The 70,225-nt window shown below is 46.0% G+C and overlaps 2 protein-coding genes and 1 long non-coding RNA gene across 4 annotated transcripts in view; all 3 read left to right on the top strand.

Annotated features, from left to right (window-relative positions):
- The window catches only part of ARL6IP1 (ADP ribosylation factor like GTPase 6 interacting protein 1), a 6,367-nt gene extending 4,874 nt beyond the window's left edge, over nucleotides 1-1,493 (top strand). For both annotated transcript variants that reach the window (XM_058815854.1, XM_058815853.1), the window contains exons 5-6: nucleotides 139-223; nucleotides 442-1,493. In XM_058815854.1, coding sequence (XP_058671837.1) covers nucleotides 139-223; nucleotides 442-560 — 204 coding nt within the window. In that variant the 3' untranslated portion in view covers nucleotides 561-1,493. The remainder of the gene's footprint in view (nucleotides 1-138; nucleotides 224-441) is intronic.
- A 561-nt stretch (nucleotides 1,494-2,054) lies between these two features.
- RPS15A (ribosomal protein S15a) lies at nucleotides 2,055-6,314 on the top strand. Its single transcript, XM_058816169.1, has 5 exons — nucleotides 2,055-2,104; nucleotides 3,122-3,259; nucleotides 3,415-3,494; nucleotides 4,960-5,045; nucleotides 6,178-6,314. The coding sequence occupies exons 2-5, from the start codon at nucleotides 3,127-3,129 to the stop codon at nucleotides 6,269-6,271; spliced, it is 393 nt and encodes a 130-aa protein (XP_058672152.1). The 5' UTR covers nucleotides 2,055-2,104; nucleotides 3,122-3,126; the 3' UTR covers nucleotides 6,272-6,314.
- Nucleotides 6,315-27,975: 21,661 nt separating this feature from the next.
- LOC131565466 (uncharacterized) lies at nucleotides 27,976-38,814 on the top strand. The gene is made up of 3 exons (XR_009275454.1): nucleotides 27,976-28,033; nucleotides 37,285-37,470; nucleotides 38,703-38,814. It is a non-coding gene; the product is annotated as an uncharacterized LOC131565466 (long non-coding RNA).
- The last annotated feature ends 31,411 nt before the right edge of the window (nucleotides 38,815-70,225 follow it).

Here is a 70,225-nt window from a genome sequence, read left to right as displayed (position 1 = left end):
CATGGCTGTGCATAGGTATCATGGGTGGAAGAGCCAGAGAGCTTCATGTTAGTTTGAAATGTTGAAGTTCTGCCAAATACTGAAGGGAAGGCAGAATCCCCAGCAGCTCTGTGGTAACTCTTCCCTTTTCACTTCTAGTACTTCATGACCATGGTCTTCACTCTTGCTGTGGTTGCCTGGATTGGACAGCAGGTTCACAATCTTTTTCTGACCTATCTTATTGGTAAGTGTGGGCATGCAAAACACAAGGAACTCTCTTGTTAGCTGCCTGAAATGGATTGAGACTGGTAGAAGTAATTTTTGATTAAGTGTGGTGGGGTGTTTTTGTTTTTCTCTTTTCAAGCAATTAATGGGGCTTAAGGGAAGCAAAGAATTGCAGAGTGACAGAAGCTTGTTAAGAGAGTATTAATTGTTTATTTTTTTCCTCCTTCTCCTCTTTAGTAAGCTTCTTGTTGCTGTTTCCTGGACTAAACCAGCATGGGATCATCACAAAGTACATTGGAATGGCAAAAAGGGAGATCAACAAACTTCTCAAGCACAAGGAAAAGAAAAATGAATGAAGGCTTAAGTGCTGTTCACTCTAGTAGAAGATTTTCTTGGGAACAGTTTTGAGAATTAATGTATAATTAAGACAATAGAAGTTGTATTGCTCACTGACTTTTTTTTTTAAATTGGCTCCCTGATGAAGTGAAAAAGTCATTCCAGCAGCTGCTGTGGGTTTGTCTCTTCCTGTGCTGTGTAGGGCTCTGCAGCCTGGAGCTGATCCTGTCTGAGACATCCTCTTTGATGTATGGAGCTTGTTAAGTGTCTTCATCAAACACCCTGGGCATAAGCACCCCAACAGCAGAGCTGTAATGCCTTGATAGTGTTTCTGTGACTGTGTTAGATTTGCTGATCATTAATTGTGGCTGCAGCAAGTGTGAGAGGCAGTTCTGAAGGCTGATGCTTCTTGGAGACTTGTTACTACTGATCCTTGTGGCAGGAGGACAATTAGCAGAGTGAGAATGGTCATGGCTGAGGGTGCACATCCAAAATGGGGCAGAAGGTTCCATTGTCTCACTGAACCTGTTTGGCTGCGTGTACCTGAGAATGTGTGGAGTAGGGGTCTGGAATATATAAATTTGTACTTCAGTTATTAGCTGTAGTGTAAACTCATTGCACTGAGACTGTAGAAAATGAGTGAGGGTGTGTGTAACTTTAAAAGCTGATTGTTCTGGGAACTGCTGTTGTCATGGAGCCTTTGTAGCACGTTTGGTTTTATGAATGTTTGTCTGTATACAAAATCACTCTGAATATGCTGAGTTTGACTCTGTAAATAAGCCTGAATTGTTTGTGCTTTTCTATGATCTCTCCCTCCTTTTTTAAAACTGAACTGTTTTTCTTTAAAAAGCTAAAACCTGTGTTAATGTTTTAAAAGTTTACTGTTTTAAATGAACTCTCTTCAGTGTCTATTGTAACTGTTGAATAGGTAAATACAGACTAAAGAGAAACTACTTGAAGACTTGCTCCTTGTCCCTGTCCAGAGAAGGGTGTCAGTGCACTTTTCAGTGTATCAGGAGGTCTGGGAAGGGTTGAGGGAGTGCTGAAGGGCACAGCCAGTCGGTGGGGAGACCCTGGCTGTGTGCAGCCGGGCGGTGACACGGCGCGGTGTCCCCAGCTGTGCGAGAGTGGAGAATGCGCTGACACTGGCTTGGCTGCTGCCCGGCTGCTGGCACAGTGCAAGTGCCCTGTGCTCCTTCGGAGTGCGAGCGCACTACAGACACAGCCCATGCATCGGCGGGGGCTGTGCTCACCGCAGCCCCGTGTCCCCGTTGTCGCGGTGTCCCCGTGTCCCTGCTCCGCTGTCCCGGCCCGTGGGCTCACCTGCGCGCTCTGCCCGGCGGAGCGCAGCTTTTTGTCCTTCGCACCCCGCCGGACGCGAGCGAAGCGTCGCCGTTGCCATGGCAGCCGGGCGGCGGCGTCGCTCAGGAAGTGCGGCGCGCGGTCTCAGCCAATGGGGAGGGCCAGGCTTGAGGGGCGAAGTCTCGCGATATTTCCGCCCGCCGCTGGCCCTCCCATCAGCCCGCGCGGCCCGGGCTCTTCCTTTTCCGCCATCGCGCTCTCGGTGAGTGGGGCCGGAGCCGCGGGCGCGCAGCATCCGCCCCGTCCCGCCGCCATCCGCGCCCCGCGCCCGCCCCGCCCGCGCCGCCGCGGGCAGCGGGCACCGCGCCACCCTCCTGGCCCGGTTTGAGCCGCCGGCACCGGCCCTGGCGCCGTCCGGAGCCGCCGGAACGCGGGGTGGGGGGCGGCTCCTCCCGCCGGTGGCCCCGCGCTCTTCAGCGATGCGCGGCGGGAAGCGGGAGCGGCGGCCGGGCCCGGGCCGGAGCTGTGGGGAGCGGGGCCGGGCCGGGCGGAGCGCGGGCAGCGGGCGCGGTCGGGCCCCGGAGGAGGCGGCCCCGGCGCGCGGGGCTGGCGGCTCTCACCGCGGGCGGGAGTTGGCTGCGCGGGGCTGGTGTCCCGGTGGTGAAAGTCCCCGTGTGCCACAGGAGCTGCCCCGGTGTCCGGGCAGGGACAGCTCGGCCGGCGGCCCGGCTCTGTCGGAGCGGTGGCCGTGCCAAGTCATCCCCGCCGGGCTGGGGCTGCTCCGAGGCTCCTCCTGCGAGCCTCTGAGAGCTGCTGCCGGGCTTCCTTTGCGAAGCGCTGTGTTTGTGCATCCTGCAGGGTTTTTGCACATCAGTGAGCCGAGCAGCATCTGCTGATTTAATACCACGTAGGATGTAGTTATTGCACAGGATCGGTACTGTGCAGTTGGGTGTTAATTGGGTTTTAAGGGCAAACTGATTTACCTGCGGAGCTGTCACACTGCTGACAGCTGTCTGGATGGTGCTTTTGAAATCCTGTGTGTGCTTTGATAGAGCCAAATTTAACCGTGTCAGGTTTCCTGACGTGTTATGGTAGTGGTGACTCTTATTGATCACAGTTGAGCGTGTGATCGCTTCTTTAGCTTGAGACTGCTTTTCGAGGTTTAATACAACTTTCTGTCAGTGTTGGATGTTTTCGGTGTAAAACCAGCCCTGACAGGGGCGCTGCTCGGCGTTTCCGTGCCGAGGAGCCGGTGCAGTAGCTGCTGCCGTCCCTGCAGGCACCATGGTGCGGATGAACGTGCTGGCCGATGCTCTCAAAAGCATCAACAACGCAGAGAAGCGCGGCAAGCGCCAGGTGCTCATCCGGCCGTGCTCCAAGGTGATCGTCCGCTTCCTCACCGTCATGATGAAGCACGGTGAGTGCCGGCCCTGCTTCCCCGGGTGTCCGTGGGTGCTGCTGGGGTAAAAGATGGAAATCGAGGTGCTTGAAGTAGCTTCGTGTAACACAGTTAAATAGATGTGTTATTGTAGCTAAGTGTTGTGTGTGTCTCTGTCTGCTGGTCTCCTGCAGGTTACATTGGTGAATTCGAGATAATTGATGATCACAGAGCTGGGAAGATTGTTGTCAACCTCACAGGCAGACTCAACAAGGTAGGATTTGTCTTCCTGAATTCAGTTCTCTAAAGAAGTGTTTAAATAAGACTTTTTTAAAATTTTATGTTTGTCTGCTCTATTTCTAAAAGAACTTGTTGTAAAGGAGGTGGTATTAGTTGAATCCATGTAAAGAAGAGCAGCATGGATGTAATCAGTTAAAAGGGTGGTTAATTTGGGATGTTATCAGTTAAAAGGGTGGTTAATTTGTCTGGATTCAAAGTGGTGTGGGTCACTAATTACATTTCTTTTAAACTCTGACTGTGTAAGATACGCTCTCAGGGAAGTCTGCTTGCAAGTGCTGTGTACTTCTCTCTGTTCAAAGGCTTTCTGGCCATGTGGTGCTTTCTCAGTTTATTTGATATTTAAGCTGTCTGGAAGACTTGTCTTAGAGATAGGGGCTGAGTTGGTTTCCAGTTGATGTTTGATAGCTGCAGTTGTGAAGACAAACCTTTCTCCTGCTGCCAGCTGGGCTTTGCTTGCAGTGAGGAGAAGTTGAATGTTACATTAATTGGTGCCTGTGAGGTTCCTGGGGCATATGAGGCATTTGTGTGTGTTTTGGAAGTTCTTAAATGCTTATGTCTCAAACTACTGAGCTGTGTGGTTCTGTGTGACTTGCTGTGCATCCTTGTTTACAGCTGAGCTCTTCCAGTCAGAGTTGGCTTTTCAGTAAAGAAATAAAAAATATTTCTTGGTCAGAATATGTTGGGGCTGTCCTCATGATGAAGATGCCATGTGAAAATTGCAGAGTGTATAAGGCAGATAATGCTGACACCCCCAAATTACTGCAGTAGTTACAGTAATTACAGTAGACACAGTGTTATGTGTCTGTAATAAAAGTGATGTGGGTCAGGTTTGAGGGTAGTGTTCCTTGAACTCTTCCAGGATGATACGGATCTTCCAGGCTCATGGATATAATGTTTCTCCCAATCATAGCAGTAAGGGAACAATTGTTTAGTTCAGAGAAGTGCATAGTGCAGGAAGGTGTGCTTCTGGTTTGGGGTTGGATAGTTGTTAAAATGATTGGAGCCAGTGAGGTAACTGGTCGTGGTGCTGGTGGTCTTGGTCAGTGATACAATTACCTTGAAAATTCCAGTAGCATGGTAATTCCTTCCTGGTTAAAATCCACGTTTTTTTTTTTTGCTAACTTTGTATAATGGTTAGGGGTGGAATATCCCTGAGCAATCCCAGGAATGTTGCTGATGTTACAGCCTGCTTTAGTGCTTGCCCCAGGTGTGGGCATTATGTGAGTGGTGTGGCTTCAGCAGCAGTTTAGGCTGTGCAGGTGAGGAGGAGGAGTGAGGCTGAGGCAGGAGCGGGTCTGGAATTGCTGGGTGTGAGGTCCTGGTGTAACAGAGTGTGTGTGACAGCACTTGGTGAGGCCCTGCAGGCAGGGAGCTGGGATCACACATCTGTAAATCCATGAAGTTCTTCAGTTTATAATGGAATCCTCTTTTACTTACAGTGTGGTGTAATCAGTCCCAGATTTGATGTGCAGCTGAAGGATTTGGAAAAGTGGCAGAACAACCTGCTGCCTTCCCGTCAGTTTGGGTGAGTATGAGGAAGGGTCAGATGTGTGTTGTTTGTAAAAATGTTACACTGACAAACTGCCTGGGTTACACTCACCTGGCAGCTTTTCCTCTGATAGCCTGGAGTTAAATTCCAGTGTCAAAATCCATCCTCCATATAAATGCCCTTTTAAACCAGTTTTACAGGGGCACTGCTAAGCAAGGATATGTTTGTTTGGCTTTGGTAAATCCTTGTTTGACCATTTCACAGTTTAATGGAAAGCAGGACTTGTCTCATGTTTATTTTGGTTTTGTGAATGGCTGTTTTTAAGTGGGGAAGGAGTTATGTAAGTTACCAGGTCAGTGAAAGTAAATTGTACTACTTGAATTCACACATCCTGTGTGAAAGTTAATCAGATATGAAGTGATGAGGAACTTGGAGTCTCTGTTAAACCTCCACAACACAGGAAATCTTACTATTACACAATGTACCTTTCCTTCACAAAGTGTGAGGAATTGAGAGCTGTAATTCCCAGTGCACCAGGATGGCAGAGCTGGAGGAGTCTCCAGGGCCTCAGCCAGTCTGTCCCATCAAAGAAAGGATTGATTAAAACAGTTCTGTGCTGTTTCTGTTCTTAAGGCTCCAGCAGTAACTCCTGCTTCAGCTGGCCCTGTGTAGCTACTCTGTCATTGGGAGCTTTAAGAGCATTTACAGTGAAGGGACAGGAGGTTCTGGGGCTGTGGGTGAGTGTGTTGGTACTGCAGATGTTGGCTTTAGCAGTGGCAGCTGCTGCAGGTGCAGATCCTGCCCTGCACCAGGCAGAGATCCCAGCTGAGGAGCTCTGGCACTGTGGCACCTGTGCCTGCAGCAGCATCTGTGGGGATAGAAGTGAAGCTGGGCTAGAAACCTGTCCAGCAGCTGGACAGGGAGTGCCCAGTGGGAATGTGCAGGGAAAGAGGCAATAGTTGGAGAGCAGAAGTCTGTTACTGCCCTGTGTGTGCTGCAGGGCTGTGCTCCTGAGAGGAGCTGCTGTGCACTGTTGGTAGTCAGGCTCACTGTGCTGGGCCTGTTACAGGGACAGGCCCTGCTGCTTGTGACAGATGGAGGTGGTGCTCTCAGCTCTGCAGCAGCCTGGAGCAGGGAGATAACCTGAACATTTGCTCTCTCTTGGCAGGTATATTGTCCTGACAACCTCAGCTGGCATCATGGACCATGAGGAGGCGAGACGAAAACACACAGGAGGCAAAATCCTGGGATTCTTTTTCTAAAACTTGTAAAAAAAAGAGGATACTAATAAATTGTTCAAATGGACTCTGGTGTTTCCAGTGGGTATTTCAATGACTTCAAACACTGCCTGTGACAGTGCTTGTAACAGCTCTTCAGTAGTGCTGGAGGTCCAGCTTCACTTCAAATGATGTTTGGGTACCACACCATCCCTGGTCACAATTCAGTTTCTGTCAATGATATAATGTACTTGTGAAAGTTACCACTGGAGTGGCATTTGGGGGTCACTGTACAGGAGAGCCTCAGCAGGGGAGCTCTGATGCTAAACTAATGCTCATCCCAGTTGTCCTGCTTGGGCTCACCTCCCAGGTGTTCAGTACATGTGTCTGCAGTTAGTTACCTGTGTGTGATTCTAGAGTTTCACCGTTTGCCTCAATAATAGAAGATTGATAATAATAGAAGATTGATAATAATAGAAATAGCCTTGCCAGAAGCTATTTCCTGTTTATGGTTAGAAAAGTTGTGGGATGTGGGATTCTGGAATAATTAAAATGGTTGGAGTTTTGATTTCAGATCACAAACTTGTTCCACATCATATGGTGAAAGGAGTAACTGAGGTTGGGAGGTGAATCATTCTTTTCCTTGAAATTTCTCCTTTGAAAGTGTTTTGAAACCCCAGAATTTTGGGTAGAGTAGTTGCTCTGCAGCTGCTTTGTATGTTGGCACACAGAAACAACTGTTTGGGATTTCTTTACATTTTCAGAGTGAGGAAATAAGGTGGTCTGAACCTATAGGTAGGGAATATTTAGTATTGAATGAGTTGGTGTTTTCTTCAGGCACATGACAGCACAGTGTCCTTGATGCAGAGAAATCAGATGTGTTGCAAGGCAGTGCCTGGAGCAGTACAACTTGGTAGAGGATGGGCAGCAAGCTGGGCTGGTGGCATTGTCCAACAGCAGCTGGACCTGCCCTGCCCTGGTTTGGAGTCAGTCTTACCAGGAGGGAGCCTTTGGAGATGTAGCAAGTGTTCCATCACACTCTAAACCAGCTGCTGAAATTTGTGATTCTGATACAAACAGGTGGAACCCAAGTTTTCCTGATTGGTGATACATCTCCATGCCCTCCATGTACAGTTGCTTGCCTTGAAGGTGATACTTCATCACAGACCTTGCTATGGAAGGGGCTCTTCAGGCACTGGGTCTGAGCTCAATAACTCTGTAGCCTCTCTTGGTTCAGTCTGTTACTCTTTATGGAGAAAAGGACAAGGTGTTACTGTTAAGCAGGTTTCACTCTGGGCAGACACTGCAGTGTCGCTGATGTGGTTGGTGCTCCCCAAGGAACATGAGAGCCGGCAGAGCTCTGAGAGTGCTCACAGGGGGTGTGGTGGCAGCAGCACCCTGACCTGGGCCTGGCTGAGAAGAGCAGGGGCACAGGATGAAACTGGTCTAGCTGCTGGGTCACAGCTCTGATGGACTGGAGACAAAACATTCAAATGGCATCACTGGTTCTCAGTTTGGCTGGAAACAAATCTGCTCAGCTGCAGGTCTGTACACTGAATTAGAGTAGTTACAAAGTCGAGGCTGTTTCAAACTGTTTGTTGTCAAATGGAGCTATTTAGTGACAGGTGGGTTTTTCCTATCCTTACTGGGTTTCATTCTGCAGTACCAGGCACTGACAGCTCAGATTTTGTTCTTGCTCAGAGTAACCCTGAAGATTGTATCAAGATTCACTATTCTTTTTATAAAACCTTGATTTTCTCAAGTCTAGAATAGAACACGTTTCTCATACCTAGTAGAAGAAGGCCAATGACAGTTTCAAAGCTTCCTTTGGATGAATTAACTATGGCAAGTTTCCTGCTAGTTTGACATTTGTTTTAAATCAGTTTTACACAGGACATACATGGCAGTTTTCCTGACCTAGCTTAGCTGTGTGTCCTTTACTCCCACAGAGACTCCTGAGGTAACAATTTCTGGTGTTCTCCGTTGACAGATCAATTGGGAATGAACTGTAAATTTATTCCAGCAGCCTGCCCAGTGACTTTTATAGACTTATTGAATGGAAATTAGAGCTGTGATGTAACAGGAATGACTTGGAGGAAAGGAAGCAGCAGCAGAAGCACCTTTTCCACAGCATATCTACAGAAGTGACTGCATCCAGGCTTACCACATGTGGAAGCTGATGTGGCTGATTGGGGTTCATGAGATGATCTGTGACCTTGACCCTCACTGGTGAGAGCTTTGCTGCTGGCTGAGAGCCATGAACTCTGGAAGGTGGCCTTGGGAGCTGACAGGAGAGATCATGACAACACAACAGCTTTGAATGGGTTTGCGGGAATTCTTACTCCCAGATATGTTTAAAATCTGAAAGTGGTGTAATTTTTTAAACCTCAGTGATGTTTAGTGGGCTAAGGGCATTTATATGCCTTGGGCAAGCAGTCTGGAGGTAAAAGCATTTTGGGTAAAAAAAGGATTGCTAGAGATGGGAGGGAAAATGGCACAAAGCTGAAGGTGCAGTGTGGATTGCAACAGGTGATCAGGGGCAGGTGAGAGTTCAGAGAAGGGTTTTGGTACCTGTGGGCAGAGGGAACATCAGGATGGAGGAGCTGAGGGACAGAGCAGCTGACAGGGCAGGGTGGGAATCCCTGAGGAATTCCTGAGTTACCAGCTTTGCCCTGGGGCTGTCCTGGGTCCCCTGTGGTCTAACACTGAAGGTGATGGTGTCACCTCTGTGCCCTGCACACCCATCTGAGCCGTCTATCCATGCCTGGAGCAGCCCAGAGCTCACCCTGAGCCCGTGCTGGAGCTGCCCTGCCTGCAGCCCCATCCTGCTGTCCCCTGCTCACAGCCACGTGTCAGCATCACAGTCCAGCCCCAGGGGCACAATGGATCAGAACTGAATTTGGATGTGAAAATGAGTAAATTGGATGCAGCTGGGGGAGGGTTGGTGATGCCCCTGTGAGGTACAGCCCATTCTCCCCTTGCAGTCAGATCAGTATTTTGGGGTGCCCCTGCTCCTCATGCCGTGCCTAAAGAAGAGGATGAAGGATGCTCAAACTGGCTGGGTGCTGCGGATCCAAACAGCGATTTACTGGTGCCTGAGGAGGTGTCAGCAGAGGGCAGCAGCCGGCCTCAGTCACTGGAGATGGAAAGGAGGATCCTGCTTCCTGTGCCCTGGTCCACAGTGAGAGTTTTCTCTGTCCTTGATGCTTTGAGCCTACTATAAGGTAATATTGGAGGTGAGAATAAGTGTGGATCTGCAAAATACTGCAGCAGGCTCAGGAGCCTGGTGTGTGACTGGAAATGCACCTTTTCCTCCTCACCCTTTTGTCTAATGTTATTTAGCTAATTTAGATTTACGACAAAGCTATGTCTTAACTGCCTATTAATGTAAGTGTCCTGCTCTCAGTAAATATCTGGGTGGATTTAACCACAGTTTGGTCTGGGGAACTGTTCTAGTGAAGTTGGAGGGTGCAGAGGCTGGTGGCCTCCATTCTTGTTCGTGCCTCTGATGTTTTCTCTGCTCAGGTGCTGCTCTTGTGTCATTAATGCAGTAATGGGCTGTGATTATCCTCATCCTCAGGACAGCCCATCTGATCAGGCATGTGATGGAGTTGGGACACTGATTCTGTTGGTACATTTGTGCTGGGGCAGGATTCAAGTTCCTAGTCTGGTTTTATTTATATTTTATCGAGGCTTTTATCTGCTGGTGGTGCACTGAATCATTGTGTGTGCATTCCTGTGGCATTGTCTGCTTTTGGACAAGATGCTCTAGCAGGCTATGTGACTCCCTCCCTCCCCTTTCAGACTGCTTTTTTAACAGATTGGGGATAACTCAGTGTGAGGGCCATGGAAATAGAGAGCATTCCTACCACTCTGTAATCCATTGCTATTTCCTCTTGGACTTTTATAATTTATGACTAGGTGTTGATTTTTTTCATATTTAATTCACTTGATTTATTGTTCTCACTCTGTGAACAAACCATGCTACACATTCTCCAGAAACTCTTTCTCCAGGAACTTGCAATCCCCTGCCTGCCATCTCTAGATGTCTCTCTTGCCTTAATGTAAGAAAATATGAAAAAGACAGAAGTACCAAAATACTTGGTATGTGATCCTGGATAGAAATGTGTATGTGCAGCACTCCTCCATCTTCAGCTCCCCATTAGATCAGAGTGGGATTGGCCCCTTCATTTGTGGGGAAGAAATGTGGCACAGCCATTCTTGTCTTCCCCTGATGCAAGTTGACTCTGCTTTCAGCTGGACCAGGCTGTAGGCAGGAAGAGGCAAGGATTATACCTGGGAGTAGGGGAAGAGTAGGTGATGGATGAGGTTAGAGAGAAGCTGCAGCTGCAGCCACCTCTGGGCACTGTCTGAGGTTCATTAGATCCATGGATGGAGCTCAGTTTGTGTATGGTCCACTGCTGTTTGTGCCAGTTTAAAAAGCAAAGTCCAGGAACATCAATGACAACTTTAGGTTTTTGGTATCTTTACAAATCAGGCCTTTAACCATAAGAATGAAAATAAGGGGAGAAATTAAAGGTTATTTTTTCCTTTTCTCCCTACCCCTCTGCAATGCACATGGGTGCTTGTCTCCTCACTTGCAGTAACATGCCCAGGTGTATTCTTGCACAACAGGATCCTCAGCACATGATCCCTGTGTCTGTGTGAGCAGGAAATCAGCTCTGGCCCTCCTTCAGTCCCTGGGGTTCCTTCCTTAGGGCAGCAGCATTAGCCCCTCAGTTATCACCTGCCCTCCTCATGTTTGAAACCATTTCCACCTCACTGGGGAGGCTGTGGGTGTCAGAGCTGACTGCACACCTGTGGTGTTTGTGCTGGGACCCGTGCTCTGTCCAGGATGGGCTCATGGGTCTGTCCCTCTTGGGCAGAAGCCAAAGCCTTGCTTGATTTCCATGACTGGTGGTGATTTCTGGTTCTATTTCCAGTTTATAGTCCAGCTCAGGCAGCAGGAGTTGGGGTTTTATGTGAAGCCTTGTGCAGTGTGTGTTACATCAGGGGAAAGAGGAGATGTGTGCATAGGACCACTGAATTCATCTGCAGGCAGGTGTTTTCTCTGGGAAGGAAGCAAAAATCAGGAGACTATTTTTAGCTCTGAAATACTTTTATTGAATGACATTCAGTCCTTGCCAGCCTTTGATGAGCAGAGAAATAATCCCTGAAGGGAAGAGCCAGAGGTGCCTGGATCTGTGCTGGGCTGCTGGCAGCTCCCAGTGTGGCTAGGACAGCTCCTGGGACAGCTGCAGGGACAGCAGCCACCTGCAGCCACCACCTACCCAGGCATGGGCTGAGAGAGAAGTGCTGGAGTGCAGGAAGGCATCTGAGCATGAACAGAAATGATTCTGAGCCCATTTCCCTGAGAGAGAGCCTGTCCTATGGAGCAGGATGTGGGGCTGAGAGCCACAAGCCCGTGGCACATCAGGAGCCAGCCCCAGCCCCAGGCCAGAGAGCCCATCTTGCAAATTGCTGAATTACAAAGCCAGTGCTGGTAGGTGGTGGCTCCAGAAATAGATACAGAGATAGCACATAACACTCCCTGATAGCTGAAATAAAAAGAATTAAACTGTACAAAAGTGTGCTTTAATTGCTAACTCTCTCCTGTCTGCTTAAATCACTAGAAATAAAGGTCTCCTCCTTAGTGATGAGCAGTTCCAGGCAGAACAGACGTGATGGGGGAAACATGTTTGGAATAAATACTGATGTGAATGACACTTATTAGCTACAGTGTGGCATATTTATTTCTCTGTAGTTAGCATAATAGCACAGCTTGAAACGAGAAGGGTTCTTTACTTGTGTCTGTGTGTGCGTGCATAAAAATAACAATGCCTTGTTTTGGGCAGAATGCAGATGATTCTGCTGTCTCTGCAATTAGCTCTGGTGTTTGGGTGGTGCCAGCTGCTGTGGCACTGAGAGAGGGGTCCAGGCATGGCTGAGCTTTGGGCAAACCTTCCTTTCCTGAGCTTTGGGGAAACCCTCCCTCTCTTTGCTTTGGGCAAACCTTCCTTTTCAGAGCTTTGGGCAAACCTTCCCTGTGACCGTGTTCACAGGGGTCTGAGGATGAGGGAAGAGACGAGGATCTGACTCCATGTTTCAGAAGGCTTGATTTATTATTTTATGATTTATATTATATTTAAACGAAACTAAAAGAATAGAAGAAAGGATTTCATCAGAAGGCTAGCTGAGAATAGAAAAAGAAAGAATCATAACAATGGCTTCTGTCTCGGAGAGAGAGTCTGAGCCAGCTGACTGTGATTGGCCATTAATCAGAAACAACCACATGAGACCAATCAGAGATGCACCTGTTGCATTCCACAGCAGCAGATAATCAATGTTTACATTTTGTTCCTGAGGCCTCTCAGCTTCTCAAGAGAAAAAATCCTAAGGAAAGGATTTTTCATAAAAGATGTCTGTGACACTTCCCAGCCTGTGCTTTGGGCAAACCTTTCCTTGCTGTGGCAGGCAGGACTACTGTGGATATTTTTGCCCTAATGAGGGGGAGAGAATTATGCATTGACTCCATCTTCTCAAGAAGGCTAATTAATTACTTTATTATACTATATTATTCTATACTATATTACATTGCATCTAAACTGAATCTGCCAAACATTCAACTCTGCACACCCTGCCCAGAATCTCGTGACTGTCAGCGACAGTCCCGACACACTCACACACACACACACACACCTGGCCCTGACAGGCCAAGAAGACAAAACACCATCACTGTGGGTAAACAATCTCCACACTGCATTCTACTTTGGCACAAACACAGGCACAGTAAATGATAAGAATTGTTTTTCCTTTCTCTGAGGTTCAGAGAACGTGAAACCCAGAAATATTCTTGGGAAGAACTGTGCCTTGCTTTTCTCTGTGAAGGGAAATGTGGTGACACAGGACAGAAAGCAGAGCAGTACAGCTGGCTCCTGTACCCCCTCAGTGCCTGCCCCTGGGGGCTCTGCTCTTCTTTGGGTGCTGCAGGGCTCCTGTAAGGGCAAAGCAGCCCCTGCCAGCTCCCCAGGGCTCCTGGCAGGGAGACCACAGCCAGCAGGCTCAGCTGGAACTGTGCCTGGATTGGGAAACATTCTGATTATCTCACAGGAATCAGCCCCAGGTGTGAGGGTGACTTGCTGAAGGCTTTCTTGTCTCCTGAGGAGCCAGGTGGGGACAAGTTTGGCTGCTGGGATGTGCAGGTTACCTTCCCTCCTGCTCCTGGGAACCTCAGTCTTGTCCTAGTGCCCTGTTCCTGGTGCTGGTGCTGGGGGTGCTGCCTGTGCCAGGGTCTGGCTGCCCTGCCCCTTCTCCTTCCACAGGTTTGGCATTTCTCACCCCCATGGATTTCTCACCCTGCAGGGATTTAAAAAACATTGAGCAGTTCAGTGAGGGCATCAGACACTGTTGCTGCCATATCCTCTCTCCCCAAGGTCCTGGAGCAAGGAGGGAGGGAAAGCTTTGCTGGGAGTCTGTGCTGGGCAGACACTGCCAGCCAGCACAGGGAAGAGCTTGCAAGAGCTCTTGGAGCTCCTTGCAAGAGCTTCCAGACAAATCTGGCATGTGAGTGGTTCAGTGAGCATCACCTTTGTGTTGTTGCTTTGAGACAGCAATTTCTGCTCTCTTCTGCATTTTAATGTCAGAATGTGTGGATATGGACAGTACTGGACCTCTGCTGTCCTGCTCCAGCTTGGAGTGAAGGGGTCTGGTGGATTGCACAGCTCTTGGTGAAGGGGAGACAGCAGGGTGGACAAAGGGACTGCTAGAGCCCTGTTTCCTTAGAGGCATTTCAAATAAGAAGCCAAGGTGCTCTCAGGTGGGCTGTGAGCGCTGAGCACTGTCTCAGGATCCATCTCACAAGTCTTTTTGTTGAGGGGAATAATTATACTGTGGTAAAAGTATTTACTTCCTAGGTATTTCCCTGCCTTATTGTACTGTACTCTTCCATTGCTGAAATGTGAGATGAAAAATCTGGGAGTAACAAACTTTCTGTTTTAAGCCCACTTGATTGAGTGCTTGGTTCAGAAATACCATAAAAGTGCCAGACCAGAGCTTGAAATATCACATTACCAGGTGTCAGGCTGCTTATAACTTCCACTCTGGGATTGTTGAGGAATTTTTTTCCTGTTGGTCTTTTAATGAAAATGCCAAAGGGGGAAAAACTATTACACAAAAATAAAAAATGCTGCTTTGATTGAAAATAAAAATGCTGAGGCAGCAGCAACTTTCAGTAGCACTTCCTCTGTTGCACTGCCCTGACAAAGATTATTTCCCAAGCCTGGGGGGTGCTGTGAGGGTCTGCTCTGGGCACAGCCCTGCTGGCTTTGGTTTTGCAGGGAGGGAAAGGTTACAGTGCTGGCTTGGCTGGAGTCACAGAGTGTCCCCTGCAGAGCAAGGGCAGTGTGACAGCTGAGGGAGCCTGGCTGGATCTTTGGTGGCTGCTGGTGACCTGTGACAAGGTGGGGACACTGCTTTCCTGCTTGTGCTTCCCTTACAGGGCTGCTCTCCCAGCTGTGCCAGTGCAGGGATGTGAGAGAGCTCCTGGCACTGCCAGCCTCTGTGCCAGGGCTGGGACAGAGCAGGGAGGGACTTCCACTGCTGGAGGCTCTTGGAGGCTCTGAAATGTGGCTGGGGAGCAGCTTTCAGCTCTGAAAGGTGGCTGGGGAGCAGCTCTCACCTGTGAAAGGTGGCTGTGGAGCAGCTCTCACCTGTGAAAGGTGGCTGGGGAAGGAGATTTCACCTGTGAAGGGTGGCTGGGGAGCACCTGAGTGCTCTGGAGCACAAGCACCCAACATTGGTGCTGGGAAAGAAGGGTGGGCAAGGCTAACACAGAGCGCTGCTGGAGAGGTGGGGAGGCCGTCTCTGACTGAAAGGAGGAGGAAGATGCTTAGTCAGAGTTGGAGATCCATGTGGCAGCTCAATAACCCCCCTGGGGTGGAGAAAATGATGCTCTAGGGAGATGGCCTTGGCCAGGTCCAGCTCATGGTGACTTTGTGTGGCATCAGTGCCTTCAGTCCTGACCTTCAGCAGTGTGTCCCTGCTGCCTGGGCATTTTCCCAGTAGGGTGGAGTGTTGGGGAAGATGAAACAGGAAAGCCTTATAAATATGATTGCTTGGCAAAAGATTTTGAGAATATAGAAACTATAAGTGAGATTGAAATGAAAGCAAGCTTTGAGATACTTTAGCTACTGAACAACTGGAAAACAATGGTGTGGCCAGCTGAAAGTCATCTCTTTTTGATGAAACAATACCCTCTGCTTGCAGACAGGTCCAAAGATCAGAGCAGACTTTGTTAGCTTAGCAGAAGGGGTCTAAAGAGTAGTTTTTAGGGTGTAAAATGTAACACAGTAGGGTAATGTAATGATTCTTCTAACCTGTATGTAAATGCTGTAAGATTTGTATCTTGTATTGGATTGGTTATTTTGTGCTGTCAAGGATGGAGGTGTCCCTGCCTGTACCCCAGCACTGGGACAGGCTCCTGCTGGGAGCTGTGGTCCCCTGGCTGTCCTGTGCCAGGACCTGTGCATGGCACAGGAAGGTCCCTCCTGCCTGGGACACACACAGAGGTGCTTGGGGACACCAGGAAACCACCTGGGGAGGGCATGGTGCCCCAGAGCAGCCTGGATTTGTGGGGGTTCTGTGCTCCTCTCCAGCTAAGCAGCCTGCATTTGTTCCTGTGGCCCTCTCCAAGTGAGCAGATTGCTCCTCTGGGGCTCCAGAGGCTGCAATCCCTCCTGCAGGAATGCTGGCACCTTGCACAGCAGGAGAGGGAAACTCCCAGACGTGGCAAACAATCTGCAGCAGCTAAAGCTATACCAAAAGCATCTTGCATGGAAAATCAGACAGAGCAGGAAAAACAGCGCTTACCATCAATATAACACAGCTGAAATCTCTTTCTTGGAGATAATAATCTCTGACTCCAGCAGTAAAAATAAAGGACAGAAACTGGAAGAAGCCAGAAAACGTGGTCGTGGGAGTGAATCTCAGTGAAGTGAAAATTAAAAACACAATGAAAAGCATGGAACTGCCTTGAGTGAAACCAGCTGGCTGCCCAGAACTGCACCCAGATCCTGTGGGAGGCACAGGGGGTGTGGGGAGCAGCAGGGCTGGGCTGTGCCAGTGCTCAGCTGGGAGGGCACAGAGGGGGCACAGAGAAAGATCAGGGTCTCAGGGTTCCCTTGCAGCCTGGGGGACATCCAGGTGCTTGTCTTTGGCACCCAGTGTGAAAGGATAAAGGGATTTCTTCTGTCTGAGGGACAAGGCTGATCCTGGCTCCTGCCTGAGATCTGCCTTGAGCTGAGCTGTCCTTCCTCAGCAATCTCCCACATTTAGGGCTGTGCAGGCCAGGCCCCTTGCAGGGCTCCAGCAGTGGAAGGAAAGATTTCTGCTGGCCCAGAGAGGCAGCACTGCCAGCTGGGCTGACCTCAGAGCAGCCATAGCCTCCTTATTGTCCCTGCAAGGTGGGACCTATGCAAATCAGAGCCACAAACCTGGGCTCCTCATGCTGTTTCCTCCTTAATTTTTAAGTGCTACAGGAGATGTGCAGCCTTTTATCAAAGGATGTCAGTGTCTGGTGTGAATATGTATGTCTTTTGACTATTCCAGGCTGACCTTGATGTGTTTGTTATGCTAAATGTCATAAAAATCAAACTGCTAAATTAACTGGCTGCTATTTCCACAACACCAAGGAAGCACCTGGGGCCCTTTTGCTCCCTGCAGACAATGGCTGAGGGAGGATTATGCAACTCCTGCTCTGCTGGTGGCTGCTCTCTTCCAGAGCTGCCATGGTATTTTTAGATGCAAAGGAGAAGTGTCTCCTAACTATATGCTAATCACATTTTCAAAGTGCTGATATTAAAATGATTCAGCCGTGTCCTGAATTCACTCACTTTTGTTTGTTGCCTTTTGTATGCTCTGTGTAGCTTTTCATACAACTCTGCCTATTTTCTACCAAAATCATGGCTTGGGAGCTGCTGTATGACAAAGGATGTTTTTATCCTTTTTTGAAGATCTTTGGAGTTTTCCTTAGCCCCAGCTATTAGAAATACAGACTCATGCATATATATTCTCTCTGCAGGCAAAGAACAGAGGCAGGAGCAGACTTTACAGCTGTGATTCTCAAATTTTATTAAAGGGCTGCCTGACCTTCAGGGGAAAGGAAAGTATTTGAGAGCCATCATATCTGATGCTGCCACCCTGATGTTCATTTATGGCCAAATAACTTTTTGATGGGATTTTTTCATTAGTTTTTCTTGCCCTTTTGTGTACTCTCTTGCCTGGTGGAGAATGTGCTCAATAAATGCCTTTGTGTGTGTCTCCCACAGCACCCTCAGGCCTGTGCTGAACTCGGGCCTGCAGCCCTTGTGGCCTCTGCCCCCTCAGCCTGATGTGCTGTGTGCCAAGCTGAGGAAAAAAGTCACTTTACTGAACATAGTTTGCTGAAATTAGTCCTTTTCTTAGCAAAAAGGTGCCACATAGTCCAGGCCATTGTCTGGTGCTCAGGAAGTGTCCCCAAATCCAGTGCAGCACACCATGCAGTGCTGATACAAGCTGGGAACACAGCAAGGGAGGGTTACAGCTTCTCCTGGTGAGAATGGCAGCTCAGAGCAGGGCCCATGCTGGGGGTGAGGGGGAGTGATGGAAGACTCAGCTGGGCTTTACTGGTGTTCACTGGTGTCCCTGAGCCCAGCTGGGCCTTACTGGTGTCCCTGAGCCCAGCCTGGCTTTGCTGGTGCTTCCAGGCCCAGCTGTGGGGCAGAGGAGAACCATGAGCAGCTCTTCACAGAGGTAGGTGATGCTCTGGGGATCCCTACATGGGATGGTGCTTCCAAAACCATGAAAATGGCCTTTCTTTCTGTGGCCATGAAGCACCTGGGTTTGCTGTTCCCTCCCGGGCCACCTCTGCCTGTGGCTGAGGGGACACTGGGCCCCTCTCCCAGGGATTTTGGGGTCTTTGCCCTTTCCAGGCTGCTCTCCTGGTGCTGAGCCCAGCCTGGGGGCTCAGATGGGCCAGGCACCTCTGGAGGCCCTCAGTGCCCCTGAGGAGGATGAGCTGATGGCCCAGCACAGCTCCTGGCCCACACAAGGTTTAAGGGGCTGCAGGCAGGACCCCTCAGCCCTGCCTAGCTGGAGCTCCCTCATTGCTGCTCTCCCATCTCCCCCATTCCCCCTGTCCCATCTCCCCCATTCCCCCTGTCCCATCTCCCCCATTCCCCTGTCCCATCTCCCCCATTCCCCCTGTCCCATCTCCCCATTCCCTGTCCCATCTCCCCCATTCCCCCTGTCCCATCTCCCCCATTCCCCCTGTCCCATCTCCCCATTCCCTGTCCCACTCCTGCTGTCCCTGTAGCTGAGTGCTGCTGGAGGATCTGTGCTGTCCCCCCTCTCTTCCCTGCTCTTCTCTTTTTCCCCTCCTCCTCTTTTAATCCCTGTCTTGCTTGGATTCAACTTTTTTATCCTGATCTTCAAGGACCAAAGCAAAATGCTTCCAACAGCTCAGGAAGCTGGTCAGATTTGCATTTAGCACATTTAAATATTTAAATGTGTAACATATTTAAGGTTGAATTAAAGCAAAGGCAGACAAAATTGGGAGCAGACTGAAGAATGAGTGTGTGTGTGCATGTAGGGAGGAATAAAGGCAATGTGTGCAGATACACAGGGAAAATAAAACATGGGAAAGGAGACAGAGAGAGCCTGGTCCCTCTTTGTTGTTGCATCAAGCACACTGTGACTAATGGTGATAATTTCCCATACCCCCCAGTACCATAACAGAAGAAAAAACCTAATTGTCATCTGCCACCCACTGCTTGTAAAGCAGCTTCTCTTAAATAGTTCTTATGTATTGAGTTCAGCTGTCAAAAGGAGCAGCTTTTTTTCATGGTCTGCAGAATGCATTTCAGTTTGAACACAGCTCCATGCAAAGGTCACCCCATCAAAAACGTTTCCCTCAGCAGTGAGCATAATGGCAAAGCCCAGCATTTTGCAGTCTACTCTCACAATTTTACTTGATATTTTTAAAATGTTAGACAGCTGGAGATTAAATTCCCTTTGATGGGCAGGATTTGAGGGAGAATGTTTTGTAGAATACTTTGGGTTTCCCCCTCCTCTCTGCCATGCTGTGGTATGGGCTCCTTAGTAGCTACTTATGACAGGTAGTATGAGCCATAAAAAGAGCAGGAGACAGAGGAAAATTGCCCATTGTTCTTCAGATTGGCTGCAGTTCCTTAGGATATCAGTATGTGCTCCTGTGTGTGCCAGTGTTTTAATGGTACTTTGGATTCTGGATGCTTAAATTACTCTCCCTGTCAGTGTTTCCATTTACTTGACACGTTCCAAAACGAAAAGACTTTGGGAGTCAGCCTACAGTGAGAGGGACCACAGGAGTGAATGTCATTGCAGGCAGTGGGCAGGGGTCACACAGCAGCAAGAGGAGGTTTTCTGCTGCCATTTCCCCAGGAGCTGGGGCTGGGCATATGAAAGTGGTAATTACAGGGGTGCCTGCTCTGTGTGTATGCCCTCCTACATAACCTGTCAAGGGAAAACAAGACATGGTCAGGCTGGTTTCTGCTGGGCATTTGAGGGTGGCTGCTGCATCTTCAAGGGTATAACTTGCATGTTTCATCCACATTTTTACAAAAACTTTGCTATGTTGTTGGGCTGATGGAGGGGAAGGTTGGAAAAGGTTTTATTTGCCCCTAGAGGAAATGTTTTGTGCTGTTGTGCTGCCTGGGTTAACCTGTGGTGACTCTTGCCCAAAGGACTGTGTGTAGACCATGAAAACTGTGCTCTGCATCAGCTCCTACCACATATGTGCTGAGTGAACTTCTGAGACAGCAGGGCAGCTGGGACAATGCCAACAGCACCTTAACTGCAGGAGATGCCGCCCAATACACCCTGAACAAGTTCTCTAGTGGTACAGGTGTTGCATTTTCTCAGCATGCATCAGGACTGAAAACTTCGTGTCTCTCCAGGCCTTATTCTTCTTGTAAATGTTAAAGTTCCCTTTTTTAAAGGGCAACTGTACCACAGGTAAAAAAAATCTTAGTTACAAGTGTGCTTTTAAGGCAGCAGAACCTGCTTTGTTCTGTTGTACTGGTAAAAATGTCTGGACAGGCACCGGCATCAAAGTCCTGGCCTGAATAAACTGGCCTGGAATTAGGCAGGGGATGTTTTGCAAGGGTGCTCCAGCTGGGGAAAACTACACAGTCTGATCTCTTCTTGCTCCTATGCCACTGTGCAGCCCAGAGAGCTCCTTGGTTTTTGCAGTGTTGTTCATGGCTCAGTGACAGGAGGATCCTTTACTTGGGCCCCTCTGCAAGTGACAGTGCCACGAGGTGGCAGTGGCCACCAAATAATGTCTGGCCACAAGCAGGGTGTCCAGGAGTGCATTTGTTGAGCTCTTTGCTCAATGTTTTAAGAGTGGGAGCACAAGCCAGCCCCCAAATACCAGCTGAAGTGCTGCTCTACCTTATAGCTGTCCTTTGACTTTCAAGTAGACCCAAAAATTCCAATTTTGCCATTTTTTTGAGCACCTCATCAAAGTCAGGGTGAAAGGAGACCACACTCTTGCTGAGCTGTGCCTTGCTGTTCTGTGTGCACCCTCAGAGCCTTGCTGCCCCTGGAGAGCTTGATCTTGTTTAGGCTGCACATTCCCTGCAGGATTTTTTTGGTGTTGTGCTGCTATCCCTTTTCCAAGATATCTCGTTTTCCATTTCTGGGTGACATTTTGTTCTCCTGTGCCTGGGCTGCCTGGGATGGATGGTGGGAATTGCAGAGCAGATAAAATCTACATTGCTTGAGTGATGGTGGCTCCACTGCCTTCTCACAGCTCTCTGTGACTGAAGGGGCAGAGCTTTCCTGCGGTTTGCTGGGACAGAATTTTAGAGTAGTAGAATCTTTCAGATAATTGGACAGAATCTTTAAGATAATTGAGTCCAACCATTAACCCAGCACTGCTAAGTCCACCATTAAACCTTATCTCCCACACATCTTTTAAATAACTCCAGCATGATGACTCCACCATTTTCATGGCATCCTGTTCCAATGCTTGACAACTCTTTCAGTGAAGAGATTTTTCCTAATGTTGAACCTAAAACTCCCTTGGTGCAACTTGATAGAGACATCTTTACCATGCTTTGATATTTTTTGCCATCTTTGATGTGACCAGTGTAAAGCAAGAACCAGTCTAAGAGAGAAAGGATTTTGCATTCTGCAGTCCAGTTACTGAATAATCTGAAGGCAGGCCAGGAGGGTGGAAAGAAGGCAGGAATCACCTCTATTCTCTTTTTGTTGGTGATAAATCAAGAACAACAGCAAGACCTTAATAAAACAGTGTGACATTTTAGGTAGAATGTTGCACATGGCTTAAATGAGTTGCCCAGCTGTGATGGGAGGCCTCACTTTCCAACAGGGCTCTGCTGCTGTGACATCAGATTCTGTGTGTCATGGATTTCTGCAGGCACAGACCCCATTTCATGCTCCTCTCTGTAAAATGGATTTTGTTTCACCCAGCAGAGGTGATGTGAGGAAATGTTTGTTGATGTTTTTGGGGTCCTTGTCTATTTTTGGGAGAGTGCCATGAAGGGCTTGAATGGCAAATTCTTTCTGTCAGAGCACACCTGTAATTAAACAGGTCTGCTTATCCGTGAGACAGGCTTATTATTGCTTTTTCTAGCCTTGATCTAACAAGTTGTGCAATGTGCTCTGGCACACATCTGCTGCTCTGTGCCTGCTGGGGAGGGTGGACACCTGGTGCCGGTGCAGGAAGAGCAGTGGAGTGGAAGCAGTGGCCTCAGTGGGAATTTCCTTTGAAGGTAAAAGCCCTGCATGGCTGTTTGTGAAACCCTGCAGCAGGGGTAGGTTTGTTGTCAAGCAAGAGACACTGTGAAAGCAAATAACTGCAAATTGGCCAAGTGCTGGCTGAGGATCTGAGAGCTGTGACAGGTGAGCTCAGCTGGCAGCAGCCTGGCTGTGTCACACGCTGGTGGCTGCTTGGCACAGACACGTTTGTGCAGGGCACCTGCTGCACGTGCTGCTGCTGCTGCCCAGGGCCAGACTGGGCTCTTTGTCACACTGTGTGCTGGGCTGTGGCATTCACATTCTCTGGAAAAATCCCAGGATTTTTCTCCTGGGAAGCTGAGAAGCCTCAGAGAAAAAGAAAACAATTCTTATCTCATTTGCTTCTCCTCTGTTTTGCTCATGTGGAATGTGTTTGGAGATTGTTTACCCACAGGTGATTGTTTCATTGGGTTCTGCTGTGAGTTGTTTTCACTTTTTGGCCAATCAGTGGCAAGCTGTGTCAGGACTCTGGAAAGAGTCACGAGGTGTCATTATTATCTTTTTAGCATTTTAGTAAGTGTCCTTTCTGTATTCTTTATAATAGAATTAGAAATTCTTTATTCTATTATATTATATAAATATAATATAGTATAGTATACTATACTACATTGTATTTAGTATAATATAGTATAGTATTCTTTAATATAATATTATAAAGTAATAAATGAGCCTTCTGAAAACATGGAGTCAGATTCATCATTCCTGCCTTTGTCAGGGCATTTCCCAGCAAATACAATAGTGGGCCAGACAGGAAAATGACATACACCATCATGTGCCTGGTTCTGCTCTCCTGAAGCTGAAGGGAGAAAGGGGAATATCCCCTTGTTGGGAGAAAGGGGAAGCAACTGGTTGGAAGAAGGGTGGATGCCAGAGTGCTGCATCTGCCAGCGTGGACACTCCAGCCTTTGTAATACATAAATCATGGAAAATGTGTGTGCTTTTCTCATTGTATCAGTCAGAAAGCCCTGACCCAGCTGGAGGAAAATAACAATTTAAACAGAGATGTCATCAAGCAGGATGTTCCAGCTCGTTAGAAAACAACTTACAGTATGCTTGAAAGGCAATGCATAAAAAGCAACAGCTCACTCCTGCACTGGGAAATCTAAAGCAGAATAGGCAGATATGACCTCATCTCTTCATGATGGAAAACTCCTGCTTCTTAACCTGATGTTCTTGCCATTCTAAAGCAGTTAGTGGGAAATCTGTGATTTAGGAGCAAGTGTAAATGTGGCTCAGCTGCTTATCTAGTTGGAGCAGTCTCTTGGATCTAATGGAAAAACAGTTGAACAAGCAATATTGTCCCCCTCTTTTTGCTGGCTCTTTCAGGTGTCTAAGGAGCTTGGAAGGGAAGAATTTGAAGTGAACTGTGTTGCCGAACCCTTGCATTGAAGGCAACTCTGGTCTAGCTAGCCAGAGTACACACTTGTGCTGGGTGCCCTAGCAGTGCACTTGGGAAGCACATTCCAGTGCAGGCACTGCCTCAGTGTTTGGGAAAATGAGCCAGTTCCATGATGCAGGCACAGTGCACAGTTTGGGGATCATCTAAGTGGTCTAGCAGCAGATGGCACAGATGGCTGTGTCTGTCTGTCCTCCCCTGTGCCAGTGCAGAGTCCCAGCCTTTTGCTTTCACTGCAGAGCTGGGGCAGACTTGCAGGTGTGCTCAGCTCACAGGCTGTGTGCTGCTGGCAGGGGACATCACCTCTCTGTGCTGGGCTGTCATTCTGGGAGCTTTTGGCTGGAATATGACCTTTGGGAGAAGACCCTTTTATGAGGAAAGACAGCAAAGTCCAACATCTCTGGGACCACAGCCACTTCCAGAGAGTGCACCTACTGAGAGAGTCCTAAGGAAGGGGAGAGTGGTGGCATGGCTGAGGGACCTGCAATCTGTCATGTGATTCACTTATAAGTGCTTGGATATAACTTTTTATTCAGCATAGTTCATAGTTCTAAAAACCCCAAACAGGATGTGTCTGTGAGTGTAAAAGCTCAGGAGCTCCAAGCCTGGAGGTCCCCAGGTTCCCCCTGGCTCAGCCAGGGCAGTGGGGGCTAAGCCCTGCCTAGGGAAGGTGCCCCTGGGCTTCACATTGTTGGTTCACTGCAGGACCCAGGTAAGCCCTCAGCCCTGGGCCAGGCCATGTGGGATGGGACCAGTGAACAATGTCTGTTTGGCGTGCTTGGATGTGCAGGGATAGGTGAAACAGACCAAAGGATAGGAGGGAAACACTTCCCAGTATGCCACTTCCCAGAGAAGCTACAGTTTAATTACTCTCAGTGCTGGGAAACAAGCTTTTATTTTAAAGCTGGATTTCTTTTCTGCCCATCAGGCCCTGTTTGCTGAGGCTCACTCTTGGCTCTTCCCTGTGCAAGCACTGGTGAGTATCATTTGAGTTGTGCCTTTGTTTTACTCAGACACATTAAATTCCTTATGTCTGTCTGCAGGAATGGTTCTCCACGTTCTTCTTTCATGCTGCCTGGCTCTTCAGTCATGCAAAAATGACACAGCATTGCAGAGACCATTACTTTCTTCTCTGAATCCTCGTTTTCTGTCTTGTAAAGAAAACATTGAATTTTTGGATCCCAAATCTACAGCCTTGTGTTGTACTCTGCAGAGGAAATCCAGCAATGCCTGAGCCCACCTCTGCAGACAGCACAGCAGGGCTGGCTGGAGCTGGGGTGTGTGGCTCTCATGGGTCTGGCACAGCCTGCCAGGCTGCTGCTTTCCACCAGCTCTGTTGTCTGGCACTCCTGGAAATGGGCAAGTTCTCCCTGTGGCCTCCATTCCACAACAATTTGCTTTGCAACAGAATTGGTGTTTGTCAGTGTTAGAAAATTCCCAGCTAGAAAATGTCTTCAGGCTTGGAGAGGTTTCAGCAAAGGGGGAGCAGGAGCTGCTCTCTCTCCTTTGACTGGGCTTTGGGGGAAAGTGGGATGGGAAAGAGGAGGGGGAGCTGTATCTGAGACCTGCCATGGAGCACGAGGGCACTGCTGGGCTTTGGTTTGGGCGTGAGAGGTTTTACAGGCACCTCCAGGGAACAGCTACAGAGCGTGGCTCAAAGCAAATCTGCCATGGGCAGGCTGTGCTGGGGTCAGGGGAGCCACCTGTGCTTTTGGTGAATAATTTTCCTTTGCTAGAAACTCTCTTTTATTTGGCACCTTACAGCAAGAATTGGTGAGCCTCTTGGAAGCTCTCAGAAGATGAGTGGCACACCCAGGAGCTGATGTTTAAGGAAAAGTTAAATTGATGTGTCTGCTCCCTTTACAGTGAGCAAAATCCAGGGGGACTGGAGAAGGCCAGGTATGTCCTGCAAGACCCAGTTTGCAGATGAGAAGAGTAAATGTCTGAAGAAATCAAACAGGGAGGGGATGAAATGTAGGTCTTGTTCCTCCCACCTGTTCTACATCTCCACTGTCTGCAGGGTCTGAGGCTCACTAAAGCTGCTGGGATTTCAATGCAGCTCTTGGCCATATGCAGAGCTTCTGATTTCTCAGATTTAGGAGGGACTTGTGAGATTTAGTAGGGAATGTGAGATCTTTCAGCAGGAGGAAAAGGTACAGAGATCCAAACCAGAAGGCAGGTATCTTATATATAGCTTATATTTTCCTGTTTAAATGCAAATATTTGTCCTTGACACCCTGCTTGAGGACAAACAAAGTGATTGCTCCTTGTGACTGTGCTGTGGATTTTCTCATTTGAGTCTGCTGCTATAATGGCAGTCAGATTAAGAAAAAATAATAATAAAAAAAAAGGCAGAGGATTGGGCAGAGATGGGATGTTAAATGTTGTGGAGAGCATGGAAACCCTATGTCAGCCCAGAACTTGTAAAGGGAAAACCATTCTTGGCAGAGACAGCTTAATAGGCTTGTAAAGTGTGGCACCATCAAAACCACAATTTGGGTTTTATCAAAGCATGGCAGTGGAGCCTTGAGAAATTACAGCTGTATTATCTGTCTCCAGATCATTCTGAGAGCAACATCAGGAACAGGCTGGGAACAGTTCAGGAAATCATTTTGTACTGAGGGTTTGCTGGGGGCAGAAATGTATAGGGGAAATTGAAATGAAAGAATTAATAACAGTATCAATAACCTTCCTACCACAGCTATCAGACATGACATGAAAATTACTTGAAAGTTGTCATCTACTGTGTATTTTACTCCCATCAGGAAGATTTGAGGCATGAGAGGAGAATCCAAACAAGGCAATTAGAAGACTGGAGCATGTTGAGAAAGGAAGAAATGACTAGTGTGGAGAACCTTTGAATGCAAATTTCCCTGCCAGACACAGAGGCTGGGCCAGATTCTGATGTGTGGAGCCAGCATTGGAGCCTGCAGATTCACAGAGCGGCAGCAGGGCCTGCAGTGTCAGCTGTGTGCACAAGGGTGGTCTGTGCAGGATGCTGATTGTTGCAGCAGAAGATAAAATGCAGCTTATCCTGGAGGTGGATCCTAGGGGCTGGAGATCCCAGCTAGGGTTTCTCACTCACCACCAAAGTGATTTAAAATCACTGGAGTCATTGCCAATATTTCCAGTACTTTTTCTGGGCTGTGGACCAATCCTGCTTAGTGCAGTCCAGTTTGTGTGAGTGCAGGGGATGGTAAAATGTCCTACTTTTTTCTATCCCTGTTTGTTGACTCTGAGCCATTTGTACTCATTCTCTTGCTCCAAGATGATTGACTCCCAGCCAGGAGCTCAGTGTGCTTGTCCAGAGCTTTGGGACTCTGGACCCAGGCTAGAATTGTCCATAGCTACTGGGAAAGAGAGCCCAGCACGTAGGTTAAACCACTTATAAATGATGGCATCACAGAGGCAGCCAAGCTCTATTTCTGCAAGTGACATAGTCACCTAAGCACTGAAACCACACTGGGAACACTCCCCTTCCTGTGGAGCAGATGCTTTTCAGACATTACCTAAGCCCTGAAGCTGGGATGGGACAGACTGCTGGGATCCCATGTGCCAGTTCCAGGTCATTAATGTGCACAGGAGAAGGGATTCAATTTTCAGACTTTCCCAGAGACAGCAAGTTTCTACTGGAGTTTATCTTCAAGCTTAACCAGTAAATCACCCAGAATCAATGTTGTTTTTTGACCTCTATTTAGGTATATTTTTTGCCACATAGCTGGCCAAACTTGTGGTGCTACCAAGGGAAAAGGGAAGAGGTGAAGCTTGCAGTCTGCATTTTCTGAATTAGCAATTGTATGTCTGAAAGGAGCCAGTGAAGAAGAGAAACCACTTGCAGGAATGATGGTGAATGCCAGGGCACAGGCTCAGTTGCACAAGGCTGAAAATACAACAATCTTTATGTACAGAAGAGAAAAATTGTAGCTTGCTTGTCACTTTAGGAAGCTGGTCATTACTTTCTTTTTGGTTCCCAGAGCAGTCTCTCTACAATTAATTGGTTGAGACAAATAAGAGTTTTATGCTATCAGGTGGAGCACAGGCACTGAGCTGAAGAGCAGGTCCTGTCTGTGCTGCAGGAGATGGGCTGAGGGCTGCCCAGGAGGTCACTGGGGAAGTTTGACAGCTGGAGGGAGGTGGGACACCTGTCTGCAGCTCAGTCCTGGGCTGGTGACAGCACCCTGGGCTGCCCTGGTGGCTGTAGGCACACAGTTTGGGGTAATTGGGAATGTGGCTGTGGCTGAACCTCATCCACAATGGGCTACAGCTGTGAGAAGCAGGTGAGCAGCATTGACAGCAACGAGCCATGGAGTGCCCAGGTGTGTAATCACTGAGCAACCACCCTAGGGAGCAGAGGGCACACAGGTGCAGGGCATGAGCCATGAGGGGCACACAGGTGCAGGGCATGAGCCATGAGGGGCACACAGGTGCAATGCATTAACATGAGAAGCACACAGGTGCAATGCATCAACAGGAGGGTATAAAAGGCTGGGCTGAAGGACAAGTAGGGCAGATGCTTGCAGCCTTTCAAAGGGATGTTGCTCTGTGTGGGCAGATGCCTGAAACCTTCAGATGAGGTAAGGTGTTTCTGTGTTTGGGGGAATGCTAAAAGCCTTCTGAAACTGTGTGGTGATACTCTGTGTATTGTGACCATCTCAGCTGTGATATGTGCTGCCCTGGTGACATGGTTAGCCCTGGCCCAGGTGTAGCAGCCTCAGATGTGCTGGTGCCCAGAGCTCTGATGGGCACAGACATTCCTGGGGGATGTTTGTGCTACTTGGGAGCTGGAGTGGCTCACAGGGAGACTGGGATGTTCTAAAGCAGAATGGGCCTTTCTCCGTGTCTGTTCCTGAAAGCCTGGCAAAGAAGAGAAAATGCCATTGCAAGGGAAAGTACTCAGTGTATTCACTGGTTACAGCATTTGGTGGGCTCATTTGCTAAAGTAATCCGTGCATGCCCAGAGTAAGAAAAGACTGCTGTGGCACTGAGTCTGTGATTCTGGGTCCTTTCTCCCTTTGAACATTTGCTTTTCTTCTGCAATCTGTAGTTGGTTGGGACTTATTCAAAGGTAGCTTCAAAAGATCAAAGGCAGATGCAGTCTTTATAGCATTCATGGCTCTGCCATTCAGTTCATGCAGATATTAATGAGGTGTGTTTTATATGGCCTGACAGTCATGTCTTTCTGCTCACCCTAATGAGATTGTTCTGCTGTTCCTCTTGTTCTAATAAGCAACAGAGTCTCCAAGATCAATTTCTAAAGAGATATTTTTCCACTTAAATATTATCAAGAACAAAACTAGGAATGATAATTTTAAAAGACATAAGGCACCAGGATCTTCTGTCTGATGCCTTCAAAGCAGTGCATTCTCCTCTGCCTAGCCTACTCTGAATTATCAGAGGTTTCAGGCTAACACATAAATTTCTTGGCCTTTTATCTCTCTAATTGTTTTCACAAGTTCATTAATGATTTTGCAAAAGCTGCAGTGAAACGAAATGACATGCTCATAAACCTTTAAAGGAGAATATACCCATCTGCTGATGGGAAAAGTCTCATTAGTCTTTTCAAATTGCTCCCAGCAGGTTCAAACTTGTTAGGTGCAGATTCAGATTCAACTTGTTAGGTGCATAAATATGCTTCTCTAATTCAATTGGCTGTGCTGATTGTGTGACAATTGGAGTTTGCTCTGCTTTCAAGTAGCCACAAAAATCACCTTTGTGAGGCAGATGTTTTGAGAGCCAAAGCTGTTCTGAAATCTGAGGGGTTCTTAAAAAATCTGTGAAAGTTCTTGGGCTACTGATGTCACCTGTTCTTTTGTTACAAGAAAATCCTGTGCTGGCTTTTTGGAAGAACACTGGGTTTCTCACTGAGCTGGGAATATTTAGGTGATGATGATAAAGCTTTTGCAAGGTATTTTCAGGGCTGCAGATGGTGTGGGATTTTTGCTGGGACAAGGACTAAATGCTGTGTTATTAATCACCAAGTGATTTGGGGTCTCTGACACCTGTGCCAGGGAGGGGAGCAGAGCTGGGTGTGGATCCAGGCAGCTGCACCTGTGGGAAAGGTGCAGGGTGTCCCAGGGGACACAGCCCAAACCCCAAGGAGATAAGGGAAATTAAAGGTGTTTCTTAGAGGTGTTCCTCAGCAGGGCTTGGGGCATTATCAGTGGGAGGAGAGCCTGGTGCAGCAGTTTCAGCACAGCAGGACATGGGAGAAGGAGAGGAGCTGAGGGCAGCCAGGGCCAGAAGGTTCAGTGCTTCTGCAAAGCACTGGGGACACCCTGAACTGCTGGAGCAGCACATCCCCAACCTCCCTCAACTCAAATCCATTCTCTCTGTGCTGAGATAAAGAATGAAAATGATTTTTGAGTCTTGAGAGTGCTTTCCTTTGAGCTCATTTAGATGAGGATATTTCTATCACACAAACCTTAATTAAGTATTTGATTTCACTTTTGTATGTGGAGTTAATTTATATGACATGATTAAAATACATGTTATTTATACAATAGGAACTTAGAACTGGAGTAGATGATTAAAACAACTGAACAGCCTCTTCTGAAATTCTAACTTTGCTTTATCCTTTGACAGGATATTCTAGCTGAGCATTTTTGAAAGTTAAGTTAAATATAAGGGTGCATTTTAGATAAGTACATCACCATGCAAGATCCATTTTATGGCTGACACTAGAGGTCTCAAATTTTGACTGGTTTAAGCAGAGGATACTGATACACATTTTGGGCCCTACTGCTCCCAGCTGCCTGAATGAAGCTGAGCTGTCTGGTAGTGTTACTTCAAAGGGGTGAAACCCCTCTGGCTGCGTCCTTGTGTGCTGTGCTGTCACCTCTCTGTGTGAAGCCTCTCAGCACCACCCTGGCATTCTCACTCTAGAAGGTGAGGAGACCTTGGTGACACAAAGGAAAACAAACCTCTCTCCTCCAGGAGGGAAAACAGACACATCCAAGTGTCCATCAAAGCTAGAAACCAGAATGCACTGAGTCAGGTTTGTGTCATTGCCAGTGGCAGAGTGCTCAGCACAGAGCTGAGAAATCAGTTTTCAGTGAAGGGGAGCACAGCTGTGACTGTACCTGTATCCCTTAGAAAGGGAATTCAGCTGTAGCTCCATGTCTAAGGCCTCACTTTGTGTGAGCCTTTGCTGGAGTGTAAAGGCCATTTTTGGTGGCTGAAACCAGCAGCTGCTGTCACCTGCACTCTCACACAGAGCTCTGGATCTCAGTGACGTGCAGCCATCAGCCTGGGCTGGCCCAGGAACACACACAGCCACTCATGTTTAACTTCACTATCCTGCAAAGAGCAAAGCCTTTCCTGGGGGTAGCTGCTCAGCTGAGGTGCCTTGGGCTGGGTGCTGCCTGTGCAGGGCTGTGCTGGCCATGGTGAGCTGAGCAGTGGGGCTGCAGGTGACCTGAGTGTGCCTGGCACCTTCTGCAGGAGGGCTGTGCTGGGCTGGCTGCTCTCTGAGCACACCTGGGCTTCTCCTCCTCCTCAGGGCCCCCTATGCTGCTGTCCCCCACCCTGTGCTGCTCTCCTCCCCTGTCCCAGGAGGGTCAGAGAGCTCTGGCCATGCTCATCCCCCTGCATCCCAGCTCAGTTTTATCAGCTGGCTGCTTCTGATTGTTCTAATTCTCTGGAATTAGAGTAGGAACTGTAATGTTTTACATTAGAGTGAAAAACACTCTAGTGTTTTTCAGAAAGGGCGGTCCTGGGGTAGTACTGGTTCCTGCAAGTCTCCCAAACCAGATTTTGCTGGGGACTGTCTGAAACTGCAGAAACAGGGTTCAAAGTTCTGTTTTTAAAATAGGTTTGGCAAATCTGCTTGATTCTGCAATAGAGCATCCAGGATAGTTGATGACACTTCTCAAAGCTTATTGGTTTTTTTTTGTTTGTCTGTGAAGATGTTGAAGTCTTGACCTGACTTTTGTGATTAACTATGGAAGGGGAAATGTCTTTTTTTTTTTTTTTCCTTTTTTTTTTCCCCTTGCAGGATGACAACTGTTTCCCCCCCCCCCCCCCCCCAAATCTTTTGAGCCTTCATTTTCTGAAAGTCCTAATTTCCAGTTTCTCTTTTCTTTGGGTATTTTAGCTGCTTTTTAGTGCCTAGCTTTGGTCCATTGTTTTCAGTTTCTATAACAGAGCAAGATTCTCCTTTCTTAGTGTAGTTGTGCTGCATTGCTGTGTGCAAAGTGTTCTGAAACTTTTGCATAGGAGGTACAGCTCAGTGGAAAGTCCTTCTGTTACACATGAGAAATTAATTTGCAATTATTAAGTTGGATGACTTCCTCCTTTGTTCTGTCTGAAAATGGCCTGTGAGCAGATTGCTAAAGTCTCAAAAAATTCATTGCAGCAAATTCTGAATTTCTTCCCTAAGTAATTCCTAGTCTGACCAGAACAAGCTGTTCATGATGTGCAAGTGGAATTCATTAGTTTATTGAGTGGCTAATATATGGATTGAGGTTCCCCAGTCAGTGTGAAGTGCAGGTAGCACAAAACTTGCTTTTAATCTGTGCTTAAAACTGAGATGTTGGTTTGTGACCTGAGTTTTGATTAACTTGAGGGACTGAGCCCAAAGAATAGAGGGGTGTGGTGTTCAGAACCTGCCTTCAGGTGGATATTTGCAGAGGGCAGGCGGCTGCCTGCACAGAGGGCCCATGCATGGGAGTTTTAGCGGGATGGGATCAGTCTCTGGCAACAGATATTTTTTTTCTTTTCACTGGTAATATTTAAAATTATGGACATATTCTTTGGTGGAGGAGAGGAAAAGAGCAAATAAGAAGTGCTGTGTGGCTGGGAGCTGAGGAAGAGGCAGCCTCAGGATGGGAAGCCAGGACAGCCTGGCCACGTCGCCTGTGTCTGGTGGTGCTGCTGTGGCTCAGCACTCCAGTGCCAAGCCACCACCCAGCCTGTCCAGCTAGCAAATGTTAGAGGAGCTGAAAATATTGATGGGAGCCTAACAGCAAATGTCACCAGCTGTGCCAGCAGCTGAAAAGGGCTGGGCTCAGTGCTGTGATGCTGGCAGCCCTTTCTGCCCCTGCTGCAGCCTCAGCTCCTCTGTGCTCCTTGCAGGCAGCTGTCAGAGAGCTCCATCTGCATTCCTTCGCCCCTGGGGTTTGCAAACACCACGGGATGGTAAAAAGGAGACGCCACTTTTTCCTGTATTGCACTGTGCTGCTTTCTGCCTGTGGAGGTTTTGTTGCCTAGCTTGGTATGAAGGTTGGTGTGACCATTTTCTCCGCTGTACTCTAAATTTTGTTTCACAGCACTCTTCCTCTCACCAAGAGTTGCATGTAGGCCCACTGCAGCCTGCCTGGCTCAGGATGGGCTGTTCACACAAAGGCAGAGCTGCTGGTGAGGATGGAAGTGCTGGCATTCACACTGCTGCTGCTTTACTGCTCTCCTGCCCCTGTCCCCATCCAAACCAGCTCAGTGGCAAGTGTCACATTGCTCACTTTGTGAACCTTGGCTGTCCTAGGTTAATGCAGCTCCTAGACCAACTGCACTGGCATCAACAATTAGTTCATTCTGCCTCTGTTAGTTTAAAATAAGTTAAGACTATTGCATGTTATTGTGGCTTTTAAAAGCATGAGGACATACTTGTGTCTGTCAGCCTGTCCCCAAGCTGAGCCCTGCTGAGTGATTTGTGCTGCATCTGTGCGATGGTTGCTGATCTGGAGAGAGACAGGAGTAACAATTAGTGAAACCCCAAAGGTTCCTGCTCCTGATCTGTCCTGGCTGGGTGCAGGGAGGTGCATCACCCCTGTCTGTGCTGTGCAGCTCTGGAATTGGGGAGCAGTGTCCCTGTGCCCGGGGCAGGGTCAGCAGATGGCACTGTCACACCTGCGGTGCGGCACAGCTCGGGAAGGGTTCCGTGCTCGGCCTTGGCTTCTCTCCTGGCCAGATCTGCTGTCAATGACAGGGGGACCTTTTGTCGCCTTAATCTCTGCTGCCAGGGCCCCGTGGTCAGGCTGGGGCTGTGTGACCCGTGTTTGACAGGGATCCCGCGGGAAGGTTCCAGTCCCGGAGTGCTCAGTGTCACCTCTGCCCAGCGCTGGGGCTGCTGCTGCCTGCAGACACCTTCCCCAGGCACTGAAGGGTGTCCCCATCCCTGTGCTGGGAGTGCCCAGACACCTTCTCCAGGCAGTGAAGGATGTCCCCCTCCCTGGGCTGCTGGCACCAGGCACTGAAGGGTGTCCCCATCCCTGTGATGGAAGTGCCCTGATGGGCTCTGCAAGGGGAGAGCTGATGTTCCAGTTCTGGTTTCTGTGAAAGTCACAGGGTGTTTCCAAGGGGCAGGGGCCAGCACAGAGTCCATGTGCCATGGAGAGCAGAACTGCCTTTCCTGGGTGAGCCTGGCATGCCCTGGACTCTCCAGTGGCTCTCCAGGACTTCAGAACTGCAATGTGGCTTTGCAGAGCAGCCAGTTCTGCACTGCTGATAAGAGTTTTCTAGGAATCATCCCTTAGGAGATGAGGCTATCTAGCAGCGCTGTGAAATGAGGATTTGTGGTGTGAGAGTTATCATGAGAGCAGCTCCAGGAATCCCTCTGCATCCCATCCTGCTCAGGCTGCTGTTCTCCACACAGAGCTTTTCTTCCAGCTTCTGGAGCAGACATGGAGCTTGACATCATGTTCATCTGTCCATGTACCATAATATTGCCAGTGACATTCAGTACTTCAGGGATTTTTGGCTGCTGACTTTCAATGACATTAGGAGCAGTCTCCATAGCAAGTGTGAGATCCTCCTCTGTGCTGAAGAATATAAAAGAGACTATTGCATTTAATATATTGGAGTACATGAGACACAGCAGCAGTTTGTATGATTAACTGGGGAGACAAAAATGCACCATGGCATGTTCTGTAAATATAAGCACAAACATATCGTGCTGCATCCCACTGTAAATTTCCTTTACTGCTAAAGTGTCCAAATTAATGAATGCAGGAATAATGGGTTATTTCAAACAATAGGTTCTGTCTCAAGCTACTTGGTCATTAACATGGGAGCACACTCAACTGTCCTGACAAGGATTCAGGGGAGGGTGACCTGGAACAAAGCAGCATGTTCCTTAGGGTATGGCCTGATGCCCTTGAGGTGGTTAGCCCTGAGAAAGAGCTGCCTTGGGTCCTGTGCTGCAAACCACCCTCTCTGTTCTGCATCTTACAGGACAGACTGATCTGCATCTCTTACAGGACACCCTCCCTTCACCTCACACTTTTAATGTGTATCACACACAAGACAATGATTCCTGTGCTGTAGGGTCTGAGTCCCTCTCGTGCTGCATTCTTAAGTGCTTCTGATCTCTTTTAATCTGGGGCTTGGGAAAAGGGAGAATTGCTTTCAGTTTCTTTGGACAGATTCCCAAAAAGGAGGAAGAAAATAGATAAATACATAATTTTTTAAAAACAGCAATAATTTCTGCTTGTGATGAGGCTGACGGGAGCTGGCTGATGGGAGGCAGTGTGGCATGTCTGTTATCACATCTCATGAAGTTTGATGGAGCCAGCTGGCAAATACCAGCAACTCTCCTGAGTTCATAGCTCACCCTGTTTGTGTTGACATTTCTGGCAAGGAAAGGTAAAGAGCTGTCCCAGCTGCAATAACCTGGGAGCTCTCCCTGTGCATTTCTCTTCATTTGACTGCAATGAGAGTCTCCCTGGGCAGGAGTGAATCAAGGGCCAGCATTTGCCATTGTGGCTGCTTGGCTGGGGGTGCTGTGGGAGATGGCTCTTGGGGACATCCAGACCCAGAACTGCACACCAGTGGCCTCACAGCTCTCACCTTCCCTTCCTCCCTCCTAAAACCCAACTTTGCTGTCACCTGGCTGCCTCCCAGCACAGCACAGGGCTGGTGTGAGGTGCTGCAGCCCCAAGGGAGCTCAGGCTGAGCCCTGCCTGCTGCTGGAAAGGAGAGGAAATTAAAAAAACTAAAGGAAACCCAAATGATCTGACTCTCGTGCCAGCATCCTATGTTTCCTTGGGCTGTGCTCCAGTGTTTGCTGTGTCTGCACTGTTAATAACACTGTGTTTCCCTGGAAGTTGGCTAATTTTTTATTCTTGCCTATTTTTAAAAAAAATGACCTTTAGCATTTGAGCTTTCATAATTGCTGTTAATCTGTTCAATAAGGAAAAATAATAGAGAAGGCAAAAATCATAACCTGGTCTGTCTGTGTTCAGTCTTTGAGCACTGTTTTCTCTTTCAGACATATTCCCCCTCCCTTGGGAATGCTGAACACTGCTGGGAGCTCCTCCTGTCTGCATCCAGTGCAGCCTTGTGTGGAGGCAAACTCTGCCTCTTGCTTTGCACTAGTCCTGCCCTTCCCTGCCTTTCTGACCTGGTGTTTGTGTTCAGCAGCCTCTGTCATCCAGCTCACCCTCCCCAACCCAAGGCACCTCTATGTCACACCTTTCCTGGGGTGCAGCTTTCTTATTCAGAACCTCAGGTGCAAGGTGATCTTCCTGTGATCCAAGCTGGCCTTTAACTACCTTGTACTTTGTTATACGCTTTGTAACTTCAGAGTTTTAAAGCCCCAGGTATTTGAGTGATGGGAAGTTGTTTATTGCAACTCTTTTCAAGTCGTCTCCCTCTGTCATTGGGCTTTTCCTGGGCTGGATCCAGACCAGTCCCTGCCCGCTGAGTGTCCTCTTCAGAAACACCTCATATGCTACAAAGTGCACAAATGTTGAGGGGAAAGCTGGAGGCCAGAAGATAATTCCTTTCCTCTCATTTTATCCATGTGTAAGATGAGAGAATCTTTCCAGCACCTGATGCTTGAATAATTCTCCTCTTTAATGCCTGAAAGCTCTGCTCACCTCTGCCTTGCTGGCTGGCTGAACTCGCACTGCTTGCATCTCCTTCCAGGATGACAGCCAGGAAATCCTTACAGTGCAATTTAAAGACCATAAAGTGCAGGATGAGCAGATGGCAGGTCACATCTCCCCCTGTGAGCAGCCCATGTCACCGTGGCACTGCTTCAGCCTTGCTGAGCTGCTCTCACTGAGTCCAAACAAGGAGCAGCTCCAGTGGAGGTGATGTCTGTCAGGGCAGCATCCCAGCAGCACAGACCTTGCACTGTGGCAAAGAATCTGGGCATTGGCAAGGAGCTTTAGTGACAATGAGCTTTAAATACCTGCTGTTAAGATAATCACAATAATCTGTCTGCCAGCTTTTTCCTAATGTGCATTTTCTAATTCATTGTGGGAGGCAAAATTCTTAGACTGGTGGAATGAAGACATGGCACTGTGACTATAATTTACATTGTTAAATAAGTGGAAGGAGCAGCTATCAAAAGCTGAAATCCTACCCAAAGCAGGATAGCTGCCTTCACAGACTAATTTTTTTTTAAAAGACAAGAAATTAGTGTTTTCATAGAGAGGAATTCTTGATGGGAGGAATCCTCAGTTCTCTGAAAGGGATTCAAAAAGTGAATATTGCTCTTGCAGGATTTGCTGAGGTCCTGATCTCTTACAGTCTGCCCTTGGAGCTGGGTATCTTACCCTCTGCTTCTCATTTACTGCTCTGTGGACTGCTGTGCTGCTTTGGAGAGGCTGAAATAGCCATTATGGTCATCCCTGTCATCCCAAAGAGGATGTTTCTGAGAAAATTAATTTCTCTTCTATCTAATTGGGAACCTCAAGCAGAGATCTGTTGTGTACTGGCCCTTGGTGCAGCAGTGAGGTTGATCCCCCTTATCCTTTCAGCATTAATTCCAACCCCCTGTGCAGCCCTCTGCCCAAGGGGCTGTGTCACCATTAGTCACAGCACAGCTGGGGCTGTTTGGGGCACAGGGACACTCCACAGAGTCACCGTCATCCTTCCTTTGCAGCTCGTGGGGCTGGAACAAAGGACGCATCTGGGATCTGCTGAGGATGGAGCAGAGTGGAGTTAGAAGGGAAGAATCTTCTCAAAAAATAGGGAAGATAGGGAAGAATCTTCTCAAAAAACCCCCACAAACAGTTGAGGAAAGCATTACGTCTAATTGAAGCACTGAGCTGAACAGCGGGGCCAGCAGGTAAAAAATGTGTACTGAGAGAGGCACAACCACCCAGAAATCATTCCTTACACAATCTATTCTCAGTTAATGGAGGTGATTCTTCATTTTCTAGCTTTCACACTCAAAGGCCCCTCTTTTTCCCTCCCCATGAGGTGAGCGAGGAACAACTTGTCCCCCTGATGCCCTGGTGGCAGCTCAGATCTTTGGTCCACCAGCAGTGCTTAGCTTGCATGAGATCTCCTCATGCAGATTTGGATGGACAGAGCCTGAAAAACACCTTTACTTTGTTCCCCTTCAGGTGAAATCTGCTGTACCCTCCCCCTGTTCCCTGGTGAGGAATTCCCTCCCATCTGTGCCCTGCAGAGGCTGTGTTTGACACTCCTGCAGGCAAAACCCTGTGAGATGCAGATGTTTGTGGAGCTGGGACTTGCAGCTCCCTGGCCACCTCTGGGAATGGCTCTTTCAAGGACGTTTTTCAAAGCATGTTTGCAGAGGCTTGCGTTGCTGCTGCTCTGCTCATGCTGAGGAATAAATTGGATTTGACTATCTGCAGCTGCTTTTGGCACCTTTCACTAGTGCAGAAATTCCTGTTGTGATCTGTGAAAAAACAACCACCAAAAATCCTTAATTTTACAAGAGGTATTCCTGGGAAAAAATGTCATTTTTCATATAGGCTGGCTAAAGGTAGCCAGTTGTGCTGTTTATCCAACACGGAGCATTATAGTTTGCATTTTGCATTTCTAAGAACTGAATTTGCTAAATGGAGCACTTCCCACTGACAGACCCAGCTTGGGCTCTGCTCTTTTTTTTTCCTTTCCTTGCAACTGGAAACCATTTTTGTTTGTATCAGAGAGCTTCTTAGTCCTGTTGAATCTGGCTTAGTGTTTCTCAGGGGACAAGGCAGGATTACTAATAGCTTTTTTCCAACCCACTTTAGTCTCTTCCTTCATAACACAACTCTCAGAAAAACTGGCTCCAGCAAGGTCTTTGTCCTGGATGACTTTTTGCTAAATAAGTTAGCAATGCTCTACTTAGCAAAATCTCTTCTCCCCCATGGGTGGTTCAGACTTCCTGGGAGCCTGAAGCAGGGCTGGGAGAAAAGCTGTGTTTGAGCCTTAATGCAGCCAATTCCCCACGTGTGGCCTCAGACATGCTGGGCAGATACAGAAATGTTTTGATCTGAATCAGAAAAATCTGTCATTTGCTGAAAGAGAATCTGAAACAGGTCCCTCTTTTTCTCTCTTTCACAGATGAACAGACAGAATAAGCTGTCCACCTTCAGAGTATGGGTTGACTTTACATTTCAAGAAGAACATTTGTTTCTTCTACATGAAATTTGTTAATAAATGTGGTTTTCACAGCAATCTTAGTTCCTAAAAATATGTATCCTAGGGTTTGTTAGATTTTTCTAAATACTTCTATGGAAGTAGGACCATGCAAAAAGGAGCAAGTATATGTGAAGCATATTGTAAATGCTTCCAGATTCTTTTATTAAAAAAAGAAAAAGGCTTTTTCTTATTCCCATCATTCAGTGAAATGAATCTTTAGATGACAGATACTGGACTCTGACAGGCATCTCATCTTGTATGGAGGCTAGTGACAGTCTGAAAGGAATTGCTCATCTGAGTGAGCAGCCAGCTTCTCCAACTGTTTGTCTTTGGTGCTAATTTCATTTCTTTGCTCTGTTTTCCTGGAACCTGGGCAGGCACACTGACCTGATAAATAACTGGAGCCCGCAATAAAGATAAAGGAAAGCTCTACACTTCAGAGGTCAAGCTAGCCTCCAAATCATATTTGCCCTAATGGAGAACAAATTCAACACTACCAAAAGTCAAATGAATGTTTAGTCACCTGAGAAAATACCATTATAAGCTGAAATGAGCTCTCATTATTTTTTCCATTTTATTTCTTTAATTTCTCCTTGGCTTTTGCTACAAAACTAAAAATAGGGGCATTAGTCACAGGGTACTTCAGAGGCACCCTCAAGGCAGAAGCAAGGTTCTAAGGTAAATCATAGCTGGTGACTCTTAAAATGGATGAAATCACTTGCATTAGGCCTTCAGGATGCATATTTTCATTTACTTGATTTATTCCTATTGTTTAAGCTGTGATGTGAAGTGGCACAGGCACGATGGAGCCAGGCTGATGAGGAACTTTATAGTGAGCTGTCAGGGCAGAAAATCCCATTGCAAAGAGATCCTTTCCTCAGGGCTGCTTGTGAGGATGGTGCAGCAGAAAGCTGAGAGAATTATTTAAAAGGGGGGGGGGAGAACAGAAGATGGGGAAATGTAAGAAATAGGCAGGTGAATTACCTGACATGCTGCTGGCACCAAGGCACTGGGCCACCCTGGTGGAACCAGCTGCAGAGCTGGGCAGATCAGACCAGGTTATCCCCTCCAGGAGGTGAATAAGGTGTCTCAGCCCCTCACCCTGCTCAGGTTGTCCCCTCCAGGAGGTGAATAAGGTGTCTCAGCCCCTCATCCTGCTCCTCACAGGAGATAATTTGTCTCCAGAGGTTCCCCATGAGCTGGCCCCTTCCTTCCCTGCCCAGCCTGGGAGTTGCTGGTGGTTTGTTTCCCAGTTATACCTCCAAGCCTCCCTCTGCCTCCTTGCACCCCCTGAGTGTGTGACTGTGAAGGCTGGGAGCTGTCTAATGCAGCATTTCTGCCAGCCAAACCTGCTTGTTTTGGAGCCAAAAGGAAATTAGTAAATGTCTTTTTCCTGTTGTTGCTGATGCCATCAAGCCACATTCTGTGTCATTGTATCACCAGCATCCTAGAAAGGACCTAGGAAGGGTGAGGCATCTTGGCAATAATGAAGTCTTTTATCAATAAATATGCTTCTTCTGGAGAAATAATTGAGCCAGTAGGGCCAAACAGAACCTTAATGGCACGTCCAAGACATCCTCTTACAATTTATATGTTGGAAATTTGTTAAACCACGTTTATTTTGTGAAACATTGAGAGAGAGTAAGGAGCTACTGTGGAAGCAGATATTAGTAGGGTCTGGGGGAAAGCAGAGAACCTTTTATGTGTCCCACTGTACCCCTGTGAAATCCCAGCACTGTCTTACCTCACTTGATATTTATTTTGTGGGCATGCAAATCTTCATTGGTTATGAGAACTTTTCTACTCAGTTTAAGTGCAGTTGTGAAATTCATCAGGGGCACCTGCAGAGCTTAAGTCTGTACACAAAGGATGGAATATTTTGGGTTCTGTGGGTGTCAATTATTTATTATAGAAATATCTTTGTCATGGAACTTCATCTGATTTGTTTGTGATGGCAAAAGTGACTCTGGATGATTGATTGTGTGTTGCTGTGGGACATGGAGGTGTGGACACATCAGCAATGTTTGAGTTTCTGTGCCACAAAACGTATGTACAGCACATTAGAGCTGTCAGCAAGTTGTAATGAAGCTGATCTTTTTCACCTATGCAAGATAGTGTGTGTGTTTTATAGGAAGTTACATTGGATCAGCTGTGTGAGGGCTGTCTTACTGTGTTTTGTGGATTTTATTTATTAATTTGTGCTGATTTTGTAATAGGAATTCATTTGGTAGAACTTTCCTGTAGATTGCAAATGCAAAATCCTCAAACTAAATGCCCAAGCAACCCCTTGCTCCTGCTTCCTCAAAATAAAAATAAATTTGGAGGAAAATTTTTATTTTAGTAAAAAATTATTTTCTCTTCAGGGAGGAAAATCCAGGGGATATCATGGTTTGTTTCAATAGAAACAGGTATTGATCTATCTCAGTGTTTGGCCTGGGCAGGCACACTGACCTGATAAATAGGTCGGCAAGAGTTTTGGGGATTTTCCTATTTTCCCCATGTAGGGGTCAAAGACAGCTCCGTGAAGGCATGTGACCTTCTAACAAAATGTATCCTTAAGGACAAAAGGACAAATTCCTTTCTGGACAGGAAAAGCTTGATGATTTTTAGTTGTAATGACACATTTATTTCAGGGCTAAATTTGGCCAAGTGTTCATAAGTGCACACAACATCACAGATATAAATGCAATGTATCTTATTTGATAAAAACAACCAAGGGGAGTTAACTTGCTATCCTGGGCACTTCTCCATATATCAGTAGAAGGAAGAGCACTAAAAAGGCTGCTTTTCAGATTTTAATAAGAAGCTCTGTGAAGATTGCATTTCAGCTTATGGCACAATATTTCGTTTTCCTCAATTCTTCAGAATATTTTCTAACAATGCATCCATGTGCACATTTAGTGGTGGCAGACATGTTTTAGGTCACTCAGTCAAATGACATTTAAAAAAAATTGCTAACAAGGAAATCTGAAATGTTGCTGGTAGATGGGTGCAATAGCTCATGTGCTAAACAAGCTGTTAGTGGACAAATGTTACTGGTACTGTGGATGACAGTCGTGGCAACTGGAAGTGTTGGTTCAGCTCCATGTCTGCAGATGGCTTTGAGGTGAGCTCAGACTGACTGGACACATTCTCCAACAGCAAAGATAAAGTTGTTTTTCCTGCCCCTGTGTTTAGCATAGCCACACCAATCCAACAGCCTGTTGATAACTGGCAATAAATCTCAAAAACTCAACCATTCAAAGCAAGTCCTTAACTCTCTCACCCAGCTCTCCTTCTTGATCTTAGCATTTTCTTGAATCTTAGGATGGAGCTCTGTGAAGTGCTGGGCTCCTCTTCCAGCCATGCAGTAGAACAAAATTTCCTGGAAGCTGAAGGCAAGAGAAATTCCTAAGTGGTGTTGATTTGAATTTTCTTCCCAATATTCTGATCCTGGCTGATCAAGCATTCACCGCACCAGTGCCGTGTTTCCTGGGAAATATTTGCAGTGGTGGGAAATATTCTATCAGTACCTGAGCTTGGCAGCAGCACCTGTGTCAGCACTGCCAGCTGGGTGAGAGTGGTGCATTCTCTGCCACAGGACAGGCAGCCCAGCAGTGCAAACTGCACCCCTGAACATTTCTGTCTCTCTGTCTGGGGTGGCAAAGAGTGACCTTACTCCCCTGAGCTGAAAGCTCAGAGCTGGCCATTGCTGCTTTAACTCAGAGTGTGCAGAATTGAGTAGAAAATGTTATTACTTTTATGTTAAATGAGTAGAAAAGTGCAAATAACAGAATTTGCAGCAGTTTTTTAACTCTCTTGAGGAGAAAATAGATCTGTATAAGTTCTGCTGTAACTTATTTGCTCGTTCATCTTCCATTTTACTGTTCATGGACACCTCTATTGCACAGTTTAATTTAGGGAATTTTTCAAGGAAAGACAAACTCCTTCTGTGGGTCTGATAAAACAGAATATGTATCAAGAACAACCAAAAATTATTTTAGGATGAATCAGAAGTGTTCAATTCAGCTGGGAGAATTGACACCCAGTAGCCACTGGCACACAGAAGTAAATTCAGAGCAGCAAACACACCAACAGTTCAGGTTCTCTTTATATCCACCTTGGGAGCTGTCTACGCTCTTGAATATATTAAGCAGCTGTTAGTAATGAACAAACATGTAAAAATTAATCTGTTTTTGGAGGAACAGTTAATGAGCTGAAGAAGGGCTAAATTTCTTGAACAAGTAATTTATTTAATGAACAGTTTGACTTAAAAGTGTGATGCCTCTGTTGTAGCTGGACCTAAGGGGATTTTTTAATATTTGACTCTGGTATAAAGTGCCTCCTGTATATTTCAGTGCTGCAGCAGCCTTGTGGCCTTTTCAGCAGGCTGTGAACAGTGAGATAATGACAGCAAGCAGGGTGGGAACAGTGGGGTTAAGTTCTGGAGCAGCAGCACTGCAGCCAAGACGCAGAAAGAATAAAAAGGGGATTGAACTTGTAATTGCAGTAGCAAAAACATCCTGAAGGCTGATGGAAGGAACCTCATGTGCTGTCCTTCAGGCTGTGAATTAAACTTTACTGGTGGCTCAGGTGAAGCTTTTTTGGAATGAGAACAGATCTCCTGTGTCCTGCTGCAGCCTGTCCTAGAGCTGTCCTGTGGCTGGGTCTGTGCAAACCAGAGGCTTGGTCTGGTTTTTGGCAGCTCTCATGCACCTTTCACTCCTTGTATGCACTTCCAGAGCAGCCACGGTGCAGGCAGGGACAGCAGAGTGTGATGGAGAGGCAGATTGTCTGTTCTCATGACAGGCTGGTAATAATCAGCTTTTCCCAAGGTGTCTGGGACTGGTCAGTAAATGCTTGACTTGGCTGGTGAATCCCATACAGCAATTCCTGTTTCCAGCCTTCCTGTGCTTAAAGCTCAATCTTCTGGGAGAAAAATGCAGATTTCTGTCTATTTGCTGCTGCCTGCACTGGTGTTTGAGAGGGAATGGCTGACCACAACTCACATACAGAACCCAGGCAGAGCAAATCCCCAGTGAGCTGTGTGGGATTGTACCCCTCACTCTGCAGGGTGAGCACAGCACTGCCCTTTCCCAGCCAGGGGAATTCTTGCTCCAAGTCAGCACACAGGACTAATGAGGGATTGTTTCGTTGATTAAAACCACGTAGCATTTGTGGGCTCTTGAGAGAATCAGGTGCCAAGATGAAATTGTACTTACTTTGCTTTTAGTGCAGGCTTTGGAACTGGGAAAGGATGTGGTGAAGAGCAGAAAACAGATCAATGAGGGGTTCTTGGGGAGGAATGTTTGGTGCTGGTTAAATGGTCAGCCTGCAGGGAGCTAGAGAAGGAAAAGCTGTGAGCAGAAGGGTGAGGACAGCTGCTACAAGAAAAAGGGATTTAGCTGTTAAAAGCAGGACCATACCCAAATCAAATTTTTTTTCATTAAAAAAAAAAAAAAGAAAACCCAGAGTGAATAAAGCATCAATTTTCCTACATTTTAAATGAGAGCTAAAAAAGAACTCAGTAATGGTATTGGTTGCCATGGTGTTTAAAGGTGCAGCTCCACAGACACTTCAAATAACAGGAGATGCTTTTATCTGCCTATGTGGCTGAGTTAATTTTCATCTGCTGGAATTATTCATTTAGTTTGCTTTAATTATTCTATATTGGCAGTACCATAAAAGGGCCTGATCCTGCCCCCCTAACACAGTATTCTTGCTGACTGCAGAGGAGGAAAGGAGGGTTAGGTGCAAGCTGAACTACCCAGGAGATGCAGGTGGGAATGCTGTGACTCTGGGCTTGCAGAGGTGCCTCAGAGGTTTCTTGTACAGTGCTTAGGGCAGAACTGGGCAGGGAAACATTGTCCAGGCTCTGGGGGTGAAGGGCATGGAAAATCCAGAGAAGAGGGGCTGTGTCCTGCTAGCCACAGGCCCTGATGCTGTCCCAGCTCTGCTCAGGGGGACTGTTCAGCTTAGAGGATTCTCTCCTGTGTCCCACCAGGTTTTACCCCTGTTTTGCTCAAGTAGGACCATCCCCAGCTGGGCCAGGGGACTTTGGAGAAACTCACAAAACCAAACCTGTCCCTTGATTTGCTCCCCTCCAGCCCTGCCCCAGCCAGGCTTTTGAACTCACTCCTTTTGCGTGTCCTCTGTGGCACTGGCAGTGTTTATGAACTAAATAAAAAGGCTGTTAGTTAGATTGCCAAATTCCTGAATTGCTGTTAGATTGCCATATCCCTAGATTTTGGTTTGAGTTTTGAAGTGCCAAGCACTTGACTCCTCCCTTGGTACCTGCTGGGAGGTTGTTGATGGCACCACCACTTGGGTGAAGGCTGAAATCCCTGCCCCTGCAGTCCAGATTGAAGGTGCAGCAGCTCTGTGCCCACAAGGAGCCTGCAGCTTGTTTCTAATTGTTATTTGATATTGTTTCTAATTATTAATTGTTAATTGACCCTGGCTTATATACAAAGTGTGTTGCTCCTGTGCCTTACTACCTTTGTATCTCCTCAGTTTAGCTCCCTCTGCCCCTTGTCTTTTGGCTGAGAGCAGCCATCAGTACTGGCCCTGCATCTCTAAACCTAAATACTTTTCTCCTGTGCTTGGCTTTACTTAAAATAAAAGGAATGACCCAAAAGAGGAAGAGTTAGAAACTGATGGTGTGAGGTGATGCAGCCCTGTGCAACTCTAATATGGCTGTTGTTTGAAGCAGGATATCAATAAATACATTTATGGTGTTTTCTCTCTCAATATTGTCACATAATCTGCAATGAAATGGCATTCAGAGTCTCAAGATCTTTTCCAGCTCCCTGTCTATGCTTTCTTTTATTGATGTTTTTCCTTGTTCCCCTAGAAGCCTGAGTCAGGAACCCTGTGTTATTAAAAGCAGTCCCACTTGCACATACCTTTCATTTCCTTTGGATTACATTAATTGCCTGACAGCTAAAAGTGATCTGGGTTTTTCAGTCCTCAGCTCTGGACCACAAGAAATATTTACCAGCTACAGCAGATTTATAAAGATGCCACTGAGATGCCTTGAGACTAACAATCAGAAAACACAGCAGCAAAACAACACTATTTTTCAAGGTTAAATGCTCAGAATGCTAAAAAAGGAATTGCACATAATAAAGCCAAGCAAAGGTTTGGATTCAGCCCATATTTTCCTCTACTTTTGTCACATAAAAAAAAAAATGTGCCAGTGGTTTAAAAATGATTACACAGCATCACACGACAATTAGAAGTTTAATAAGGGAGATTTAATTTTAATTTAGTTTTGGTTTTGTGGTTCAGATGTCTGTTAGTGGCAGCCCCCTGCCTGCAGTGCACAGTCATTTCCTTGCCATGCATGGCTGGCTCTGTGTCTCTGTGAGGCTGAGAATGGCTGGATGGTGCTGAATAAAGCCCAGCTCAGTGCAGGGGGATTGCCCAGCTGATGGAGCAGTCTGGAGCTCAAACCTGTCCTGCAGGACTCTGAACAAACCATTTAATCTTTCTGCACCCCCTTTCCCAGGCACTGTGGCACTAGGGCCAGGAAAGGGGCTTGGACAGAGGAAATACCCAGCAGATATGTGCTGGGATATAAGGCAGTGATATCAAATTTGCTTCAGTTCATCATCAACCTTGCAGCTTTGCTTCAGTGACAAAAAAATGGCCTGATTCTCATTCAGCCACAGCCACTGCTCCTTGTGCATGTCAAGACCCATCTTAAGGCCCTGCATCATGGCAGAGATGCTGCCCGTGGATGCATTTGGATGTTTTTCCCTCCCTCTGAGCAGGGACTGGGGTTCCCATATACACAATATGAAGATGTTCCCTGCCTTGAAGTGACTTTGTGTTTTTTCAAGTGAAAAAATGAAACTTTACCCTCAAGAAATAGAGGCTTACTGATCTTGGTGTAAGTTATAAGTCAAAATGCAATGCTCTGTGTACAAACTCTATAGAATTGAACCATTTAAAAGTGGTCTGCAAAGGCAGTAAGAGCCATTCTTTACTGATACCCAGTGAGAAGAGGTGATGTGAAGTATTATAAATTCTTGTCTGAGTGACCTTGTAGCAATTGTTTGTGTTTGCCAGTGCTCCAGATAAATGCTGCACACTTACATATTTATAAATTATTGTCCTTTGAAGGGACAGGGCTTGCTCACAGGGGATGACACTCGAAGCAGCACACCTGATCCCTCCTGCAGTGCTGAGAACCAGGGAGAAGTGAGGAACCTCCCAAGGGCAGTGGGGATTTTGAGCAGCAGAGGTTCCACACCCTGGCTGTGCTGCTCCTAGCTTGGAGGCCACCAGCATAGATGGGCAGCAGCAGGGAACATCTGGAACTGGGAATTTCTTCTTCCCATCAATGCCTCAGCCTGAGCCTGAGAGAGGCTCTTGTGGACTGCCAAGCAAGTGAGCCTTCTTCCTGGGGATGGGCAAAACTGCCCCCAAAGGCAGCTGAGCTTTCTCAGTGTGGGGAAATTGTTGAGCCCTTTGCTGGTGTCTGAACTACATCTTTGTAGCACCACAAGCCTGTGCTGGGAGCAGGTTTGGATACCACCCTCACAAGGAAAAGGGAGGTGAAAATTCCACAGTGCTTTTGCCTTCCACTAATAACAATTGAGACATCACTGACAGGCACTGCTGTCTTGCCAAGCATTCCCTGAGATTTTCCTTTCCCTTAGGAGGGGGATTAGGCTGAGTCCATTTGCTGCTGGTTTTTCTGCAGGGTGCTGTGTCTGCAAACAAGGGAGCCCAGTTTGGGTGCCCTGTCCCCAGCAGCTCCTGGAATGGCTTTGCAGCAGGGAGGTGGTGCAGGTGCTCAGAACAGGGTCAGCCCTCACCCCTCTCACAGGACAGAGCAGTTTACAGGGAGATTTGCACTCTGGTTAACATCTATGCCACCTTACCTGTGTGTGTGTGAGAGAATGAGGTATACATCCCAAATATTTTAGGGAAGTACATGAGTGCTATGAATTAGAAATACCTAAAGGGGCTTGAAAATTTGGTTTAAACTCTTGTATAAACTGCAAATCTTATTAATTTCGTGTGGGTATATCATGTTGTGACTCCAGGTTTGTTCTTCTGTAATGAATGTGGAAAGCAGATTTTCAGTTCTCAATGCACTAGAACATCACACCTGTTATTTTCTTCTTTCCTCCCTCTGCCTTTCAAGTTGGAATGAAGCCCTCTACCTTGGAAATGTGTCTGTGTGGGCCTTCAAAGCCTCAGGCTGGCTGCAATAATCCTGCTAGATCCATTTTTTAACCCCTACAAAGAGCTGATCATGTGAATCATTGCTCATGTGAATCTACTGATTTTGTAATTGTTCTCAGTCCCAACTTTTTCTGCTTTTGATGATTCAACTCAAAGTCTTATCACATGTTCACATTTAGGGAAAGGCTTTGGGGGACTTAATTCTTCTTTAATCCTACCTGCAGCTAACAAAATACTCTGAACCTTTAGAACAGAGGAAGAGAGTGTGTGCGTGTGTGCATGTGTGTGTAGGCTGACCTGCTGGAGAGATCATTTCTTATCTGTTTACAGATTCACTAAGGCTAGGGAAGGATTATACCCAGTGATCTGGGGCTCCAAATGTTTAAGTCATCTCTAAAGTGGAGATGCCTCAGCAGTAGATGAGGAAATTGAACCATTGCTTTTGCAAATACACTTAAAATGGTATATTTTCTATATAATTGATTGTTAAATTGTTAAAACAAAATGCTTTGCAGATCCAGTGCTCAGGAAGAGTACTTGTGTTTGTGGGGGTCTGCCCATGGGCACTTTCATTTTGGTATTTTTTGTTCACCTGGACTGTTAACCTAAAATCATGAGCTAAATTGCTTAATCCCTGTGTATTGGGGGAGGAAATGGTCTCTAAGTTTTGCACAGTCAATCCAAAGTCCTCTGAGGCTTTGGAGAAATCCCCAACTTTGAGGCATCCTCCTCCCTCACCCTTTACACCAGCAGCAGAGCAGCCCAAGCAGTTCTGAGCCCCTTTGTGCCCCCAGCAGCAGATCCCAGCATCACCCCCTGCTCCTCATCTGTGCTGTGCAGGGAGGAGAGGGGAAATCATTAAAAGTGGGGGAGATGCCCATGGACAGGGATTGTCACCTGTGGGACAACAATGGGTCCCAGATCAGTGAGGGGAAGAAGCAGCAGCACCCTTGGGGGGCTGGTAGGAGCTCCACAAGCAAAAAGCACCAGTTGTTTATTCAATCCATTTCTTTACTTCAAGAAAATTAGGAAAATGTAGGACATTAACTTATTTCCTTGAGAGGAACAATGCTCCAGGGAGAAGAAACTTGGTCTCCAGAACAGCCCTGAGGTATGAGGGCTGGTTCTGGTCTTCCTATTAGGAAGCAGAAATCATCCTTCCCATTCTGAAGCACAGCAAATGAGCATCTCACTGAACAATTTGAAGCAAATAGCTAATAAAATCTAAAATAAATGAGATTACTGAATCAAATCATAGAATGCAAAATATTTGTGTAATTCAAAGCTGTTGCAATATTAATGAATTTTATAATAGAATGATTAAACACAGGATTCATTTTCATTTTGCAAATGTGCTTAAGCCTTTAATCTAGCAGGGTATTACAGCATAGGTAAATTTTGTTAAACCTTTCTGTGAAAGTATTTCATTTAAAGAACCACAACAAACCTCTTCCTGTTCAAAGCCCTCATCATCACTCATTGTTTCCTTTAGTCTCCTTGTCATTGTTTTCTTTATTCTGCTTCTTCCCATGGTTTCTGACTCACCTACTGAAGATAAAATGAGACAATATGCAGCTGACACACTGAGCAGTCCAAGGATATAGTTCAGCACAGCTGAAGTCCAGTTGCCTAAAGCCCCCTCTTATTCAAATCCTGACTTTCCCTTTAGTCTAATGTAGCCTCCTGTATAAAGAGTTTTTTCTCTGAATAATCTTGCTGTTCACCATGAACTGTTTCAGGAGCAAGGTCCTACTTAATGGCAGGAAGCATGGCAAAGAGTAGCCCCAGGAGAAACACAAAACTCTCAACTCAATCCTCATTTATCTCAACAACTATTTGTATAAATTTCATTTATACATGCTGAAAAGTCGCTATTTGTTTAAATTTCATTTATACATGCTGAAGAGCTGAGCAGAAGGGCAAGCTGTGGGGTTTTTTCCTATGATTTTTTTTTTTATCATCATCTCTTCAATAGGTTAAAAAATGATGCTCAAACACCTTTTTGTTTCTTCTGAACCTGAGGAAAGTTCCAGAACCTCAGTCCAGACTGAGCAAAATTGATTACTCCTATCTTCTGTCTGGTAACTAATGGAGCCTTGCTTTAAGTTGCTCTACGGAGCTTTTGTGCTGCTGTAAATCACTGCTGTTGTCAAGATGGAAAAGTTTTGAGCTTTCATGCTCAGCAGTGCAAGGCTGCAGGCTGAGCCCTGCCTGGCAGGGAGAGAGAGGCACAGGCTCCTGGGCTGCAGCTTTTGTGTTTGCACATTTATAACCACAAGCTGGGTTTGTGCTCTGAGTACCCTCCCATTGTTTGTGTGTGTCTCTGCTCCTGGCCAGGCCACAAAACTAGAGCAGGGTGTGCAAACATCTCTTGGATACTGGAGAACCAGTGAAGAAGGAACGGATGTATCGGGCCTAGAAATGTGTGAATGTTTTTGGTGCCAGAGGAATTAGTTATTTGAATAATTTACACTGGGTTGTGCTGGATTCATCGCTGTGTGTAGTCCCGGTGCTTTTTCTGGAAATAAGATCATTGCTGAGATGGTGTCTGGTGAAGGACTTACTAGGGGAAATCCTGTCACAGGCAAGGTGGAGAAATCAGTGACCATTCTGGTCCCTTTTAACACTAAAATTGATATAAATCAGTGCTAGGAGGGTGTGTGAACCTCTCCCAGCCCTGGGCCACCCAGAAATCCGCTGTGTGGTGTTACAGTGGAGGTGAGAGGTGTGTCTGTGCTTTTCCCTCCCCACACCCATCCTGCGCTGCTCCATCTCCACTCCTTTGTGTCTTCATACATCTGAAAAGAAGGGATTGGTTGTCCTTTTTATGCACAATTCCTACAAAAATACTGTATATCACAGAGATGACTAATATCATCCATTCCTCTTTATAACATTGTAGTCACTCCACCATCTTAGAAAGGTGTGGGCACCTGTATCCAAGACAGGTTAAATCATAACAATTCAAATAATGTGCTTTGATGCAGAGAATAAAACCCTTCCTATAGCAGCAGTGATACTTGCTGGGAATGTTTTTTGTCATAGTGGAAATACAGCCCATTGTTTTTAATACCAGTAAGATGATGTGGTGGGATCCATTCTCTGCAGGTTGATGAAAGGATCTGTAGAAATGCCTTGGTACCCAAAACAAATTGAGATATTTGTAGATCTAAGCTGTACATGGATCTGCAGCTCCCCTTTCACTGCTCACAGCAGCAGAGCAGAGGTAGCTGTCATTTCCTGTGGTACACAAACAGCCCTTTGTGCATCCATTTGTAAATATAAAACAGGATTTTAGTTCTTGGCTTCAAACCATGAACACACCAGCCTGAGGTTCCTTGAAAGACAGTGGGTGCCATAACGATGCTATTGCCTCTTACAAGGACAACATTTAAAAATTAATTCTGGGGGAAATGCAGGTAAAATGAAACCCAACATCATTCCAACCCAGATGTTTTATTCAGCTTGAAATGAATAAGTAATTTTATTTTCAAATGATCTAAGCCTTTTGCTTTTGCTGCAAAAAAGAAAAGAACAAAATTTCAGTGGAATGCAATATCAGTAATGAATCTTGAAAATATAAAGTAAGGCTAGTAGGCTTTCAGTGCTTCTCCTTCTTTGATTAAGTGCTGCCTGAATTCAATCCAAATTTAGAAAGCGTGAGTTTGCTGTTAATTCAGTTTTCTTTAGCCCAGCTTACAGCACTGAATTACAGGTGATAGTGCAGTGCTGGCTGCCAGCAGACAGGAGGTCAGGGAGGGTCTGGGGCTGCTCCTGGGCTGTGGGCACAGAATGCAGAGTGAGCCTGGCCCTGCAGAGTCCCTGACTGGGCAGTAACAGCATCGTGGGCAGCAGCTTTTGGGCTCAGCCTTGTGGTTTTGGGCAGGTTCATGTTCAACAATGCATGTAGGGACTGCCCAAGCTGCTGTGGGTAAGGTTTGACTGCGCAGTGATGTTTGATTTCCCTGTCCCATCACTCAAGACTGTAGAAACAGCAAATCCTATCTCCTATGATTTTCTGAAATAATGATTTTCTGAAATAATTTTTCTTTTTTCCCTCAAGCTCAGTTTTGCACTAGAAATTACACAAACCAGTAAACGAGTTGCAGGAACAGATGGGGCTAATTGCACCTGTCTGACAGTGCAAATTTTAGCTCTCTGAGCTTCACAAGGCTGTGGATCCAAATCACAGCCTGCAAAACAACTGATGGAAAGCCTCTCTGAAAGTCAGGTGTTTGCTTGCTATGACTGGGCTCTTCCTGAAGCTGTTCCATCAGTGACAGGTGATGAGCATTGCTGGAAATTAGGCTGGGAAAATTTATATGTCTTAGCTTTTGCATTAAAGAAGTATTTGAGCATTCCTGTCATTTTCCTGCACTTTTCCTCATTGTGTATGCCCACCTTGCCTCTGCCGTTCTGGCTGGGTGGGTTTTTTTGTTGTCATTCTCTCCCAAACCAACGAATCCCTTGGGTGGGCTGTGTGTCACTCTGAGCTGCAGAGGGGGAAAGGTGGGGTGGGAGAAGAAATTGTGGAATTTGCAGCCAGAGCGTGGTCTGAGCAGACTCAGGGACCTGGGAATGGTCTGAAGGAGGCCAGAGCAGTCAGGCAGGGATTAGAAGAAACGGAATTGCAAGGAACAATTTGCATGTGATTCATTTCTCTTTGTGGCCAAAGTGCTTGTCCAGAGTGGCCCCATCAGTTTGGACAAAAAATGGGAGGATAAAGCCTTACCTTTAGGGGTGAAGGTGGGGCTGGGTGGACCCTGTGACAGCAGGACTGTCCCCAGACTGAGGAGATGTGGGGCCAGCCTGAAAGCTGGCAAGAGAGGAATGGTGTGGGAAGGCAGAGGTGAACAGGGCACTGAAGGTGCTGGGATGATGTATTTGTACCTGGGGATCTCAGGGGATGAAGAGGAAGAGTGATGTGGTCAAATCACCAGGCAGCTGATTATGAGGCCAAACTGAGAATATTTTTTCCCTGCATTGGCAATAACTAACCTATTTTATTGATGTTCTGTGCTTTCCTGGCAAGGAGATGTGTTTCTCTTTTGCCATGGTTTGTGTAATCCATGCTTAAGTACTCCTGGGCATCCTGCTTAGCTGACACTGTATTGTCACATCCTTGTGTGATCTCCCAGCTGGGAATACTGGGCACAAACCACTGGATCAGGGCTGGCTTTGTGTGTGGCACTGGCACCAAGTGAGGCTCAGCTGTGCCCAGGGTGAGGGGCTGAGGTGTGGCTGGGGCAGAGATGCAGTGAGGGAGAAAGGGCAGCTGCAAACATTCCTGCCCTGCCATGGAAGCTCCCCTGCAGGCTCTGAGGGATCCAAATCACCCATCCTGGGTCCTGCCATCTGACAGAGATTTACATTTTCTCAGCATTTTGAAGGCATATGCTCCAAGGACAAATGCAGTTTCACTGTTGATATGGCCCAGCCACCTTCAGGAGGAATTGCATTCTGCTGCTCCACTGAGGTGTTGAACTGTTTGCTGAGTGTTTCAAAGCTGGATCTCTGCCATGATTGGTACCTCTGCACACAGATCATGTGGCTCTTCCACCTGAGACTCCTCAGCTCCCTACTTCTTCTTGGTTTGCTTAGACTTAAGCACCACTCTGCATTTGGGACTCTGCTGAGTTTTGAGATGGCCTCTCATGTTCAGACCCACATCCTAATGTATCTGTCCCCAAAGGATGTGGTCCCCTGGCTTCCTGGAGCTGGAGCTGTTAGAATTTCCCAAACCTGGGAAGATCTAAGCACACAAATCACCTTGGAGAGCACAGACTCTCATCCAGCTCTCCCTGCAGCCATGCTAAAATAACTAATTAGTATTTTTTCATCCCAAAGTTTTGAAAGAAGATGCAATTAGTTTAGGAGGACTGTGACTGTGCTGCCTGGTGTGAGGGAGGGATTGTTCCTGCCTGTGTTTTATCAGAGCTGGAATAGCCTCCAAGAGCTGACAGGTTTGGGCAGGAGAAGAAGTGCTTGGATTTTATTGACAGCACAGTGAGACCCAGCCTTACAAACACTCAGTGTGCCTCTCAGCCAGCATTCTCCTGTAGTGGAAGCAGGCATCTGTGCAACCACCAAAACCTGGCTGTGGAAACCGTGACCTCATTTGAGATGATTTCATTTCACAAAGCCTGTGCCTTTCTCCATGGCAGTGCTAATTCCCCTTGAAATCCTGTCCCTCACAGTTGGATTGCCTCTGCTCAGGCTGTGGGCTGCCTGTTACAGCTGGGTTTGCTGGGAGCATTTCTGTGATTGTTCCCTCATTTCCAGGCCCTGGCCCAAAGGCCATCTTTGTCATCCACAGTCTCATCTGGCAGGAAGATGTTTTCCTCTCAATTCCCTGGTCAGATATTTACCACTGTAACTCTGGCAGAATTAATGTTTCCCCTTGATGTTGCATCAGGCTATCACAGAGGAAGCTGAGAGGAAAAGGCTGGAAGGAGCCTCCAGAGGCTTTCTAGCCCAAGGTGCTGCTCTGCGGAAGGATCAAGTCAGCCCACACAGCTCCCATGACACATCACACTTTAACTGCTCTCCACAGCTGCACTGAGGGGATTTTTGCACATCCAAAGGCAGTGTATCTCAATCCCTACTACCTTAAGAAAATATTTTTCTTAGTATCCTAAAAGAGCCTTTGCTGCTAATAAAGCCCCTTTTTATTTCTTATTTTTTTTTCCTGTTTTTTCAGCCACTAGGGCAGGATATAACCTAGAATTCATCATCCTTTAATAATGGTCTGTAATGTATAAAAAGACTATCAAGCTCTCCGATTGGCTTTCTTTTTTGTAGATCAAGCAAAGTGAAGCCACTCATTAGTGCTGATTTTTCCAACTCTTTCCCCCTTTTGGGCTTTCTTAAAAAGCCCAGATCTCAGAGGATGATGAAAGGTGAATGAAGCATCACTTCTCTTGGTTGCTGGGCCCCATTCATTTAAACTAAGACTTCTTTTCCTTTGCGTTTTGGGATTGTTGAACCTATAAATATAAAAGGAAAAATCTGGAAATGTAAAACTCTCACAAACTAAAATCTGCCTGAGTTCATCTGAATTTTTTGACAAGCAAAGTTTGAGCAGCTCCTCTTCCCATGCTTCAGCTCTCTTTCAGCCACTGCAAAAAGTTACTTAAGGCAAGATCTATTTTCTCAGTCAGCTGGCTTCTTTCTTGGAGCCTCCACCTGCAGGCAGTGCTGTCTGCAGCCCTCATGTCTTCTTCAGCCTCACTCTTCATCCTCAGCCAGTCCTGGGCATTAACTGCCAGAACCACTTGTTTGTTTCTTCACATAATCCACACATGTTCTTTTCAGAATGGCAGTTTAGAAGTGAAGAACCAACCCCAGCTCTGATAAAGGCATGACTTTAGCATGATGGACACCATTTTTCATTCAGTGTGGTGACATTTCTTGAGCATCCTCACCTGCAGTGGGATCCTGAGATTGGCCAGTGTGCTGCAAACCTCTCTGCTTGTGAGTGCACTCTGGGGGTCCAATCCTTTTGAGTGACAGTGATGGATAGCCTGATCAGAAATCCTCCCACTGCATCCCCTGACTGTCTGAATGCACCACAGAGTAGTCAGAAAATTCTCTGCTGAAGAAAGAAAGAAACAATTAGAAAGCATTTTTAGAACAGCAAATGGAATGTTTTTCACAGCTGGCAGTTCTTATTTATGACAAGTAATGATTGCCTCAGCTGAAAAAAGGCTCTGAAAATGAAAAAAGAAGGTATTTTTAAAGGGAATTTGGTGCCCTTGGATTTGCAAGTGGGATTCTGCAGGTACTGGGTAGCTTCAAGCAAAAGGATGCTGAGGGGGAAGGACTGGGTGTGTAAGCAGGTACTGCCTCCCAGAGCTACAGACAGGGGCAGCCATACCCTCACCAGATGAGGATGGAGATAATTGGGAATGTTTGTGTTGGGTTTTTTGTTGTTGTTTTTCTGTGTTTTTTTTTTTTTTTATTTTTTGTGGTGAGGCAGGGGTGAGAGTTCTCAGGGCTGGGTCTCTCAAAACATCCAGGCATGAAGGAGCACCTGCTACACACTGGTGTATAGATCACTGGGCTGCAGAGGATATAATTGCAGAAACTCCCTCTGAAATTGAAAGAACTAGACACTAACATGATGCACTAGCTTCCAGGCCTGTGGTTTCTGTTAAAGGAATTTATCAGGTGTATTTGCAGCTAATGGATACATCTCAGTCACTCACGTGTAAATATATGCTGGAATTCAAAAGAGGTGAGCTCCTGTGGCTTCACAGAGATTTTTTTCCCAGCATCACTCTTTTAAACTACAATTTTCCTTAAGAAATTATAAGACTTAAAATATATCTGTAATGCTGTGAGATTATAAATATCATGGCCTTGAATCTGGACTCGGCAGAACAACTGTTTCTGTGTATTGTTTCTCAGTTGGGTGGGTTCTGTGAGTATTTAACACATTTTAAAGTGTCCTGGCAAATGCTCTTATCAAAAATTTTCCCAATGAATCACCTGACAGCATTGACAGCCAACAATGAGCAAACAGGGAGATTGCTTTTCAGGGTGGAGATGAACTTTCTCCAGTTCTTTCGTTGAGCTTCTTTTGGTGAGAAGAGAAATTCTACCAAGGCATGCTGTCCATAGTATCTCTGACTTGTAAAGATATTTTCCTTTTTCTTAAAGACTATTTTTGTGCAGAGAACGTTGCATAGCCCATTTTAAATGGAAATCATACTTTTTGTGTTTCTTTGCTGTATTGCAAGCATGGGTTGCACATAACCTTGGCTGAGAAGAAAGGTTCTCCAGCCCCTTGGCAAGGAAGGCAGAAAAGAGCTGCCAGGACAATCCTGCAAATGTCGGAAAGCTCAGGGGGTGCCTCTGCTCTGTGCTGGGTTTCCAGGCATCACAGCCTGACTCCTTCCAGTCTTTTCCCATGCACAGGCACAGAGAAAAGGAGAAGATCTGTGTTTCTTGCCCTGGTGTGGCATCTGCATTGATAACACCTGAGAAGTGGCTGGCAAAGTGTGAGCACCCAGAGGGGCTGGTCCTTTATTTATATTGCATTATTCTCTGTAGAGATCCTGCATCCCATCGTGACATGTGGCATTCTGGGCAGCATTTAAAGTTAAATAAATAAATAGAATTAGTAATAATTCCCTTGCACTTTTCTCTCAGCTGCAGGAGTTTGGGAACCCCCAGAACACATTTCTGCTTGGGCTTCACTTTTGAAAGTGCCTAGAACAGCGAGAAGAAAAACAAGCATTTGGCTCTAATAAAAAAATGGACAGTTAATCTTTCCATTAGATCTCACACAGACAAAGCCCAAAGCACCCCAATTTCACATCAGTGTTAATAAACCCATAACAGCAAGCAGTTTCCTGGAATCTAAAGCCTTTTGGGCTCTTTAGGGAGAAGTCAGCAGGACTTTCCACATGCTGCAACTTAATATGTTTTATGTGCTTTCTTGGACTGAGGAATCTCATCATTGTTTTCTGCTGGCACCTTGGAGATTTTCTGGATCTCTCTGCTCCATTGTACAACTGACTACTTCTGAAAAAGCCATTTTATTGACAGGCTAAAAGGGCCATTCCTGGAGGAGAAATAAGTAACATATTTGTGCACCCCTCTGTCTGCGGCGCTGTTTGTGGGGTCACACCTGACTTTGGGCTCCAGGGCTATCAGGACACATTTTCATCTGACACCTCGTGCAGGAGTCAAAGCAGAGCTGTGCCTGCTCACATCAGCTGAGGATTCAGCCTTTAGAGTGAGCACAAGAAATTATTTTAAATCCCATGCTGCTGCAGAAGTGGATCCAAACTGGTCAGGAATAATGCCCTGCTGCTTTTTGTCTTAGGCTGCACAGGTCTGGGGACTGGAGTCTCACACAAAAGAAACCCCCCTCTGATTCTCTCCCTAGAGCTGGATTTTCAGAGGCAAGACAATCCCAAAACAGTCAAAACTCTCTGGTGGAGGGAAGGAAAGATAAATGTGAGGGCCCAAAGTGTCTGAAACATTAATGTTTTTCTTTTTCTTTTTATTCTGTGAGAGAAATTTCTGTTAGAAAGGGCTCATAAAATAATGAAAGGTTCTCCAGTGTACTAGCATGTGATTTATTATGCCCAAGTGTGCTCTGTGTCTCCCTAAATGCAGCCAGGCAGCGGCTTCTGCTATTAGCATGTAAAGGTTTGAGCCTGAAAAAGAGAAGTCTGAGATGGATTTTGGAACCTGGAAAGCAAAATTTAACTCTGAAGGGGGTTGTGTGTTTTTGCTGGGAAGGTTGGCAAGGGTGGGGAGAGGAGGGGGCAATTGCCTGGCAGCAGAGGGGCAGCTCCTGCCCCTGCAGAGCTGACTCCAATCAGGTTTGCTGCTCACTGAGACCCGGCCTGGGGCTGCAGGGCTGTTGCAAAAGGAAGATAACAACCAGCTGTGGTAAGGATTGCCTTGCTGGAGGAGAAACTGTGAAATAGTTTTAATTATATCTCAGGAACCAGATATTATGTGATGGGTTTACCCTACTGCACTGGAATTTTCTTATTTTGCTTAATAAATGCTATTTTTCAACATGAGTTGCCATTTGGGAGTGGGGAAAGTAAGTCACTGAACATTGCAAAGAGTTTTTTACAACTCCACAGGTTTCTGGATAGAGACCTGAGCCAATGGTTTGCTTGCAACCTTTCTAAATACAACCTTTTGGCAGTCAGTCAGGCCTTGGCAGGAGACTTGCTGCTACTTATCACAAAAGTTTTCATGTGAGCATGTCAAATTTAACTACACTTTCATTTTTTTTTAATTTGGCCTTGATTTTGAATTTTCTCCAAGTAAGATTTTTTTTTAACCTCTGGCTAACTAAGTCTCCTGGATAATTATTTCATTACTAGTTAAATATAGTTTCTCATGTAGAACACACACAGCTGGTTTGCACTTGATCTAAATATCTGTCATGTTTCTTTCTTGCTATACTTTTTGCTAGGGTTTGTATCTGCCACAATAGGATTGTGTCCTTTTCAGAGCCAGTACTAATAATTCATCAAGGATCCCAAAAACATCAATGCACAAGTGATGATGCTTGGCTCTTTGGTAAAAGGAGCATCTCCATGGGAAGGTCATGCTGAGCTTGGTGCTCTTTTTGCCTCTCTATTTGTTCTGTTTCAAGGGGAGGAACGTGCCCATGTGCTGGATCTGGTCCTCATTCAGGGGGTCATGCTGCTTTTGTGGGAGAATGTGAAATGGTTGGAGGAAGGGGGTATGTTTGTGTGTGTGTCCCTGCCTTGTGCCTGTCTGCATAACCCACCTGTAGCTGTTCCAAGGGAGAAAGTGTTGACAAATGCCAGCACTTTTTCAGAACACATTGTAATATAAAACCTGAAATATAATTGCTATTGTTTTCTGCTGCCCTGGGTATAGGTCTGTTCCTGGAATATGTATCAAGAGCAATCCCTCTGTTTACAGTTTAAACATGAGCTATAGACTATTTACTCCAACTGCCACTTTCCTGGGGAAAAATGTTTGCCATGGCCATCTATTATCTTGGCTGCAAGGAAAGTAAACTCTTAACTGAATATGAAATTAAGCAATTCTTTTCTAGCAATTGGAGTTTGGGTTTGGTGATAATAAGTGTGGGTTTGTGATTTAATAGGTCATTACCTACTTTGCCCATAATCACAAAGTAATAAATAACTATTGGCAAGATGGATAATAGCTGGGTCTGAGAGGCATGAAAAAGATAAAGCAATAGGTACAAAACGTAATTTATATTCATAGAAAATGGCCAAGAAATGCAATCTAAACTGATAGGAGAGCAGATTTTTATTAGATGTCTCTGATTTGGGGAATGGCTGAACACCTTCTTTCACAAGAGCTCATTGTCTTTCTGGTTTATAAAATGTGTTTTGGACATGTTATGTGGGGGTTTCCCTTTCTGAAGAGGAAATTCCATATCTGAGGGACCCAAACTCGTGATCCCATGGATCTAGACTCCCCCCTGGAAGATTACTCCAGGTTTTTGGGCCCAATTAACCAAAATCTGTCAATGCTTCACTGTTCATTTGCTGCCCCATTCAACATCTGTTGCAGCTGCTTAGAGTTGTTCTGACTTCTGGGGCACAAGGTGCAGTTCCTCATCCCTTCCTTTCTTGTGCTACCTTACTCAGTTCATGACAAACAAATAGTGATATAATTTATAGTTTTGTGTTTTCCCAGCCATTCTTGTTCCCTTCTGTGCAGTGTAATAGTCATTATTGCAGCATGTCAAATTACATCACTTGTGTCATAAACTCATCAGTTTTTTTATTATCTCTAGACATGCTGTGCAGACCTCCAGGCTTTCTCTGTAGTGTGCAAGAAAACACATGAGAAACTGAAATCCAAATGTGGCAATAAACAAAGCCTTCCCCAGGGCTGGGCAGGGAGGGTGGTGTGGCCATAGTGCCCATAACCAACTCTTGAGCTCACTGTTCTTTTCTTTTTTTCCACTTAATTGGTGCCAGAAAATGAAGATGCAGGCAATGTGTAGATGCCTTTGATGTGGTCTAGTTTTGAACATATGAAAATACAGTTGTTCAGTTCTGAGCCTGACACCAAGATCAGCTGTGGCTTTGTTCAAATTTTTGGATTAATCAAGAGGAAGTACCCACCCTTTTTCCTCTCAGAGAGGTTCAAAGAGAAGATGCCTTTGCATATTTTAAGGAGGTGAGGAGATGGGGGCAGGAGTGAGATGCCTGAAGAAGTGCCAGTGGATGTTTGTTCACTCTGGAAAAGGGAGAAACAAAAAAAACTCTTCCATATTTCTCACCAGCCTCCCCCATTTCCAATACGTTCGCTTTATATCAGTGAACTTTAAGAACAAAATGTGCTCAGGGAAAAGAAATTAAAATTGCAAAGCAGTTTCCTTTCCTATCAGCAGAACTGACAGAAAAAATGACAAAATGCTTGCGGGAATGATTAGAGAGAGTGAATGTTCTCATTCATGTCGTGTCGTATATTGCTAATTTATATGTATTTGTTTTTGAACCAATCTGGCAAATTTCAGGAAAGGATCTGCCAGGAATCAATGGGAAAAATAGGCCTGTATTCTTTTGGAAATTAATAATAAGTATTTGCTGTGTTTTCTTTGGATTTTAATGACATCTGTAATGAGTGATGGCTAGCAGGAATGGGAACAGCCAGGGAGGAGAGGGAGGGGCTCAGGCAGAGCTCTGCAGATTTGGGGCCTTTTGCTGTTTCTGCTGTTGGTCTCCTGGGTGCCCCCCATCACTCAGGGCACCCTCCCCCCTGCTCCATTTCTTCCTACAGGAAAATGAGGAGGGGTGAGACCTCCAAATACCTTTCAGGAGGGAGGAAGGCTCCAGGTTTTCCGTACCTGTTAAATGTGTTCTTGACTATTGACTTTTTGGGGTTCCTTACATCCTTTCCTCTCCTTCCTCCTTTCCCCTTTTCTGTCTCTCAAGAAATGGCTACTGAGTGATAAAGCAGTTAATAAATACAGAATTTAAATTGGGTATAAATATTTCTTCACTTGCTAGGGCAACACTGTCCTCACTCATCTTTTGGCCACTCCAATTTTCAATGTGTCACTGGTCTGCAAATACAGGATTTTCACTTTATACTTTGACCTTTTCCTTTCATTTTTACTCCATTATTTGGTAGCATTTCCATGGATCACTCTAAACATCCTCTAATTTCTTCAGCTGTAATTTTGTTGCTTTTTCTGTAACAAGTAGGGAGCTATTTAAGGTTCCAGTGACTCTGATGATTTCAATGACAGGAAGTTGAAATAAAATTCTCCTCAAAAGCCTGAGGAGAAAAAAAAAATTAATCTGGCATGTTCACCTGACTTCTCAGAACCATTCAGGGGCCCAAATCCTCTTGATTTCCATGTCTTTGGAGATTTGCCTTTAATGCTTCAATATTCTGTAAAGGTGCTGATTTAATTTAATTATCCTTCAGCCTGGTTATACAGATTATTTTTTTCAGTCTTTCCTGGAAAAGTAGCACCTACAACTCCTTAATCACTTCTGTTACTGATTTTATCTCCATTACATCCCAACCTGAATTTTTTTGGCAAGGTTGTTGCCTTCTAGGTTTTTTCAGCCTGATTGTCAGGAATATGTTATGGCCAAGAATAGACTGGAAAATATGGTTCTTGCTAGTCTGTTTCTACAGGGAGGAAATGAAATTCGGTGCAAAGAAGCACTTACTCTCTAGCAGAACTCAGTTAATGTCATGAAGAAGGGAGGAAAAAAGGGGGGGTTAGCAGTGAGGAAGTTAATGAGAACCCAATATGGGAACCCAAGAGAAACACCAGGCAGATGGCAAATCCTCCCAGCAAACACTTGGGCTATTTTCCTGTCTGAACCCACTGATCTGATCTGAGAAATGAGCTGTCTCTAATCTGTGCAGCTCTTTTTCAGAGATGCTTTGACAATGCCTCTCACCTCGTGGTTCCAATGGCATTTCCATCACCAGGGGCTGCCACAGGGCAGCTCTGCCTTCCTGCCTGGCCAGGCTCAGTCTCACAGAGCCCTCATTCCTGTAGAGCCCCGTGTACTGGATAAGCCATCTTTTTACTTCTTTGGTAATGAGGAATCCCTCAGGTAACCCAGGGAAGGGCCCAGGGACCCTGCAGGGGCTGCAGACACCAGCACAGTTGAGGAGAGGGATCCCTTCCTCTTTCCAAGGGACTGAAACTGGACAGAAATGTTTGATGCAATGGTGGAACTCCTCCATCTCCCCAAACCCCTCTGTGGTGAGGGTTAAGTCTTTTTTCCTCCATCCTGTGGGGTTTTTTTCAGAGCTGGCTATGTCTGGTATGATCATGTCATACTCTGGGGGTAGAAGGAACCTCAGCTCAGCATTTTCAAAGGAATCAGAACTAATTTATCCAACTAACTAAGAACTAACTTATCCAAAGCTTGTGTATGGGAAAGGGTTGAGGAGGAAATCTTGGTCTTGAAGGGCCGATGGATTAATTTACTGGAGCTGTTTGAAGCCTTTCTGTCTGGCTCTTGTGTGCCTTGGTGTGACACAGGAGTGACCAGCCAGACAAATCCATGTGAGAAGCAAAAAGGAAAGGACATTAAAGGGGCATGATCTGTGAATTTTACCCATGTTGTTCTGGAAGAAAAAGTATTGTAAAGGGAACACAAACAATTAGTGTGTTTATCTTCAGAAGCATGTGGTAGGTGTGCCAGTGCACTGGTGTTCAGCAATTAACAATAAAGGCAGACAGCAATTAACCACATGTCTGCTGTGAGTGGTAATGCAAGTTATTTGTATTTAACCTTCATGATTCATGAACCACTTTCATTCTGGGAACTAAAAAGAAAGGGAAGAAACATCTTAGAGCCTGATGTCACAATATGAAAAATGATCAGACTTCAGTAGTCAGTAATGAAAAAACTTATATACATAAATAAAAATAGATTTCTTCCCATTATTGGCAAATGAAATATGATCATTTATCATACATATACACATATATATGCATACATACATATCTATGAGCATTTTTTTCTGTAATAGTGGAGTTCTATTTCTGGGAATGTCAAGCTTCATTTGCTTTCAGGATCTCAGCTCATATATATACTGAAACCAGTGGAGAAATCCTTATCAGTATCAATGGCTGTTGCATTTGACTGCTGATACAAACACTTCCATAGGATATACAGTCTTTAGAAGTGGGTTTTTTTTGGTTGTTCTTTTTTTCCCCCATGTATTTCTGAAGAAATTAGATTTATTTAGGAAAAGCAGCCTTTATAGGATTCAGTATTCAAAGGAATGTGATGGGACACCCAGGCTGTTGGAATTAAACCTGCTCTGATGCCACATCTCTTTTTCAAGGGTTTTTAATTGACAACCTTAATGATTAACTGCCACTGGGACAAGTACAGAGCTGGGTCTTTTATAAAAGAATATCCTGGCCACAGGGGAAGAAGAGCAAGAAAACCAAAGGATACCTGTGCCATCCTCTGTTGAAGAAGAAAGAGCCACTGCATCAGGATTACACACACTCTAAGATCACTTTTTCTTTTTCCCTGAACCAGAGTTCTGTCACAAAGCTTGTTTTTGGTGGAATGAGGCTTAGCAATAAGTTCATCTCATTATAGGTAAACAGATACATTTTGGACAGTTTTCCATTGAGCAGCATATAAATCTAGACTTATATGTAATGAACTGGCACCAAAAAGTGTACTGGAATATTGATTTTTGTGAATTAATAAGACATTGTTTTCTGTTTTTTATGGATTAATACTTAGCTACAAGCTGTTCAGGATTTGGGTGGAGAATATCCTAGCAGTAAAATGCAATTTTGTTTTGGAGATGGAAATGCTTCAAGATGGAGCAATTGGATTGGTGGACAGATTGTATTAAAGGGTAGCAAGGGAGAGACACAAAGTGCCTTTATTGCTTATTCTTTCAATACAAGTAATAAGTATTGATGACCTAAAAGAAATGCAATGAAAGGGTTTTATGAAAATAGAATTTGGAGGGCTGTTGGTCTTGTCTGTGCCTTAAAGTGTCATCTTAGAAAAACCAATTAAAATGAGGTATTTTGGCAGGAAAACAATAATTTTTTTTAGCATAAAAAGAAATTATTTAAATTGTGTTTCCATTTACGAAAATGTATAACTTAGCTTGGAATCAAAACCTTATTTAACACTTCTAGCAGAATGAAATCTGCTTTCCTCCTGCTGTCCCTGTTTCCATTGGGAACTCCTAAATTTTCCAGTAAGAATTTTTTCAAAGGTGAATTTTCTTAGGGGAATTTTTCTTTCAAATCCATCTAATAACCCATGTCAGGGAGAACTTCAGATGTTCCAGATGAGATGGAAAGAGGTCAGGGAATTGTTCAAGGAGCTGAAGGATGAGAAGAGTGGTTTGAGCTGCAGCCTGCCAGATTTGTGGGGCAGCCCAGCCGTGGGCTGGGCAGGAACCAGAACACGCTGCAGGGTCTGTGATCCCCCTGGGAAGTGCTCTGGCTCCCTCTGAGCTGCCAGGCTCTGCACCACAGCAAGGGCACTGGTGTCACCTGTGGGAACAGGGGTTTGGGTTGTACTCCTCCACAAGGATCCACACTGAGCCTTTGGGAGAAAGCAGCAGAGCCAATGAGTTCTGCCATCCTTTACTTGTCTGTAATTGCTCAGCTCTGCTAGTGCCTGTTCTGATCCCAAATGCAGGGCTGGGGTAGCTGCACACTGCTGTCACAGGAGCTAATTTCAATTGTTCAATTGAGAGCAACATCAAGGCTGTAATATCCCCTACAGAGCAGTCACAAACACAACAAACAAACAGGCACTGGCTGCAGGAAGGGTGTTCCACCAGTTGTTGCTCTCCTGCCATGAGAAGACCTGTAATGAAACATTGCTGTAGGGAACAGGCTGCACTTGAAATGGAAATAGAGTTCAATATCATCTTGTTAGTACAGTTTTGGTGCTGCTGTATAAACAGCACATGGAGCCTTGACCCTGGCTGGGCACTCATAAAGCACTGGGTCTGCAGCAGGTTAACTGGGAGAGAGTGAGCAGAGAGCCTGGGGAGTGCCTGAAATCCTGCCTGGGTGTGCTCCAGGAAAGGTGTGAAAACCTGGAGTGTCCTTCAATTTCCAGCAGTCTTTGCTGCATCTCAAGGACAGGAACATCCCTGCTCCTAAAGCTCCAAACTCCTTGTGCATTGCTGTCCAAGTGTGAGCATCTCTGCTCCTAAAGCTCCAAACTCCCTGTGCATGGCTGTCAGAGCAGGGCAGCAGGAAGCACACCTGGGCACAGCCCATCAGGCAGAGTGTGCAGCTGAGCTCTGGGGAGGGATTTGCTGTGCAGTCACAGGATTGCCTGTGAGAGCTCCTTGATCAGAACAGAAATATTTAATCAGCTCTGTCTCCTGTAACTGTCATGTAGAGAAAACAAGGCTACAAATTGGATTTGTGTGATCAATGGGCAAGAAAGACCACTTTATCCACCTCAGCAGTGCTGATGTACAGCACCAGGCTTTGGTGACAGCAAGGTGCCACATTCTGGCAGGACAGGCTCTCGCCTGTCTGGGAACACAGGCTATTCTGGAACCATATATTGATAATTTTTAAATTTTAACCACAATCTTGTCTTCTTGTATGTGAGTAGAAAATCAGCTGCTGAGTTTAGAAAGAGCATGATTTTTCTTACAGCAAAATCAAGGGAAGAATTTGCACAGATTGCAGAGCAATATTTAGGTACATAAAGATATGGTTTGGAATTTATTTATTCATGTACATGAATGGATTAGGAACTTGCACGCAGTTTTTTTTTTTTTAAGTTCAGAGCTACAGTGGAGAGTGTGGTACAGAGGTCTGACAGAACAGAAAGGGGCTCAGAGCCTGAGCAATTCCTCTGTAGCCAGGTCTGGCACCATAAAGCCACTGTTAAATACATCTTCCAGACTTGACACTTCACACTTTCCAACTTTTGCAAAGCACGAGCATCACAGCAGGTCTTACTGACCCTAATGGCACAGCAAATTTAGTAAATAAATAAATAACATGCAGCAGAGAGGATGGGAGCCATGTCTGAACTTTGTGTCTTACTGAGAATGGGCATGGTGACTTGGCAGGGTCTTTGGAAGCTTTTCATTTACCTTGGTGAGTAACAACTCTATTTAAAAAAAAAATTCTCTCTTTGTATATTATAAATGGACTTGTAGAAGGGGGACTGCAAGTTACAGTCTGTCTGTCTCCCCATGAGTCTGGGAGAGGTTAATAGGAGTGAGAGTGCAGCCTTGGAACCTCCCCAGAGTGTGAAGATCTGTAGGATCCATTTGGAGAGGAGCACAACTGGATCTAGGTATGAGAGGGAAATGGGTCATGGATACCAAAGGACAGGTGCAGCAGCATCAACCCCTGCTAATGTTTGCTCTGTGGAAAAAAAAAAAAAACCCACAAAAAACACCTAAACCCCAGAGACTGGGATCTACAGTGACAATTCCTTACTTCAGGAAATGAAGCTTTTCTGAACAATACCATCTTCTGTCATGCCTAATCAAAGTAATTAAAGAACACTACCACACTTTATTAATGTAATTTATCTCCTGCCTGAGGTGAATTATATTTATGCTCCAGTTACTCAAACATCACTGTTCTGTGTTTGAAGGAATGATGTTATTCAGTGATGTTTGTGTTCCACAATATCTGGCAGTAATTGAACAAGAGCCTGGGAAATTGGGTCTTTCCTGCTTTGGAAAAGCTTCTTTGGGGAATGTGCTGTGGCACAGGTGTGTTGGTGAACAGGCTGGGCTCTGGCATGTCCTTATTGGAATGGCAACTGGAGCCCTACACGTGCCAAACCTTTCAAGCCAAGCAAGCCAAAATTCATCTCTAAGCATTTAAGGCTGTGAATGGCCTGTTTAACTGAACACACAAATTCACAGCATTTAATGAATCAGGGCTGGGAGGCCAAATTTATTCCAGCTGAAGATCTGGCAGGGAAAGGCTAATATGTGCTGAAGGAGGAAGGAAGGAAGTTCTAGAGACTAAAAACATTTAAGAGAACGTCAATAGAAAAGAAGTATTTATTTTAAAAGATATTAATGACTTCCATGGATATCCTCTGATGTGGCCACAGCTGCAGGGCTCACAGGCACAGTATCCATCCCCCTTTTGATGGAAGAAGCAGTTTAATATCATTTATGGAGTAGGACACCATGAGATAACAGAAAACATTCCCTGAACTGACTGAGGGGTTTTCCTGGTGATTGCTTGCAATTTGTTGCTGTCTGCTTGGTGAAAGCAGAAGAGAGGAGAGTGCAAGGGGAGCAGCACAGAGCTGCCATGGGCCTGGCCAGGGGCTGAGACAGCTCTGGGTGTGCCAGGCTGGAGGCACAGGGAGCTGCAGCCCTGCCTGCACACCTGGCTTTGGCAGCTGAGCTGGCCCAAGGCCATTCTGGCCACCTGTCTGTGCTGTTTGCTCTCATTTGAGGCCTGAGAGAAAACCCCTCTGGGCTTGGCCTCAAAAGTGCCCTTGGAAAGGACATTGCAGATGTCCTGTCCACCCCACCTCACCCATGTTTCAGGTGGGTAAATGGGCCCTTCCCCACCAGGGATGGCTTGGGCTGCTTTGAGGCACCTGAGATTTCCAGGTGTCTGAACCCAGAGCTCGGGTATGTGCAGAGCCATGGGAGAAACTGGGACAGAAAGGTGGGAAGAAAGCCTGGTTAGGGCCATGGGAAAGCAGACATCCCACCTCCAGCTGCAGCAGGTTTCACCCCAGGCCTGTGGAACAATTGCTGTCACTTCTTTTCAGAGGGGCTCTGCTGCCTCTGTTCCAGCCCAAGCACTGGGCACTGATGCACTGACTGTGCAGCTTTATTCACGTTGATTTAGAGAATTTCACAACTACATCCTACCTAACAGTGCTTTAAATGGAGTGTGGGGAAAAGTACCATGCTATTTTATTTTTTTTTAAAACTTGAGTTGTGTATTTACTGCTTTCCTAAGTGAGCTCTTAAAAAATACCTGACAAGTAGATTCTGTCTTGTAAATAGGGCCAAATGAATTTTATTGAGGTTTTTGGGTAAATCTTTGCTACCCTTCTCTCAGGTAGATTTTGGCAGTTTAAAAAGCCTTCTAAGAACAAGAAAAAAGGAACTTTTATTCTTTGTGAATAAATGAACTGCGAATTTCCTTGGGTAGTGGTTAAAACTGTTTTGGATTTTCCTAAAGAGAACAATGACTCACAGCCATTGATAAAGCACACCTTAGTTCTGTATTAATAGCAAGTGCAGTGGGCTGGATCAGATTGCATCTGCCATTGAGAGCACAGAGGCTTGCTTGGAGGACAGAGCAGGACTGAGCTCCCAGCATGTTGTGTTTATGGCTCCAAATCCAAAATACAGATTGGAGATTTGTCCCAGGTCAGAGTCTCCTTGGCAGCCTGTGCACTGTTGCATATCAAGTGCTCCTGCATAAAAAAAAGTTGGATGGCAAAAAAAAAGAAAAAAATCCTGGTGCTTTAGAATAAAAGGCAAGTCCTGATGTCTCACACATTTTAGGGACATGCCCCCCAGACTGGCCGCTCAAGAATTAGGGTGAAAACAAAGAAAAAACCCAAAGCCACAATGAAGATGCAGGAGATGTGTAAAGTGCAAACTGAGCCTATGGTAAAAGAATAGAAATTATTTTGAAATAGAAAAACATGACAGAAAGGTAGCTGAATAGCATGTTGAACATGCTGATTTTTTCTTCCTGATGATTAAAACAAGAAAAATCACACTACAGAGCTGATCATTAGTGTAACTGTGATTTCAGTGCTATGTAGGATAATTTCTTTCAACAGTGGAGAAATGGCAAGAAATATGCCAAAGATAGAGGATCTATTAACAAGTTAGTCAGCTGGGGCAAGCAGAAATTCACGTAATATGCCACGAGCATGATGAGATCCAGAAAAGGCATAAGGACTGCAGAAAATGGTAAAATCCATGTCATGGAGAGAGATCATTCTGCTGGAAAAAGCTGCTATAGAAACACAAAGCTTTGGCAGTTCATACAATCCAGAAACAGCAATGAATTGAAACAGGAAGGGATTTTTTCCCAGATACAAACCTGGCTTTATATTTAGACATCTTTTTTCGGCTGTTATTTATCTGGAGGCTGTTTGTATATTAAATTTACCAAACCTTTGCTGGTTTGTACCTGTCAGGCTCTGCTGCCATTGGTGCCAGAGGCTCTTCTCAGGCTGGGGTCACCAGCAGCTCCTGCCTGGCACTCAGCCCTGCCTTGTGGCACACGGTGGCATCTCCCCACACCACCAGGTCAGCGTGACCCTCCTGTGGCACAGGTTCTGGCTGGAAGGACAACAGCAAGTGACCTCTGGTGGCATTGCCTCAGTCAAAAAACTGCAACAGAGATTTTCATTAAAAAGGAAACCTGAGCATCTGAGATTTCTGTCTTGGAATCAGAGACCTGTGCCTGGAGGAGGGTAATACAGTCACTCAAAAGAGTCTCAGTCTTGCTCCCTGCCTCAATAAAAATGAGAGAAAGCAGGATTGCAGCTGAAGGGGGATTGGTTTTGGATGCTCCACAGAGGGCACAGAAATAAAGCCCCCTGTCCTCCCTTCCCCAGAAGTGTCTCCCTGGGGCTGGGGCAGATGAACACAGCAGAATTTAACTGGTTCAAGAGCAGCTGAATGGAAGAGTTTGGTCACCCTGCCAGATTTATTGCTTGATTCATTATCTATGCAAACAGCAGCTGCAAAACAGATACTGACTGCAGTCAGTAACTGGCTGACATGGCCCAGCTTTGGCACTTCATGGCTGTTGTACCAGTGTG

This window comes from Ammospiza caudacuta, chromosome 17, assembly GCF_027887145.1.
Source record: "Ammospiza caudacuta isolate bAmmCau1 chromosome 17, bAmmCau1.pri, whole genome shotgun sequence".
Taxonomy (NCBI): domain Eukaryota; kingdom Metazoa; phylum Chordata; class Aves; order Passeriformes; family Passerellidae; genus Ammospiza; species Ammospiza caudacuta.
Note: the sequence above shows the minus strand (reverse complement) of the source record. Positions and strands in the feature narration are given on the sequence as shown.

Bases quoted from the DNA above. Each gene is read 5' to 3' on its own strand.
- RPS15A (XM_058816169.1), top strand. From the start codon at position 3,127: ATGGTGCGGATGAACGTGCTGGCCGATGCTCTCAAAAGCATCAACAAC. The intron at 3,260-3,414 runs GTGAGTGCCGGC...GGTCTCCTGCAG, and splicing joins CACCGTCATGATGAAGCACG to GTTACATTGGTGAATTCGAG. The intron at 5,046-6,177 runs GTGAGTATGAGG...CTCTCTTGGCAG, and splicing joins CTGCCTTCCCGTCAGTTTGG to GTATATTGTCCTGACAACCT.